Source organism: Archocentrus centrarchus, chromosome 7 (assembly GCF_007364275.1).
Source record: "Archocentrus centrarchus isolate MPI-CPG fArcCen1 chromosome 7, fArcCen1, whole genome shotgun sequence".
Lineage (NCBI taxonomy): Eukaryota > Metazoa > Chordata > Actinopteri > Cichliformes > Cichlidae > Archocentrus > Archocentrus centrarchus.
This window is the reverse complement of record NC_044352.1, coordinates 36,998,376-37,070,271: the sequence shown is the minus strand read 5'-3', so window position 1 is coordinate 37,070,271 and position 71,896 is coordinate 36,998,376. Positions and strand designations below refer to the sequence as shown.

The 71,896-nt window shown below is 42.5% G+C and overlaps 3 protein-coding genes across 3 annotated transcripts; 2 read left to right on the top strand and 1 right to left on the bottom strand.

The window, feature by feature from the left end:
• Window positions 1-3,225: 3,225 nt before the first annotated feature.
• gpr173 (G protein-coupled receptor 173) lies at window positions 3,226-4,884 on the bottom strand. The gene has a single exon (XM_030734403.1). The coding sequence runs from the start codon at window positions 4,882-4,884 to the stop codon at window positions 3,700-3,702; it is 1,185 nt and encodes a 394-aa protein (XP_030590263.1). The 3' UTR covers window positions 3,226-3,699.
• Window positions 4,885-30,068: 25,184 nt separating this feature from the next.
• On the top strand, window positions 30,069-59,424 carry foxp3b (forkhead box P3b). The gene is made up of 12 exons (XM_030734364.1): window positions 30,069-30,191; window positions 38,723-38,835; window positions 41,243-41,333; window positions 41,767-41,932; window positions 43,219-43,311; window positions 46,048-46,135; window positions 46,632-46,700; window positions 46,828-46,981; window positions 50,833-50,909; window positions 52,800-52,901; window positions 53,096-53,217; window positions 59,092-59,424. The coding sequence occupies exons 2-12, from the start codon at window positions 38,725-38,727 to the stop codon at window positions 59,147-59,149; spliced, it is 1,131 nt and encodes a 376-aa protein (XP_030590224.1). The 5' UTR covers window positions 30,069-30,191; window positions 38,723-38,724; the 3' UTR covers window positions 59,150-59,424.
• Window positions 59,425-60,777: 1,353 nt separating this feature from the next.
• trappc6b (trafficking protein particle complex subunit 6B) lies at window positions 60,778-70,118 on the top strand. The gene is made up of 6 exons (XM_030734754.1): window positions 60,778-60,925; window positions 61,004-61,071; window positions 63,539-63,656; window positions 63,847-63,930; window positions 66,289-66,382; window positions 68,631-70,118. Exons 1-6 carry the CDS (start codon window positions 60,848-60,850, stop codon window positions 68,660-68,662), a joined length of 474 nt encoding a protein of 157 aa, XP_030590614.1. The 5' UTR covers window positions 60,778-60,847; the 3' UTR covers window positions 68,663-70,118.
• The last annotated feature ends 1,778 nt before the right edge of the window (window positions 70,119-71,896 follow it).

Sequence of the window (71,896 nt, the reverse complement as noted above, 5' to 3'; positions counted from 1 at the left end):
GTGGGGGTGGGGAGTACCCTGGCTATCACACGAGCGCTTGCTAATGCTAATAGTACTTGCTAATTGTGATAATAGAGAACAGTTCTGAGCCCGTACAGTGCCAGGCAATCAACTGCTGGCTACAGCACTGCAGAGGAAAGAGGACAAGGAGACTTGGTGGTGGAGTGAGGAAGTACAGGAGAGTATTCAAAGGACGAGGTTAGCAAAGGAAAAGTGAGATAGTCAGGGAGAGGAAGAAAGTAGACAGGATTACTGGGAGGCTAGGCGTACAGCAAAGAGAGAGGTGGCAAAGGCTCACAGTGAGCTCTTTGTGAGGCTGGACTCTAAGGAAGGAGAAAAGGACTTGTATCAATTGGCTAGACAGAAAGCTGGAGCTGGAAAGGATGTGCAGCAGGTTAGGGTGATTAAGGACAGAGAGGGAATTGTACTAACAGTGAAGTGTGTTGAGAAGATGGAACAAGCACTTTGAGGAGCTGATAAATGATGAAAATGAGAGAGGAGGACAATTAGTAAATCAGGAAGGGCAGATGATTAGAATGAAGGAAGTGAGGGCAGCTATAAAGAGATGAAGAGTGGAAAGGTGGTTGGTCCAGAGGACACACCTGTATAGGTATGGAGATGTTTAGGAGAGAGGGCAGTGGACTTTTTGACCAGAATGTTTAACACAATCTTGGAGAGTGAGAGGATGCCTGAGGAATCGAGAAGAAGTGTACTGGTATTTTTAAGAACAAGGCTGATGTGCAGAGCTGCAGTAACTACAGAGGGGTAAAGTTGATGAGTCATACCATAAAGCTGTGGGAAAGAGCTGCTGAAGCTGACTTAGGAGGAGAGGTGATGATCAGTGAGCAGCAGGATGGCTTCATGCAGATTAATGGCTCTATAGATACTATGTTGGCTTTACAGAGACGGTCAGAATTAGCTTCTCTGTGCTCTAGCATCAATAGACAAACGCTGCTATCACATGTTGAGCTCCAGAGGCTACAGCACAATGGGAACAACAGTGAGCAGTATGGACATAATGTGACGACCTAAAGGTAAAAAAAAAATAGATGATGCTATGACAGATGCATCTATTCAGCTGAAAATTGTGCCCAGTCACACAACTGAGGACAAGATTCCCTTGGACAAAATCCATTTGGAAGAGGTAAACGTTAACACGGGTCTATTCAACGTTCCCACTGTTAGTGTCACTGAATCGAACGAGCTCATATATGCCACTGCCACAGTAATCTTAGAAACACTTGGTTATAAGATCGAGAAAGCATGTGGAGAAGAAGATTAAAAGCCAATATCAGGGAAGTCTGGAAGGATGTCGGTTGGCTAACAGAGGCGTGGAAGGACGTCATGAGAGGCAGGTCCTTTTGCACTTCTCATCCACAGAGGAAATTCAAAAAGATGTCCATGACTAGAAACTGCCAAACAAAGGCTCACAGCTCTGGCTCCAAGGCTGAAGACATACACCAGAAAAGCAGAGGCCAAGAGAATAAATGGCCTGTTCTCCATCCAGGGTGTACTCTCAGCTGGAGGGGAACAACGGCACCAGGACAGACCGACCCAGAGCACGGACTGAGCTATAAACGGGCTGATAACAGCTCATCCAAAGTAGCAAAACAATCGTGGTCTTGAAGAACCCCCACATTCAGTCTCAAACAGAACAATAAACAGATATCCTGATTATCATGACTTCTGCACTGCCATTCGTTATTGATCACAAGTATTATGGAGTCCCAAGCTCAGTGACATTTTGGTGTTCAAATTGCATTACTATACTGCAATACATCATCCACATAGTTAACTCAAACACGCCTTCAGTTTGAATGTTTTTGGTATTGAAAAAAATAACAGAAGGATTGTTTAAATGTCATTTTGTTTTAACAATTTGTATTTTTTTTTACTCCTTTTTGCATAAAAATGATTAAAAACAATAATTAATGACAGAGCATTTAGAATATCTAACATTGATAAAGGTAACAGTATAGGTATGATATACACAAACAGAACCATAAAAAAGTGTTCCTGATTATATAAATGACCCCACTTAGTCATTTAAATACCCACTAAAATCGCTTGGTCGGTTGAGGGTTAAAATCCTGGGCTGCTATCCTGGTAAAGCTCAGTTTCTCTGCTGTAACATGAAGGGATGGCGCCCCTGTGAAGCTGCTTAAGTAACAGATACAGATATAACTTCGGATTTGTCCTGAGGGAAAAACTAAACATGTAACTTTTTGTCTGCAGCTGCTCAAAGCTTGAGAAGAATTCTGTCCTGCATATGAGCATCAACAAGAATATGTTTAAGCAACGCAGACTGAAGGTTTGTTTTCCTCACTGACAGAGGGTGTTTGAGGAAAGAAAATCCTCCTGTCTGCTATGAGATTCCTCATGAATTCTTCATGTTCTTACATTTACTTTGCAGTACCAGTTTTACTTTGGTTTTTAGTGTTTCTTCAGCCGGGTGCAGCTCCCTCTAGTCTGACAGTTTTCAATTCCTGCTGAAATTCGGGTCCAAAATTCCTCCCTCAATCTGTGATATGTAACAACCACATCATAATAACAACTCTGTGTTGGTAGATTTAAGCCAGAGGACACCATCTTTATGCATCCTCACTGAGGACACAGTCACATAACTGAAACTTGGAAGGGCAGTGTCTGGATGTGAGGATTAGGTAACAATGAAATGCAAATAATTCTCCAGCTGTGAGGAAGTGTGTGTATTCTTGGTTTTTCAGGTCAGTCTAAAGTGTGTCAGTTGTCACTGCTGTTGTAATTGCTGCTGTGACCTGTAATGCAGTCATGTACCTTCAGTTTCAGGTATATGGGTTAACCCACCCACCCACTGGAAGGTGCAAAAAGATGATGGTTCCTCTCTGAGAGCTCTGCTTACCAAACCCCCACAGTGGGGCCATGAGGTGTTTATGATGTCCACTGTGCCTCTGGGTAGTCATACATTAGTAGGAACCAGTCAGTATCTTGCTGATACTTGAACAACAGGACACAATGACAGTTTAAACAGTGGCATTAAAATGCATTAAGCAACTTTCTCCATCCTTCCTGGAACTGAACGTTTAAAGTTTTGAAAACTTTCGGTTGTCAGGTACAAAAAGAAAAGTCATTCTAATAAACCCGATGAGTCCCCCTGAATGCTGGTTTGAATCTGGTTGAGGATATTTCTTTTATTTGTCTCCCTTGTTTGCTCTCATCAACCACTGTTGCTGAACAAATATTATCTGGCCAGTTATTCCAGTATGATGATGAAATTTAGATTTAGACTAAAAGCTGCTTTTTTTACCTTCTTCAGGATTCTATTTGTCACCAAGTCAAACATCCTTTGTATTCAAGACCTTTCTATTTGGCACTTTTTTGAACTCCTTCATGAAGCTTGGTTTCTTGGTGGTTTCTTGTCTGACTTGGTTTCCCCAGTGACTGCATTATTATTTACATATTTTGCTATTACACTATGTTTCTCTTGTTATCAAAAGTCAAGGTCTGACTTCATGTACGCTGTTGAGTCTTGAGTGAAAACTGGTTGACCGATGGAAACACATGCTTACCATTCCAGTGTTTTAACACTACACTCATTAGTTTTCCACGCACTGCTTAAAAGTACCTTGCATTGCATCAAATGCCACAATAACTCAAGCAAACACAATATACATCTATTGGCTGCCCATTGTTTTTTTTTTCCATCATCATCATCTCTAGTTACATGACACAATAAGGCTCTCGTGGCAGATGAGGTTTAGTCCTGCAGCAGGCTGGTAGGTGGGAAAGGAGCCCTTTCTTCAAGTCTTTATTGAGGAAGAAGCAGACAATAGGGTTGACCCCTGCTTGGGCAAAACTCATCCACACAGTGGTGGAGAGGTACCGGTGTGGTATTGTGCAAGCCTTGACAAACACCCTCCAGTAGCAAGCTACTATGTAGGGAGACCAGAGCACCAGGAATAGCAATGTGATCACATAGAACATCCTGCCAAGCTGCTTCTCTGCTTTGAACTCCTCCATGCCTAAGAGCCGCCGATTCTGGTTGTGCAAGTTCTGCCGGATTCCCAGCAAAGTGGGTGGCATTGGGCCCCTACCAAAACCCGCAATCCAGTTAGCAGCTGCTTGACCTGTAGCCCCTGGTCCATGAAAGGTCCAGTTCTGACTGATAGCTGGCACCATCTGGACTGGCTTCATCTTGCGGTGCTTGTACTCAAAGAAGAGTAACTTCATGTAGACAACATGTGTGGCTAGAATGAGCACAGCAAGCATCAGCATGAAGCCCAGCGTATCATTAGCCTTGAAGTAGCGATGCTCAAAAATGCACTGGTCCTCCTCGCGAATGAATTTATAGGTGCCCACATCAAAAACAGGTGGGAATGCCATCGCCACAGACAGTGTCCACACCATGCACACTACCGCCACACATGTCCAGAATGTCATGCGCTTTGAGTAAAACCGGTGGTGTGCAATGGCCATGTAGCGTGTCACGCTGATACAGAAGAGCATGAAGGCAGCATGGAAGCAGAAGAGCACTGCCATAAAGGCTACCACCTTGCAGCTCAGCACACTGTAGGTCCATGCTGAACCATTTTTTATAGACACCAGCACAAAGGGGAAACAGATGGCTGAGCGAATGGTGTCTGCCAGGCACAGGTCCAGCAGGAAGTAGTAAGGTGCCTTATGTAGAGCCCGGTCCCGGAGGACAAGCAGAGAAACCACTAAGTTACCCACCAGACTGATGCAGATGATCAGCCCAAGTAGCACCAGTTTAATATAGGTGGAGATAACTGAGGACGAACTCTCTGCTACCATACCTCCTGCAGTAGCCACCACTGCTGCCATGGGCCCCGCGGGCCCTTCGTTGCTCTCATTTCTGTTTGCCATCCCAAATGCCCCCCCACCCATAGCACCTCTGCTTTAAACAACAAAGCCACCACTCCTCCACCACCTCCCTCGTCTGCTAATTGTTCCTTCGTCCTCGTGGTTGCTTCCTTTGTACGGTTCACACTGAACAGGAACACCTCAATACACATTTCTCCATGTCGAGCAAAGTCCCTCAGTTGGTGTGACTTCTCTCACCTCGTGATCCTCGCAGGGGGCCTGAAAGCAACCAGAAGAGATCCTGAATTAGGTGTTTGAGGATGTATTATCACCCCAGATTAAAAAGACAAAACAATACATGGCTTCTTCTTCTCTAACAAATAAATCACATTTTTGGGGACGACACCAAAACATACTTAAAACATAATTCAGTAAAGTTAAACAGAACTTGGTGTCGTACGCCATGATTTTTTCCATGTTGGTCTAAATGAGCCCTTAAAATCATCACAACTGAGACATTTCATATAAAATCAACCAAATCTGAGAAAAAAAAATCCCACCTTACACCTTCACAGTCAGCAGGTGAGTTTTTTTTTCTGTCAAACAATTTCAGTATATTTAATGAAGGCCTGCAAAGTCCTTTGAGCACAAACAAAAGTCTGAGGATCAATGAGTGTAGTGACAATTTTCTTTTGGTACAAGATGTCATGTCCCTTTTATTTATTTTACTACATTTTACCACTACATCCATTTACTGTGATACCTGTGTTAAGTGCATCTATGGGTGAAGAACAGTAAAAAAAAAAGGTAAAATACTTTATACACAAAAAGATTTTGTATCCTTTAGAATTTTTCTTCAAAAATTCAGACCTTGAAAAGCTAATTCATGCATTTATTACTTCTAGGCTGGACTATTGTAATTCATTATTATCAGGCTGTCCTAAAAGCTCCCTGAAAAGCCTTCAGCTGATCCAAAATGCTGCAGCTAGAGTACTGACAGGGACTAGAAAGAGAGAGCAGATTTCTCCCATATTGGCTTCTCTTCATTGGCTCCCTGTTAAATCTAGAATAGAATTTAAAATCCTTCTCCTCACCTACAAGGTCTTGAATAATCAGGCTCCATCTTATCTCAAAGACCTCATAGTACCATATCACCCCAACAGAGCACTTCACTCTCAGACTGCTGGCTTACTTGTGGTTCCTAGGATACTTAAGAGTAGAATGGGAGGCAGAGCCTTCAGCTTTCAGGCGCCTCTTCTGTGGAACCAGCTCCCAGCTTGGATTCAGGAGACAGACACCCTCTCTATTTTTAAGATTAGGCTTAAAACTTTCCTTTATGATCAAGCTTATAGTTAGGGCTGGATCAGGTGACCCTGAACCCTCCCTTAGTTATGCTGCTATAGGCCTAGGCTGCTGGGGGGTTCCCATGATGCACTGTTTCTTTTCATTCACCTCTTTCACTCTGTTTATACCCCACTCTGCATTTAATCATTAGTTATTATTAATCTCTGGCTCTCCCCCTCTCAGCAGATGACCCCCCCCCCCCCCCCCCCCCCCCCCCCCCCCCCCCCCCCGAGCCTGGTTCTGCTGGAGGTTTCTTCCTGTTAAAGGGAGTTTTTCCTTCCCACTGTCACCAAGTGCTGCTCATAGGGGGTCGTTCTGACTGTTGGGTTTTCTCTGTAATATTGTAGGGTCTTTACCTACAATATAAAGCAGCTTGAGGTGACTGTTGTGATTTGGTGCTATATAAATAAAACTCCCAACAAAGGGTTGGAAAAGTGGTACTAAAAAGAAACAGATGGACAAACATTTTGCAACTAATCAGGTTAATTGGAAACAGGTCAATGATTGGTTATAAAAAGAACATGTTAGAGAAGCAGAGTTTCTTGGAAGTAAAAATGGACCGAGATTCACTAAAAAAAAAACTGCATCTACAAATTGTGGAAACATTTTAGAATAATTTTGCTCAATGTAAAATTGTGAATATCTCATCATCTACAGTGCATAATATCATCAAAGGAGAAATCTCTGTGCTCGGGGACAAAGCAGAACATCAGGCCTGGCTGTGAGCTTCAGGCTCTGAGGCAGCACTGCATTAAACACAGGCCTGATTCTGTGATGGAAATCAGTGCATGGTCTCAGGAATACGTCCATTAATCACTGTACCATCCACAGAGGCAGGTTAAAGCTCCTTCGTGCAAAGAAGCCATGTGTGAACATGAGCCAGAAATACTGCTGTGGGCCAAAGCCCATTTAAAATGGACTGAGGCAAAGTGGAAAACTGTTCTGAGGTCAGATGAATCCAAATTTGAAATTCTTATGGGAAAACATGAACGCTGCATTCTTCAGCTAAAGACGAGAGAGACTGTGTGGCTTGTTATTGGCACTCCATTCAAAAGCCTGCATCTCTGATGGTACGGGGGGTGCATCAGTTGAACTGGCAGCTGGAACATCTGGAAAGGCTCCCATCAGTGGTGAAAGGTATATCCAGGTTTCAGAGCAACATGTGCTCCCATCCAGAAAATGTTTTTCAGGGAAGGCCTTCATATTTCAGCGTGACAGTGCTAAACTGCATCCTGCAGCTTCATAGTGAAGAGTCCGGGTGCTGAACGGGCCTGCAGGCCAGACCTTTACCAGCTGAGAACATCGTTAGCATCATGAAATAAAAAATATGACAAAAATGATCCAGCTAGAATCCTCTATCAGACAGACCGGGACAGCATTCCTCTCCCAAAGTCCAGCAGACCTTTGTCCTCAGTTCCAGATCCCTGCATTCTGTTTTTATTTATATATTAATTTTATTTATATATAAATGTTCTGAAGCTGAGGTCGAGCATTTCTTCCTACAAAGGACCTCAAACATCATCTGATTTTCACACAAACACTAAAAGAAGAACCCAGATTAAATAAACTAAACAAAATGATCAAATTCATGAAACTCATTGAGAAAAATGACCCAATATTACACACGTGGTGGGAAAACTATGTTTCCCTTCAGTATTAGCAGCACATCTGAAGGTGAACTTTTCCTAAAGTCAGTCCTGATATAAAAACTTGTGCTGATGCTCATCAGGCTGGAAAAGGTTTGAGAACGGCCTTTGAAGCGTGCGGGCTCCATCCATCGACCGTCTCACAAACTGCACAAATGGAGAAAATTCAAGAACATGCTTACCCCCCCAGCAGCGTCCTACCAACAGAGATCCCTCAGGGTCACGTCTAACCTCTTCAGTCACCACGTACAGTTAGATACTGTACTGAAATATTCATTTTCTGAAATCTACAAAGATTACGTGGGCAGAAGATACATTTTTCCCCACCAAAGTTCCTGTATGGTGACCTAAGGGCGTAAGCAGCTGTAGACCTCTAACATTAGCTAATGAGGAACACTGAACAGGAAGTGCAGCCATGGCAGGGCTGCCAGGAGAAAGCATTGTTCTGAAAAGGAGCCGTGCTGCAGAGAACACAACAGAAGGGTGTTTAAACATGATTTTGTGGACAGTTGAAACCAAAATGTAACTTTCTGATTTCAATTTGAAATGTTCCACACAGAGAGAGCAGAGCATTGCAGTGTGCGGGGCCTGCTGGCAGCAGTGCCATCATCTGGACCAGTTTTGTTTCTGGTTCTGGATGGCTCACCGTCACTGATAGAACTCTGAATATGGACTTATATCAGCAACTTCTACAGGAAAAATATCAGGATGTCGGATCAATCTAAAAAGAAAACATCCTGACACTTCAGCCTTGCTTAGGACTGCATCAAAAACCGAGGAAGCGGCGGTGGGTGATGCTCCACCCTGTTCATCTGATGAGGCGCTCGGAGCAGAGAGACTGGACGTGCAGGAGGAGCCCAGTTTCAAACCTGTGTATGAGCTGCGGATGCTGGTTTCATGCGTGGCAGCGATCAGCATTCCTGTGACTGTAACTATACTTACACCAGGCACAGAGAGATGACGCTGTATTTGAAAGCAGCAGGTTCACAACCACCGGAAAACATAAGCAAAACTAAAGGAATTCTATTAGGTAAAATTTCAGAATCCACTGAAATGTTGAAGTTAGTACGATGGCATTTAGAAAGAATACAGAGCTGCAGAGCACACTGTCAACACGAGGTGCAGCCCCTGTTACTCCACAGGCTGGGAGCTGTGGGGAACTGTGAGAGAGGCTGTGCATCTTGAAGGAGGGGCTTTGTGGAGCTGAAAGTTGGTTGGCGGTGGATAGCAGAGTCACTGTCAGGAACTGGGTAGCAACAGCAGCCCAATATCTCTAGCTTGACGTTGGTGGGAGGAGGCGACAAAGCTCACTGGATGAGATGTAGACATAGTTGGTTTGTGACAGCTGGGCCCAGCATCAGGCCTCCTCACATGGAGTCTGCAGGTCTGATGAGGACACGGGAGCCACTGGCTGCTACGCTCCAGCTTTAAGAAGGGTGGATGTCTTAAACCTCACACAGCATTGTCTGTATTCCCCCTGGAGTTGGTTCTGTGTTCTCTAACGGGCCCAAACACCAAATGATACTAAATCAGCTGGCTGTCCCAGTGCAGATCAAGGCCACACAGCTGCTGGAAACCCTGTATTATTTCTCATCACCATCACATATGCTGCTGTGAGGCATGCTTCCAACATCAAGCTCCGTATTAAGAAGCCCTCATTAGGTGATCACCCAGTAGAGGCTGGGGCAGACAAAGGGCACCAGTCTTACTGAGCTGCAACTGTCTGGGCCTACAGGAGGCTGCCAGAAAGACGCCAGCACAGGCTGCGGGCAGACAAATACCATACAGGGACACAGAAGCAGGAAGGTGACATTTTGCAGATTAAGGAACTGTAGGTAATATAAATGGTCGTCATGTTGAGCTCTTACCTGCTGTGGGGTGCTTGTCCCACAGACTATGGCAGACTGGACGTCTGTTGCAGTCTACATGAAATATGGGCGATGCACCTGACTGATCCCCCAGAAAAGAAAGAGCTGGAAACAAACAGAAGCTCAGAAACAGAAGCATCTAAGTGTCAGCGATGGAGAAAAGAAGAGTGCTGCAGAGCAGCTTTAAAAAGGAGAAGGTTTAAAGAAGCCGGAGCAGCTTTCCTCTTTTTTCTTGTGCATGTCATGTCTCGGTGCTTTTCACACAGTCTGTGCCGGTGGCCAGTAAATCCCCAGTTCCAGCGACAGCACCCAGTTTGTGTTCCCCACCATTCACACACACACTTTATGGTGCTTGTGCTGTCAGCTCGTATCTCCTGTATTAGAAATGGGAGGCAGCGGTATCCTGTGAAAGCATCCGTAGAGCCATGTTTCCTCGGAGCTGTCAGACAGCAGCAGACGCCCTGTGAAGCCTCAGCTGCTCGCAGTCGTCGCAAAGCCCGGCGCCTCCGTGCGCAGTATCCCGGTCTGCTCGGCTGTGTTGCTCATGAAATCCTTTAGCATGTCGAAACGATCCAGCGGCTTCTGGTTAGAAAAAATCCCGCTTAGCTTGTTAACGCGCTGAGGCCAGAAAGCCCCGGGCTGCGGGACGGCACCGACACCAGTTCTCATTGTGTCCCGCAGCCTGTCAGCAGCTGGGCTTCACGCAGCCTGGATGGAAATATCTCCGACCGTGAGCTGGCAGTGGGAGCGCAGTATGCAAAGCAGGAAGGGTGGCGGGGGTCCGGCTTCGGGAATAAGCGTCAGAACAGGAAACTCCTGCTGGCATCGCAGTGATTTTAATCCCGTTTGTTCCGCGGACAGGGCCGGTCTGAAGCACGGGGCAGGGGCACCCCCACCTCACCTCACCTCAGCTCACCGATGCATGCATTTGAACTAACATGTACACATGCATGCTGGAGGTCCACATGCTCCTGTTTTGTACTCAGTATAATATTACAATTTGGAAACATAAGCCTGCGCAAGCTCATAAATTCTTTGGTGTGTCAGCCTTAGTGACAGTGCAGCTCTAAATGCTTTGTTTAGCAGACACATAAAACCACAACACAAATACAAATTCATCCATTTTCATCAATCACATACAAACATCACAGTCCATGGAGACTCCTGCCAGACCTCATCTGTCAGCCTGTCCATCACCACTGCAAACAATAACGGGCTCCTGATCCCTGATGTAATCCCACCCCCCACCTTGAACTCATCTGTCACTCCTGCCACATGCCTCACCACTGTCTCTCTGTCCTGTTGGACCTCAGTGCAGCTTTTGATACTGTTGACCATAACATTTTATTACAGAGATTAGAGGATGCCATAGGTATTAAAGGTACTGCACTGCAGTGGTCTTGAATAATCAGGCCCCATCTTATCTCAAAGACCTCACAGTACCATATCACCCCAACAGAGCACTTCTCTCTCATGCTACTTTCCCACCGCCGAGGTTCCGGAGCCGGAGCAAGTTCCCGTGCCGATCCCAAGGAACCGGCAATACGATTAAGAACGGGCCCGCATTCCCACCGCGTTTCTGTGAACTGCTCCTTTACGTATGAGCGTGGGCGGGTCCTCGTCTGGACACGGAAGCCGAAGCGCACAAACGTGGGAGAACACGCTCCCCTTTCTGTGCTGCAAATACGTTTTAGGGTCCAAACCAAACTACTGCAGCATCTGTGTGCAGCACAGAGGGAAACACAGACAGAGATTAGAGCAAGACGACAAGTACGCACTTTGTGTCCTTTTATCTGTGATATGAACTGATACAAAGCAGCAAGTTCAGCCTTAGAGCCCAACCTAATTCACAGCCGTGAAAATCGCTTCGCTTCGAATTGAACCCGCTCTTTGGCCGAGCACCGAGTGCTTCGGCGGTGGAAAACCCGCCTATCGGTTCAAATTACGGCATGGGCTCCGGAACCCTGTTGGTGGGAAAGAGGCCTCAGACTGCTGGCTTACTTGTGGTTCCTAGTAGAGGTGGGCGGATCCATCCAAATATCGATAATATCGATACCAACGCTGGTATTGATATTGAGCAATACTCGTGTAAAAAGATCGATACTCAAGCTTTTTTTCTCTCCTGCACGCACTGACTGCTGGCATGCGGATTCATCAAAGTCTACTCTCTGTAAGAGTAGCGCTGAGCTGCGTCACAGAGCGCGCCCCCTCACCCTCATCTTTTGTTGTTGCACCGTCACGTGGCTCAGCAGCGCCAGCCAAACAGCCCTGCAGGCAAGTGCAACAGGCAAGTGCACACAGTGCAAACAAAATTACATAAGGATTGAAAGATCCAAGGAATATTTACACAACCAGAGACTGTAAACATAACTGAGGTAAAAAAACAACAACAAAATATACTAAATATGGTACAGCTCAGACTTACTTTACACTCTTTATTTAAGAAAAAATGTAGAGAAGTGCACTGAAGGGAAGAAATTCCTTATTTGTGTATTATTTTATTGTATTGTTCGACTTGAAAAACTGAATAAGTTTTTCAAGTCGAACAATACAATAAAGGAGACGGAGACTATGCTGTAGTCACGCGAGACTTTGTGAATATCGGCAGTATCGTTAATGGCGGCGTGACTCTATCAGCAAACATTTGCGTGATTAGCCTTTTTTTTTTTCTCGCCAATTTATAACTAGACAGGCTTAAAACTAAAAAAATATAGGTAGTTTCTTAGCCTAACTTAAATTATTTTCAACAATCTGGAGGACGGTGGAGAGGACCTGGATAGTTTGCTGCGGTACATCGACGGGTGTTTTGAGCGAGTCGTCATGGGGAAAACAGACAAGACGCCGACTCCCTCCACCAGCAAAGCAACGCCGTCCACAAAAAGAAGCCGCCCAGAAGATTCCCCAGAGGCAACTTCGCCACCCACCACCAATATTGTGGACATTCTGGAGTCCATTAATAACAAATTGTCCAGCTTTGACGCCCGCTTGGCCCTGGTTGAAATCCTTCACAAGGAGTTTCAGGCCCTGCGGGAGTCAGTCGAGTTCAGCCAGCATCAGGTGGAAACACTGGCTGCTGAAAACGCTGTCCTCAGAGAGTCGGTGAATTCCCTCACCGAGGAAACGACCCGGCTCTCAGAAGAAAATAAGAAAATTAAAGAATCGATTATCGAGCTTCAGGCCCGCAGCATGAGAGAAAATCTTGTGTTTTCAGGTATCCCGGAGAAGGCAGAGGAGGACCCGGAGGCTACAGTGAAGGAATTTATCCAAACTCACCTGAAGCTCCCGGAGGACGCCGTGAAGACCATCGCCTTCCATAGAGTCCACCGCCTGGGAGGGAAGCGACCCGGAGCACGCAGACCCAGACCGATCGTGGCCAAATTCGAACACTTCAAAGAAAAAGAGCTGGTGAAGAGCCGCGGCCGGGAGCTGAGAGGGACGGACTTCAGCGTCAACGACCAGTTTCCAAAGGAGATTCTGGAGCGACGCAAGGCCCTATTCCCCATCCGGAAGAAGCTCATGCAGGAAGGCTCCCGGGCTGTCATCGCCGTGGACAAACTGTATGTAAACGGACAGCTTTACCGAGACAAAAACACCACGCCATGGCTCAGCTGATCGATCAGGTGATCTGTGTCCATATTAACGTTCTTTTCTGAGTTTTTTTTTTTCAACTATCTAAACAGTACCATTAAATAGTCTAAATCTGTCTAAGTAGTACCATTAACGCCGACGAGTCAGCATAGTACCGTGATCGTTTGTTTGTTTGTTTGTTCTGTTTTGTTTTCCCCTCATCTAATTTTATTCTTATGTCACTTAGGTCACTTTTTACACGTCTTTTTTCTTTCTGCACTCAGCAATATGTTTACGTCACTTACAATGCTACAGTTTACTACACTAACATACAGCGCAGATGCACACACACCAACATACAGCGCACATACACACGCACACATCAATATAAAGGGCACACGCCAACATACAGAACATATGTACACACACACACACATCCTTAGTGAGCACACAACAGTCCATCAGTTAGTTTAAATATGAGCACACTCAGATTTGTCTCATGGAATGTGCACGGGGCTGGTTCGAGGGAAAAGAGACTAAAAATTTTTAATCGGTTAAAAGACTTAAAAGCAGATGTTGTTTTTCTACAGGAGACACATGTGTCCAAAACATCTGTGCTCACTCTTTCCTCTCCACAGTTCCCTCACACGTACTCAGCCTGCTATAACTCCAAACAAAGAGGTGTAGCTATATTGATTAACAAGAAGATAAACTTTAACATTAGCAACAGTACAATAGACCCTGAAGGTAGATTTATAATACTTAATTTATCTATACAGAATACAGATTTATGTATTGCTAGTATATATGGACCAAATGTTGATGACCCCTCCTTCTTTCATGCTTTGTTCACTTCACTCTCAGATCACTCTGACACCACACTTGTAATAGGAGGAGACTTCAACCTGGTACTTAATGCAGATATTGACAGGCTCAGTACAGCAGTGAGTCAGAGGAACTGGCAGTCTGCAGACATTCTTAAACAGTACATGAAGGATTTTGGACTTTGCGATGCTTGGCGTTCACATCACCCTACTTTGAGAGATTATAGTTATTTCTCACAAGTACACAAATCTCATTCCCGCTTAGATTACTTTTTAGTTAGCAGCTCCATAATGATGGATATCACAGACACTCAGATTCACCCTATCACTATTAGCGATCATGCACCGGTGTCTATGTCTCTGACACAGAAAAGAGTCACACCACCAATCAGGAACTGGAGATTTAATACATCATTACTTAAAGAAGAAGATTTTATTAATTATTTCAAAAAGGAATGGTCAGCATACTTAGAATATAATGATATTCCAGGAATATCACCATGTGTTCTTTGGGAAGCAGGAAAGGCAGTAATGCGGGGCAAAATAATATCTTACTGCTCGCATAGGAAAAATAAAGAAAAAGCACTTGTGTTAGAATTAGAACAAAAAATTAAATCTTTAGAAACTGCTTATGCCGCTTCACCACAAGAACATACAATTATCAGCCTGAGGAAACTGAAACTGGAGCTAAATGAAATAATTGATAAAAGGACACAATTTATGTTGCAGAGGCTGCGTTTGGAAAACTTTGAGCATGGAAATAAATCTGGAAAATTCCTGGCCAAGCAATTAAAACTGAATAAAGAAAAAACAGCTATTTTTTCTATTAAAGACTCAACTGGTATTATTACTCATGACCCACAACAAATAAATAACTCTTTCAGAGACTTCTATGAAGCCTTATATTCACCACAGATTAACCCATCTGATACTGAAATTGAAGAATTTCTTAATAATATAAATCTACCAAAACTAAATGACAGCCAGGCTGCAGCTCTGGATTTACCTCTTTCATTGTCTGAACTTAGTGAAGCCCTACAGCATCTCCCAAATAATAAAGCCCCAGGCCCAGATGGTTTTCCAGCCGAGTTTTATAAAGAATTTTGGTCTGAGCTAGCTCCCATTTTTTTCAGAATGGTAACTCAGATTCAGAATGACCACATCTTATCTCCAACCTTAAACTCTGCTAACATTAGCCTGCTTCTTAAACCAGGCAAAGACCCCACACTCCCATCCAGCTACAGGCCAATCTCTCTCATTAATGTAGATCTTAAAATAATTTGCAAAGCCCTTGCCAAAAGATTAGAAAGTATTACTCCATTTATTGTACATCCAGATCAAACAGGCGTTATCAAGGGTCGGCACTCAGCCAATAATACACGTCGACTGATAAATATAATAGACTATTGTTCTATTAACAAATTAGAGACGACAATCGTGTCTTTAGATGCAGAGAAAGCATTTGATCGGGTAAATTGGAAATTCTTACTAGCAGTTCTGCAAAAATTTGGATTCGGTTCATCCTTTATAAACTGGATCAGAACACTACACAGCTCTCCGAATGCGCGTGTTAGGACAAATGATCTCATTTCACAAAGTTTCAGTCTGCAGAGGGGCACTAGGCAGGGCTGCCCACTCTCTCCCTCTCTTTTTGTAATTTTCATTGAGCCGCTAGCAGCAGCAATCCGTCAAAATGCAAATATTAAAGGGATTCAAACTGAAAATATGGACCATAAACTTAGCCTTTATGCTGATGATGTATTACTTTTCCTTGGGAATTCACAAGGCTCTCTTTTGAAGACTATCACACTGATAGATAAGTTCTCATCTATATCTGATTACTCTATCAATTGGAGTAAATCAACAGTTTTGCCTCTGAATTGTAATTTCCAGAGAACCTCTAGGACCCCACTAAAGTCAGGAAATATTAGATATTTAGGCATAAATTTTTCCGCCAGGCTCTCAGACTTGGTACGATTAAATCATATCCCCTTATTAAAAACAATAGAGGATGATCTCACACGTTGGAACAGTTTACCTATATCACTTATGGGGAGAGTTGCTGCCATTAAAATGATGGTTTTACCAAAAATTAATTATCTATTTTCATTGATCCCTAATAAACCTTCTATTCCTTGGTTCAAGTCACTAGATTCAAACATCTCAAAATTTTTATGGAAAAACAAACCGTCAAGAATAAGCTTAAAAACTTTACAAAAGCCAAAACACAGTGGAGGTCTAGAATTACCAAACTTTTATTACTATTTCTTAAGCAGTAGATTGCAGTATATTTCAAAGTGGATCAAATCCAATTCATTAGACAACCCATGGCTGGATCTAGAACAGGCGTTTTGTGGAAAAATAAAAATCTCAGATTTACCTTTCATTAGTTCCAGTATTAAACATCATAACTGCTATAAAGTCCTTAGTATAAATACCTCTCTGACAGCCTGGTGGGAATTTTTAAAAATAACTAAGTCTTCACTCATCCCCTGTAAACTAACACCCATTTGGAACAATCCAGATATTTGTCAGAAAAAGAAAATGCTGAATTTTCCGTTATGGCGTGATAAGGGTATAAATAACTTAGAACATATTATCCAAGATGGAAATTTTATCACGTTCCAAGAACTTATATCAAAATATAGAATTGGCAACGGTAGATTTCTGGAATATCAACAAGTTAAGTCCGTCCTACAGGGAAGATTTAACCTTAATCAATTGAATCTAGAAATGCCTACTTGGGTAACAGAATTTCTTAACCTCTGTACCCCAAAATTGCTATCAAAATTATATAAATTATTAATAAAAACTGATGATTCAGTTTCCCTCCCAATTACAAAATGGGAGCGTGATCTTTCTGTCAACCTGGATCAAAATTTATGGACAGAAATATGTTTAAATATCTTCAAAATGACTAAAAGACCCCAAATACAACTTGTACAATATAAGATTCTCCATAGAACATACTACACTGGACAAAGGATGTTCCAAATGGGCCTTACACACTCAAACATATGCACCCACTGTACAAGCAATTCAGAGGATAATCATCTACACGCTCTGTGGTCTTGTGTACCAGTTCAGAGATTTTGGCAGAGGATTTGTGAAGATCTATCCACATGGTTTAGCTGTCATATCCCAACTTCCCCCAGACTATGCATCTTAGGTGATGTCAGTGAATTAATTATGGAGTTAAATATATCACACATAGTTCTTACTGCCTTGTGCATCGCTAAGAAGATGATCCTCATGAACTGGAAGACAAAAAATAAACTATGTATTACTCAGTACAGAAATTTATTAGTAGATCATGTTAGTTTAGAGAGAATGTCTGCTTCTTCTAAAAACAAATTGGAGGAATTTGACTCTCTTTGGTTCCCACTGCTCAGCTCCATTACTTAGTGGGGGTGGTGGGCTGCGGGCTCTGCTCCTGATGTGCTTTGTGGGGGGGTGGGGGGGGACTCCGGGGGCCTGGGTAGCTGGTAGCCTCCTGGGGCTGGGGTCCTGGGGCGACCTTCTGGTGATGTCTGTGTGCCTGTCCTGGTTGATGGTGGTGGGGGCTTGGATGGTGCTGCCTTCGGTCCTGGGGTGTGGGCGGGGTGCTTGGGGGGGTGGTGCCGGCCCTCGGTCGGTTGGCTGGTCTTCCCTGTATGGCTTGGGGGCTGGGGTCTGGGGCCCCGGCACTGGGGCCGCGCCGGCTCCCGGTGGGCCCCCCCTGGCGCGGGGGGGGCCTCTGCTGTCCCGGCCGCGCCGCCGGGTGGGGTGGGTTGGCCTGACGTCGGGATGTCCGGTCTACGCTTTTGGGGCCCTGGGGTGCCTGCATTGCAGGGGGGTGGGGTGGGGGATGGGGCCGCGGTGGGGTGGTTGGGGGGGACTGGGCACTGCATTTCCATGCCCAGGCCAGTATGTCCTGTCGCCTGTTTGTGTCTATTGTTGAGTGAATGGGCATCTAGGAGGAGCGGGCCGCCCTCTGCGGTGGGGGCGAGGGCGCCAACCTCGGGTGCTGCAGTGCTCCGGGATGCTGTCACCGCGGCCCCGGGCTCACCTCCCCCTGCCCTGTGCTGGGGTGTGGGAGGTCGGGGTGCCTATTGAGCCAGCGGCTAGCTGGCTCTCTTCTTCCAGGATTTTTCCTGGTCATATGCCCCCCCCCCCTCCCCCTCCCCATACACAAACACACACACACACACACACAGAATACACATCACTCACAGATGTAGGATGGAGAGGCCACGTGGAGAGCTGCACCACCACTTGCCTCTCCGTTTTAATTGCACTTTAGTCATTATAACTCACAACACATACACACTTACACCCTGATACACATAGGACCTTTGGGGCAGGCATGTTACTCAGAGGTTGATGAGATGGGCCGCTGAGGTGGCCCCACTCGGATCCTCGTCACTGTCTGTCTCCAAATTTTATTTGCACTTTAGACATGGAGGGTTTTGGGGGGGCAGTGTGGGCAAGCGCTGACGACCAACAGTTGGCGCTTGTGGCATAACTGTCCCCTCAATTTTAACTGCACCCTATACACCTCATTCACTCACAAACATTAACACATAGACCTACAAGTTGGGGAGGAGGAGGGGTGGATGGGTCATCTTACACCCCGATTTCTTGCGTCTCGCCCGGGGTAGGGGTCGGGTGGTTCCTTGGGGACCGGGCTGGTGGCGTCCTGGGGTCGCTGTTGGCCCTGGGGTGGTTTCCACTTGCCCCGCCTTCAGAGGGTGGGTAGCTATGGATGAATGTGTGTCTTTGTGTATTTGTCACCGTCTCCGTGAGTATGGGTGGGTGAGTGAATGTGTATGTATGGCATATCTGTGTGTGGGTAAGTATGTATGGGCATGTATGAGTATCTGTGTATAAATGTGTACACGGGTGTCTGGGTGTGTTTGTATGTATGGCTGGACCTGGGTCTGGGCCTTGTGCCTTGCCTCCTGGCCGCTCCTTGCTGGTTGCCTCCCCCCCCCTACCCCCCTGGGATGGGGGTGCCTCGGGGTTCCGGGGTGGGGCTGGGTGTTCTGGCGTGGGTACTGGCCTGCCCCCCTTGGTGGTGCGGTGCGGGGCTGCGTTGGCTTCTTCGGCGTGGGGGGGGGCTCTGTGGAGGGTCGGGCGGTCCTTGGGTGCCGTGGGCCCGGGAGCCCTGCCGCCGGCCAGTGCAGGGGGCTGGCCGCTGGGGGGGGGCTGGCTTCTCATCGCCTTGGGTTCCCTGGAGCCCTCGCTCCTCGCCTGGGGGGCTCCGTCTGAGACCACCCTCTCCCGTCTGCTGGGGTAGGTGTGCGGTTGTCTTTGGACTGAGTGGCCGGGGGTCTTCCTGGCCCTTGGTGGGCTGCTGGTGGCCTGGGGTTCTGGGGGCTTTCCGTACCTGCCTCTGGCTTCTGATGGGTGGAGCTGCAGCGTTTTGCCCTCATTGGTAAGTACGTTCCATGACACAGACACAAACGCCCACTCAATCACAACTCAACAAAATTGTTGGTGTGCGTAACATGCTTTGTTAGTTTTGTTTTTCACACACAAATTTATTTTTGCAAGTATTGATAGTATTTTTTTATATGTTAAAGTGATGAAGTATCTGATTAATAGACTTGTGCTCTTTCCCCTTTTTTTTTTTTTTGCTCCCTTTCTCTCTCCCTTTTTCTTCTCTTTATTTTCCTCTTCTTCAGCCTGTCAGCTCTGGCTGTTACATAGTATGTGGAAAAATAACTCAGATAAATAAAATAAAGGGTTAAAACAACAACAAGAAGAGCCTATTGAGAACCTATAGAGCTCATCTTGAAATAGCAAATATGTTTGGCACAACAACGCATTCAGATCACAGTTCTGCTTGCAAGATCTACCAGACATGACAGGCTAAAAAAAAAAAAAAAAAAAAAAAAAAAAAAAAAAACTGAATAAGTTTGAAACTGTTTACAGTATTTGTTGTGGTGTATTGTGGTTTGTCAGCCCTCTACCTCAGGAGATTTTGTTTTAAGTTGTAATGAGTGAATTTTTTTTTACACTCTGTTTAAGAAAAAACAGGATTGCACTGAAAGGAAGAAAATTCCTTATTTTTTTATTGTTTTTCCTAAGAACAATTCTATTTGAAAAAAGAAACAAAGAAAGAAGGAACTAGAAAAGATGTCCAGTGAGGGGAGAATTTTTATTTTATTTTTGTATTGTGGTTTCTCCTCTTCTACCTCAAAGATTTATTTTCCTAATGTTAAGGCAAACTTTGTTTTGTTACTGTTCCACTGTTCCTAAACAAAAATTTGATTGTGATAGTAAAGTATTTTGTTGTCACGTACAATGTTTGGCGAAATTCTATCCTAGGTATTTTGGAGCCTTTGGATCTATGACGCTTAAATATGAAAAAGTATCGGTATCGAGATCGGCGATACTGGGCCTGCATTTACTTGGTATCGGATCGATACCAAAATTCCCAGTATCGCCCACCTCTAGTTCCTAGGATACTTAAGAGTAGAATGGGAGGCAGAGCCTTCAGCTTTCAGGCCCCCCTCCCTGAGCCTGGTTCTGCTGGAGGTTTCTTCCTGTTAAAGTGAGTTTTTCCTTCCCACTGTCACCAAGTGCTGCCCATAGGGGGTCGTTCTGACTGTTGGGTTTTCTCTGTATTATTGTAGGGTCTTTATCTTACAATATAAAGTGCCTTGAGGCGACTGTTTGTTGTAAATCTTATTAATCTTTTCCTTTGCCTTTGCCACCTCCCTCTTTACTGTACGCCTAGAATACACTTTATCAAGAACTACATCAATTCAATAAGATGGCATGCCTTGTATTAATGACAAATACATTGCATCAGAAGAAAAGGTGACTTCCAGCTGGAGGCACAGACTGCTAACCACATCCTACATCTCAGTACATAACACACGAACATGAGAGCGATTGTTCTAAAAAAAAATGCTGGTGACCCCAAGTCTTTCCATCTTATTTTATTAAATATGAACATTGACTTTGGTCTTTGTCCAGTTTGGATTTTCAGTGGAATGATAACAGACATCTCATCATCACAGCTTCCTGAGGACTGAATGGGTTATAACATTATTCTCTCTGTTCAGACCGTTTTTATTCATTCAGCTTCAGTCAAGTAACGAATAAATATAAAAGCAGAATCATAAAAAAGTTTTAGGATCATACTGGCTAATAATGCTTATAGAACAATAACAACATTGTTGTAAACTTGTAATCAACAGGAAAAAGCGATGTCCTTGGATCTGTAATTATCACTGATGGCCATCAGGGACAGACAAGGACCTTAGACTTTAGTTACCATGGTGGTGTACCCTGTTAAGGCCTGAACAACCTTCATAATTCTGAAAACTTACAGGAAAACCCGAAGTCATAATTCCAAGTCCTGCTTCATGTGCCTCTGAATCAAATACCAGACGCACGAAGACACACAACAATATTCATGAAGTCACGTCCTGCAACTACACAACAAACAAACAAGCACAGCAGTTAAAGTTAAAGCTGCTTTATTTGAAGTATGAAATTTTGTTATGCCGTCTGCAAACAGAACAGCTGAAGCTGCGCACAAGGACAAGCTTCACCGCAGCACCTGCTTCCTTCTCTGGAGTTCAGTTCAACAAAGTGTTTATAAAGAATATCAATATCGAAATAAGAAAAAAATGCAAATGAAACTGCTCTGATCTCGTCTTTCCATGATTCATTCATTCAAATTAGATATTTTAAAAAACACCTAATCGCACTTTCCTTAAGCTTATCACTACATACACACACACACACACACACACACACACACGTGCACACTTTAAACGGATGGTGTTTGCACATGTGGTTCCAACCATGAAGTGTGAAGGAGCGGTTGAGAGATATTAGTAAGAAGTGTATCTGTTTTATACCCACTACTTAAAATGTGTCATTTCATAGTTTAGAAGTCTGCAGTGCAGCAAAAGCCCTTAAAAGAGCCTGCTCCTGTTCTCAGCACAGCTTTAACTGGATGATCATCAGCATCATGAATCTTCTGTATTTGACACAATGTTTGAGCAGCAAGTATTTTTCCTAATGTTCTAGCACACACCTCATTATTGTTGTTGTATGCACAGTCCACAGCAGTGGTCTCAGCAGCTCCATCTTTAGCTTAAGCCTGTTAATGAACACATGATCTCTGGTCTCGTGATTGGATGTTTTATTCTCAATACATGTTGAGAGTTGCATCTGACTTGTAACTATTATCCAAAAGCTTCCACCTCTTGTTCAGGTATTAATATAAAAAATCATCTTTTATAGTCATAAAAAAAATAAAAATCATAGGCATCAATATAAGATCATTTCATTTAATTTATTCATTTATATAGCGTTAACACAACCAACAATGTGACCAAAGCACTTTACAGAAAATTACATTAAATATACAATAACATTACATCACAAAAACACAAAACAAGATCGTTCCACTCCATGGTATTAAAGGCCTGTTTTAACAAATAAGTCTTAAGTTTAGATTTAAAAATTTTCAGCTCAGAAATAAGTCGAAAATCTAAGGGAAGGCTGTTCCATAGTCGGGGTGCGGCCACTGAAAAGGCCCGATCATCCCAGTGCTTTAACCTGGTTCTCAGGACATCTAGTAAAAGACGATTAGAAGACCTCAAAGATCTCTCATATACAGAAAAACTTAAAAGATCTGATAAGTACAGTGGGGCTAATCCATTCAGCACTTTAAAAACAAACAACAAGATTTTAATATTAATTCTATAACGAACAGGAAGCCAATGGAGATTGAACAAAATAGGTGTAATATGTTCACGTCTAGGAGTGTTAATTAAGAGACAAGCAGCAGCATTTTGGACAAGCTGAAGTCATCTCAAAGAAGACTGGCGAACACCAACATAGAGGCTGTTGCAATAGTCTGGAACTAATAAGAGCGTGAATCGCCCCGTCTAAATCAGTGCGATCTACAGTGACGTGACTTTAGCCAGTAGACACAAATAATAAAAACTAGTTTGGACACAGACATTAATCTGTTTGTCAAAATTGAATTCCTGAGCAAATAATACCCCAAGATTTCTAACTGTAGTGTTTAACTTAAAGGCCAAAACACTGATGTCTATGGCAGCAGCATCACCAAATAAAATACATCAGTTTTTTGATGATTTAAAAACAAAAAGTTATCACATAACCATTTTTTTAACATCAGTTATACAGTCACTAAAAGATCAAATCTGATTAGCCATATGTGGTTTAAGAGTCAGATAAATTTGTAAATCATCTGCATAACAGTGAAAAGATACTTGGCAGCATGTATATGGAAAATAAAAGAAGACCAAGGATAGAACCCTGAGGAACTCCACATAAAAGGGGTGCATACGAAGAAGATACATTATTAATCATAACAGAGGTATAAGATGGTATTGACATAGCCTCCAAGTCTGAAAAGTAACAGGTGATAAACTCCATTCTTCCTCCTGGCCAGCAGGGGTCGCTGCTTTGGTTGGAAAAAGAGAAAACAATCCTGCTTCTTACTCGATTTCTGATCTCAGTGAACATTTGTGCTGTTGTTTGGGGTGGCTGTGGCTCAGGAGGTACAACAGGTCATTATTAATTAGAAGGTTGGCAGTTTGATTCCCAGCTGCTCCAGTCTGAGTGCCAAAGTATCCTTGGGCAAGATGTTGAACCCTGAGTTGCTCCCGATGTGTCCATCAGAGTGTGTTGTATAGGCATAGAATAGAAAAGTGCTCCATTTAATATTTAACAGCCACATTTAGAGTGAGCTAGACAAACGGAGGGATGATAGATAGACTTTATTGTCATTATGCAGTTGATACAACAAAATTTGCTTGTGCAACCACTAAAAGGTCAATGCTCACATCTGCACACTGCAGCCACACTGATGCACTCACACAGAAATATATTAAAAACATCCTCGAGATGACTTTGAGTTCTCAGGCAGATCAGATTGACTCCTCACGTCCACGTAAGAACAATAAGTGCAAGTAAAAGCCTGTGTATGCGGTGCACTGGGCCCCGGTCGGGTCCCTCAGAGCACGGGGACGTGTGTTGGCAAGTGTAAACTGCAGCGTGATGTTCAAACACACTTCAGTTTTAAATGTGATTGAGCTTCACTGAAAAAAAGTGCTTTATGAAGCATTTCACAGCCGCACACGCTCATTGCCTGAAAGGTCACTGATAAAACACAATCGCTTACAGATTCTAGTTTCCTTTATTAAAATATAATTAGTCATGGAACTAATTATTTCATAGATATAATCCAACTTTTTGAATTTGATTTCTTTTTGTTATTTAAAAAAGCAGAAAGCTGCTCTCCTCGCTTTTGCACAGTTCAGTGTGGGCACATTTTCTACAGCTGCAGAGCGTCACTGTGCAGTCATGTTAGAGCATATTCAGATGTCTTAAGGGAAATATTGCTGACTTTCCAGCACTGAATGTCTCTGTTTCTGAAGTTATGGCCACCCACTTTGGCTGTGTTGACTGCTTGAGACTGCTTAGAGTAATCCACATTTGACTGGCTGCAAAGAGGCTGCGCTGTGCAAACAGCAGTGATGATGATGCTGCCGCCAAATCTGTCAGTTTGCTTTGCTGACCCGTGTTTTCTGAAAAAATGCACAACGAACGGCATGCTGAAGATCACGTGTTCAGGTCAGCTCGTGGTGAGCACAAACCTTTTGATTTGCAACTGTAACTTGTGCTCGGTAAGCTGGAAACATGTAAATGTAGGAAGCAGCAGCAGTGGTGGTGATGCTGTGAGTGAATGGTTGCACGGTTGTCTGACCTTCCTCTGCTGGTTTTCAGACACTTCTTCAGGGTCAGCGCAAAGACAGCGCGGCTGTTTTCTCTGTGCTCACCGGGCTCGGTCTCAGGGGGCTGCGTTTCAGTGATGTAGCTGTAACAATGTGATCTGATGAGCAATAAACTCATTTTTTCCTTATTGCCACTAATGAGCTGCATGTGGGTGAAGCAAACAAAGTAGTGCAAAAACTGTGATGCAAGCAACAAATATCGCATATTTATGCAACATGGTAATGTTTGTGCAAAATATTGTTACATACATTGAACGGTTTCAGTTTGTTTCTATGAGCTGTGGGGACTGAGCATGAGTCACGTTGTATCTGGGGCAGCAGCATATTATGTTTAAAGTTACAAAGGACTTAAATGAACTCGCCTCTGGGCTGAAATGCTTTGCAAAGTGAAACTTCAAAAAAAGGTTGAGAAAACTGCAGTAATACTGCATGAGGCATGGATGAAAAACAAAAAACAACTGCATCACATGCGATTTCATTTAGAAAAAACACGCGAGAAAAGCTGCTTCAACCACCTGACAGAGTCCTGGAAACACAGGTTACCTAATAAGGTTAATAATAAAGGCAAAACCTTCTAAAGAAAATAAAGCTTTGAAGGTTCGCAGGCTTCCGGCGTGTCTCAGTGGCATTCTGTTAGGTTAGATGACCTTTGACAACACAAAAAATAACCTCAGAATGAGCTGTTTACACCTGTTAGAATGTCATACAGCAGGTTACTGGGCTTTCCCCCCGCTTACTGCTTTAATGCTTCCTCTTCAGAAAAATGTATTGCTGTACCATTTGAGGTTGTTGATACTGAAATGATTACAGATTTACACAGAACAAGCATTTTGACACCAGGAAATAATCTTTCCGAGCAGTTTTAAACGATCAGGACAGATTCAGATGATTCAAAGAAATTTCATGCAAATGGACCACCAGCAAAAACAATGGCTTTATATTACAGAGAAAAACGAGCATCCAATCACTGATGACCAAAATACCCCCAAGAGAAACAATAACGGGAGCCCAAGTAGAAAATATTCGATACCACGAGCACTGTGTGAGATAACTGTGTGAAAGGTCCGACCTTACAGGGAACAACGTGTTTAACTGGGTTATTATGACATCAATTTAATCATCGACCGCCTCATTAAGATTTAAATTCAGGTGTTTGTGATTGATTATGGTGATGATGGTCTTTTGTCTTTTACTTGCTTCTTTCTGATGTCATACACATCGATCAGCAGGATGTTCTGGCCATCAGCTGTGTTAGGGTCAGCAGTGTAGGCATAAAGTTAAGTACAGATTCATCACCTCTTATTTTATTTATGAGCAGCATGATGCGTATGGCAGGAAGGCAGTCTGTTTGTGTTCGCCCCAGAGGAAGACTTAGCAATAATGACACGATGCTAGCCAAAGCCTAGCTTTGATAGACCGGTCCTGATCCGAGCCTTTAATAATAATAATGCAGTGTTAGTCCCCCCCCCCCCCCCCCCCCCCCCCTCCCCCTCAGCAGATGACCCCCCCTCCCTGAGCCTGGTTCTAAAGGAGGTTTCTTCCTGTTAAAGGGAGTTTTTCCTTCCCACTGTCACCAGGTGCTGCTCATAGGGGGGTCGTTTGGACTGTTGGGTTTGGCTATTAAATCAGAATTGAGTCTTGAGTCCTGGATACATTAGTGATGCTGTTTTCTTTTACTTATGTTTTATTATTTTTTGTTTCCTGTTTTAACTGTCTTCTCATCTTGTGTTTTATGTTAGTTTATTTATTCTAATTGTACAGGACTTTGGTCAACTGCTGTTTTTAAATTTGACTTGACTATTGTAGGGTCTTTAGCTACAATATAAAGCACCCTGAGGTGACTGTTTGTTGTGATTTGGCGCTATATAAATAAAATTGAACTGAATTGTTATAATCAGCTCCAGCTTTCATCGATGGCAGGAATGAGTGAGGAACCTGGACGAGTCTGCCGGCTCTGTTTGAGGACTCGGGGATTTATTCTCACGGAAACAGTTCATTTTATTGATCAGTGACTTTAATCACTGCAGCCACTGCGCTCCTGCACAGAGGCACACAGCAACGTTCCAACAATGTTGCCAAAAGAATTCACTAACATAACATGAAAACATGAATAACACTTTGAGACATTACCTCATATGAGTAGATGATTCCTGCCTGAGTCCGATCGAAATCAGATTTCATTGGCAGTGACAGTGAAGACTGCGCTGTGCTGCTTCCTGACATGCTGAGAGGGAGAACTGGCACTAAAGGCAGTGATGCAGCTTCATGGTACTTTAAGGGACATGTTATTTCCAGCTGTGTTCACATTCAGGGCCCGACGATACTGAGCTGAAAATCAGAGCTCCTGTCAGGGTGGAGGCTCATCCAGCATGACCCCCACATGCACAATAATACATGCAGCTTCACTGGGAAAGTCCCACTGCAGTTCACTGGTATTAACACACACACACACACACACACACACACACACACACACACACACACACACACACACACACACACACACACACACACACACACACAGTTATAGCTTGAAACTAAGAAGATGCTGATTGGTTAAAGTGTTTAACGGTGACACTCACAGCATTAATAATCCATAAACGAGCGCTGCTGCTGTATCTGTTATTGGAAGAAATCAAAGTGATGCAACAGCAGTGTTTAATATTCTGCACGGAGGCTTTCTAAAGGAACATCTGCACGTGGGGACCACATCAAATAAATTACTCCAAAAAGTTAAGGGAGCCTTTTGCTGCCACCTCAGATCTGATGAGCTGAAAAGCTTCAGTGTGATTTCTCGAGAACAGAATGATGGAAACCAAAATCATCAACATGATTAACCCAAACCAAAAGATTAAAGTTTAAATTGCTCAGTTGTTTTCTTTCTTTCTTTGAGAGGTGTAGATCTGGAATGAGCAAATACTTATTCTATTTATACATTTCCATAAGTCATTTGAGTAAAGCTTTAACCGCAGGAGATAATATCCAGAGTCAGATTTCTTTGAAATTCTGAATTCAAGACTTTCACTATAAAATGTCATCTGCACTGGTAGGATTGACCTCTCACCCCCGCTCGGGACTGAATCAGCTGAATAAGCCTTCAGATCCAACACCTTTGTGAGGGAAAAACTGAATCACTAACATATACTAACAATATTTTTCAGATTTTCACTCTGAATCATACAGACGCATCATCATTTACAGTACACACTAATCTCCCAGAACCTCGTCAGCAAGACTGAAAACTGAATTTTCACCTCATCACTGTGACATGTGTGGAATGAGAAAGTACAGTCATCAAAGCTTTCTTTTCTCGCACCGCCGATATTCACACGAGAACATTACTCACAGACCGAGAGACGGAATTGACTTCTTTATTTGAGCTCAGGTATTTCTGAGCTGCAGCGTCAGGTTCACGTGCAAAACCAAAGCTTCCAGGGCAGATCTGCACCGCTCGGCACAGACGGTGAGAGTGTCACACCGAAGGTGCCGACGAGCCCTCACGTATCTGTCATCTGTCTGCAGTTTCTCGATCGACCAGAAGAAACGGCCTCAGATTCAGTGTGAAAATCAGTGGAAACAAGAAAAAGCTGTGAAGCAGAAACTGTGCGCTCTGCAACCTGAACTGCTTTCCTTGCAGGGAAGCATGAGAACAGAGGAACATGCCTGCATTTCAGGATACTTCTGATTTCACACGCATGTAAATATTCAGATTAATGATTTCCAGGTTTCACGTAGCAGCTTCACTTTACTGTCACTGTAGATTTAATGGGACAGCTCTGCTTTCACTGCTGATGCTACAGACACGGAGCTGTGAGAGAAAGGCCTCATGAGAGCATCAACCAGCCAGCTCACAGCAGATACACACACACACACACACACACACACACACACACATATATATATATATATATATATATATATATATATATATATATATATATATATATAGATAGATAGATAGATAGATAGATAGATAGATAGATAGATAGATACATACATATGCACACACAAACACCAGGGCCATTTTTCTCTTTGCAGGACATTTTTCTAAATTCAAGCCCAAACTGAAAATCCACAGATGTGTGTGTGGCTGTTAAAGACTTAAAGACTTGTGCTTTATGGAGCCTCCATCCACTGAGTGCTGCAGGCCGTATGACTGTCACACTGTCCTGGATGGAGAACATAATCACGCTCAGTTATCAGTTCTTTTCAGCTGCATTTTGATTTCGTGGTGTGCGTCTGTGTGATTTTTGTATCAGAGGTTCTCAGAGTTTGGATGACTGAGTGACAGCAGCCATGCTGGGATCGTGCACACGTGAAAAAAATTCTTTGTTTTCTGTTTGAGTTGTTGCTGCTCGGTTCAAACACTGATGAATTTTTCTGCACAGCCAGGAGTTGATGTAAATCCTGCCTCAGACTCACTGAATATCCAGAGTGCAGAAACACAGCAGAGGCTTAATGAAATCACACAGTCCATTGAGAAGGAGAGACGCGCTTCTTTTTCCCCATTTCATTCACACCTCAGAGTGACACATTTCCATCAAAAAACACTTTTTAATGCCATCTGTGTGCACTTGTAATGGAGCTGTGGAGACAGATTCAATTGAAGGCTTCTGATGCTCTGTTATTGGCAGGTGAATAAAGGCATAACCTGTGTGACATAATGCTGCCGCTGGCAGGAGAACATTTGGACAGAAGGAGCTGAGAAAAGCTGTTATTCTGTCAAAACTATCGAAACGTCTGCGCAAATGTGTTTGTTCTTCTTGCTCAGGTATAAAATGACTTACTTTCCAGCAAACAGGTTTTTGAGGTTGTCAGAGCGGAGTTTGGAAATGTTTTTGTTGCACTTCTGTTGTGTTGTGATTTGCTGAGCACATGAGCGTTAATGCGCGCCGTCTCCTGCTGTGGGTATAAATGTGAGCTGATGTCTTTGTGCTTTAGTGTGCCTGCTTGCTCTCAGATGGTCAGGTGAGTGCTGAACATGTGCCTTTTATTCTGCCGTTAGTACTACCATAATATCATAAATCTTTCTTTTCATATCAAGATGCTAAAAGTTTATATTTAAACAACTGGAATGAAACTCAACCTTAATTTGCACCAAAAAAGCACACCTGATATAAGAGCTCTGTTTTCTGTGAAGCGTAGCCTCAGTTTTTGAGCTTTTTACTGACTTTTTCTGCTGTTGCCAAGCACATTTTGCAGTCTTCCTCAAAATAAGGTGTATCTGTCATACCTCTTAGTCTTGGTTGCTGAAAACCATATTTCCTGTGGAATTACTCCCCCTTGAATCATTTCAAAGTATCTTCCTCGAAGAACCTGAGAAAAGGAAGACTGTGGCAAGCAGAAGGTTCTGCATACGGTTCTCCGGTAAGCACAGATCTTACTGTTTTATACTAAAAGTCATGTAATCAGGTTCAGAACATGTAAAAAAATGAATATGTATGGAATTAGAGTTGGGATGAAGAGGATGAGTGGCTCAAAAAGTTTTAAGCGATGTAAGACTATCTTGAGATTTATCAGAGGTGTCGGGCTGCATGCTGCAAAGCATTTAAATGAAATATGTAAACATGCAGACGGTTAAGAAGCCACACGAAGCCTCGGTGCTGTCAGAGCTGCTGATGGGAGCGATGAAATGGCGATGCAGAGCGGGGCGGCACGTGTGGCAGAGGGCTCACTCTTTAAACACTTGGACAATTTAGGGAAATTTCACTCAGCGTTTCTCTCAAAAGATCAAATTTAGTAAAAAAATTATAATATTGATTATTTTGATTGGTTCAGTTGAAATTAAATTTGATTTTTTTGATCTGGAGAACACGTTTCTGGGAAGGTTTTATGGTCATTTTTCATGTGCAGTTTTGCAGGTGGAATTATCGTGGATGGAAAAAGCACTTTATCATTTTTAAATATATTCATGTACCAATGAGAATTAAAGGAAGATCTGAAGACTTAAAATATTTATTTAAAATATAACAAACCCAGCTTGAAGTGGAGGCGAGTTTAATGTTTTTGTGGTTGTTTGTTTTCTCCTGAGCTTCATTATGACGACGCTGTAATGGAGCTGGAATTGTTTTTGTATGTTTTTCCATAAACTGGTATTATTGCATTGAGGGGGGTGCAGAGAGAAGGTTTTCTTTGACAGGACAAAAACCGAGAAGCGCTCAGCTGGACTTTAACCGTCCTGCTGCTCACTGATTAAAGACAAAGATGGACTCAGCCAGGAGTTTTAGAACAGAGCGCTGCCTCATTCACTGTGTCAGGTACCTGCAGAGCTGCTGCACGGTCGGTGAAAAGAAGCGTTCTGGTTTCCACTCCTGTGCAGAGCTGGAAGTCTGGATGAGGAGAGTTACAGAATCACTGCCACAGAAAGTTCCTTTTCAGGCTTTCAGCAACCACTTTTAGAAAAGCTGCAGCCATCTTGTGCTGCAGGGAGGAAATAAGTAGTAAACAGAGTACTGCCACTGCTTAGAGCAAGTCCTCAGTCACTAATCTGACCTCTGCTCTCCTGTCTCAGTCTCATATTTGAATGACTGAGGACCAGCACTGATGAAACTCACAAGTTCCTGTTAGCAAGTCAAAAAGGGTAAAAGCTGGAATCTGGGAAAAGTCAAACACCAGCGAAGCTTTCAGGGAATCTTCTCCTCAGCACTTAAATATAAAAAAATAATTTTAATATTTACATATGAAAGCAAAAACTGACCAATAAAGGCTGTAGAAGCTCAGCAGCTGATGATGAAACCAAATGATGCATTAAGTACTCTGCCAATTATAATTATTTCACATAATTATGTATGTACATAATCAAATATTCCAAACAAGGAAACAGCAGCTGATTGGCTGTTTGGGAGATGGGATATTTGGTGTTCCCAGATATCTGCTCCACTGAGTCAGTGTAATTCAGTTGGTGTCACTATGCAAAGGTATAGTTACAATAAAATAAGAACAATATTCATGAATTTTAAAAACTGATTCCCTGAGAAATGATTTAAGGTGCTTGATCTTATAATAAGGTTATGTAATACTCTTCACTGTGAAATGGTGCCAGAGCAGCGACTGCTGTACAAATATCATACTTGGTGGATACATGATAGCAGTGGGGGGTCCCTGTGGGCCTGGATGGGTGCTCACCGCAGGCCTGAGAACAGCTGGAACCTGCCTGTAAAGATTCAGTGCAGCCTCTGATAACATGTAAATCCTAACGTGACATTCAAACCCTCACCTCGCCGCTGCCGTCGCTCCGATGAGGCCATCGCCGCCGTTGTGTGATATCATTAGTAAAAACTAGAGCTTTCATGACAATAATATTCTGTGTAGGCTAACTTCCTTTTCCTCCTGTCAGTTTAAATTTGTCTGTCTGCATTCACGCCTCTGGGTCTGAAGGCTGAGAGGAACAAGAAAACCCACTCTTACAGACGTGTCTCATAGAAACCTGAAAGAAAGATGAGATAATGGGCCTGTCATAATACTGCAGCTGTAGGGCAAAGGTCAAACGGATTATTCCTTTAATGCTACAAAGAGCTGCTTTTATTTATTTTGTTTTGGTTTTGAATGTCCTGTTTTTTTGGATCCAGCGCGCGGCGTCAGGCCTGCAGAGAAACTTTCTTTACAGCAGTTCACTTTAACAGGCCTGGAAATTTGAATCCATTAAAGCAAACTTAAAACAGGTGGAGCTAATTCAGCGTAATATTCTCACTCATACTAATACACACGATTAAACATTTAGCAGCTGCTTCATGTTAGGATGTGAAAACAACAGTCTCACTGATTTCAATGTATCAATGTAATTGAGAGGTTTTATTTGAGATATGGAAGAATGAGAATAGTAAACCCACACATTCATAGTAGTACCAGTATGAGGCATCTGCAACTTTCCATACTATAATGTGGCCAAATGCAAACAGGAAATAGCAAATATGAAGCATCATATCTCTTTAATTTTAGTGTGGGGTTATGACTAAAATTCTCCTGACTGTGACAGAACACATGCAGACTTTCACGGGCTTCTCCAAGTAAGATGAAGCTGAAAGAGACACTGAGAAGCCACAAAGCTGCTGCTCTTACTTTCTACTGAATTCCTGTCCTTGTGGGTGTGCATTTGCATCACACAGTCAGTGTGTGCTGTTTTGGCTTGTTGTACAGACACTTCCTTCAAAGTTTGATGCAAAAGCTGAAAGAACTCTAACAAATGCACTTGCATTATTTCCATGTTGAGTTTAATTGTTACTTCCTTCATAGACAGACGTCATTTCGTCAGCTTTCATAAAAGCTTCGTGCCGCCGCGGTTCATTAAGATTTCCTGTAGTGTCACATTTCAAAGTATGGAAGAAGCTGAAACCAAAGACAGAAACGTGAATGTGGACGAAGTTGAAACGAGCAGCTTCGCACATAAACTGACCCAAAACTGAACGCAGAGCATGGAGGCAAGAAGAGCAAAGAAGCACTTTAATCTGAAGATTATATATTTATACAACACGTCAGCATTGACACACACACTGTGCTTTCTGTCTGACATTCACACACAGACGCTCCATCGGGAGAGTAACTCGGGGTTCAGTATCTTGCCCAAGGATACTTTGGCACGCAGACTGGAGCAGCCAGGAATCAAACCACCAACCTTCTGATTAATAGATGACCTGCTCTCTACCTCCTGAGCCACAGCCACCCCAAGAGTTTAGCAAAACTTTGATCTGGGAGCCTGGGATTGACAGTGACAGGGATTGACTTGAAATGAGCCCAGAGAAGAACAAAGAGGTCAAAACTGTAACAGGATGTGGAGAAAATGTGTTTGTCCTGTGGCTTTCATCGCAAAATGAGTTACAGACATTTCTGTGACTCAGGAAGCGGAGCGGGTCATCTACTGATCAGAAGGCTGGTGTTCGATCTTTTAGTGTGATGAAAAATCAACCAAACACATGAGAAAGAGTTCAGTAGCAGATCCACGATGCAGACATTACACTCAGTACAGCTGCAGCTCTGCTGTGGGCAGAACTACACAGCAAGACATGTTAGTCAGCAAATTCCATTAAAATGCATTAAAAGACACGAGCTGCACCAACGAGAGGGCCTGAGCTGCACCGACGGGGAAACTGTGGAGCCAGCCCCGTTAGGGGTTCAGCCGTGGGGAACATCTGTGGGCCGCCTGACCGCTGGGCTCATGGTTCAGTTGAAAACAAATTTGGATTCATTGTTATCGTCACTTTGTTTACAGTAGCCTGCATATTTCACAGCTCTGTGACACTATAACATCTGAACTGCAAACACCCCTCGTCCCAAATCGTTATCCTTGGCTGGGCTCCTTGAGGCGACTGTTTGCTGTGATCTGGGCTACAGAAATAAAATGAATTGAAATTTGACTCAAATTAAATTGAATTGGTACTAAAACAGCAGGATGAGCAGTTTCATCACTGATGCCCTTCCAAAAAGCACTGGCAATGCACTGCTGCACATCCTGCAGTCATTACTGAATTTGTGACATGTTAATATTTGCATGTTTTTATCCAGTCAGCATATCTGTGCAGCACATTCAGCTATGATAACACCCCAAAACCACAGCTGTTTAGGTTCAGAACTAAACAGCCTTCATTTTCATGAAAGAAGCAGAGAAGGAAATCGGGGGGGGGGGGGGGGGGCTTTAAAGTGCAGACCAATATTCAGCACGAACATTTCCAAGTATGTGTCACTGTAACTATGACAACAAAGACTTTAGAAAAGTCCAAGTTCGGGGTTAAAGTAACGAGGGTATTCTGCTACACTGATCTGAAACAGTTTCATAGATGAGAAGCAGGAGCTTTAAATCCTGCATTTGTGTTTGGACTACAAACTTTTACACTGACGAAGTTTGAAGTGTGGTGTGATGAAGCGCTGCTCCAGGAAAAATACCACCTGATTTGAAAACAGCAGGTCCCGCTGCTTGCAGGTGATATGTCACCATGCTGCACAAAAGTAGAACAGCTTCCCACTCATTCTGTAGAGCTTTGTTGATGTTATCTGTGTGTGTGTGTGTGTGTGTGTGAACACCTGTGAACAACCACAGCCTCTCTGTGAGAAGGCCTGCTACAGGAAAGCATTCATGTATGTTTTGAACCGCTTGAGTCTTTAATGTGTTTCTGGCTGTACTGAATGTTGGATTCTGATTGGCTGGTGACGTATTTTCACACAACCACACACCTCTGATATTACACTTAAAATTATTCCACATTTCTAGATGTTTCTACTTAATGGAGAAATAGGCAGGTATTCTTAATTACTAAACATAGTTTGCATTGTCCAAAGTAAAATATATTTACAAAGTCATTGATACAGGAAATTTTTACCTCCTCATACCACAGTACCTACAATAATTTTATCTTTATGCCCCATATTGTATCACTTTAATTTTGATTTATGAAGGTGTTTTTTGTAGTTTCTATTTAATTGGCTGCTGTAACACAGAGATTTCCAACTTCAGGGATAAATAAAATATTTCCTATTTTATCAGATGGACTTTTGACCTAACCTCCTGAGACCGGAGCTCCAGTTTGCATTTTTAATTTCTCTCAGATATTTGTGATTAGTTGAACCTGATAAACTGATATAAACTGAGCTTATTTTTCAAACACTAAGTTAGATTTTGTTACATGGTTGTTACATACTTCTGTTAAAAAAAAAAAATTCCTCAGATTGGGACAATGGGTTTATTTTATAGCATAACACAAAAAAGCTGATATGGCTTAACAAAGTATCAAATCCTACTGAGGAGAATAAAGCATAAGGTGCTGCAAAGCCTAAAGGTAATGTCCCCATATGAAGATCGAGGTCTCAGGAGGTTATGGTCCTTATTTTCAAACATGGTGTGTGTGGCTGTCCTATGCTTTCAATAACAAAACACAGGCTATTCTTCTCAGGTGTCTCCATCACTGTCCACATGATTGACATCTCCTATGAAGTTCCCACATGGAACCACTTCCAGGATCAATTCAATTCAATTCAATTCAATTCAATTCAATTCAATTCAATTCAATTCAATTCAATTCAATTCAATTCAATTCAATTCAATTCAATTCAATTCAATTCAATTTAATTCAATTCAATTCAATTTTATTTATGTAGCATCAAATCCCAGCAAACAGTTGCCTCAAGGCACTTTGTATTGTAGGTAAAGACCCTACAATAATACAGAGAAAACCCAACAGTCAGAACGACCCCCTATGAGCAGCACTTGGTGACAGTGGGAAGGAAACACTCCCTTTAACAGGAAGAAACCTCCAGCACACCATCAGATACTACTTACAGGTTACATACTTACAAATTAATTGTCTGTTACTAATGAAAGATAAATGAATGACACATGGAAGAGGCTTCTATATAGCTGTATGCAAAAGTGTTTTTGAAATATGAGATCTGCAGTAAACAGACACCAACACTTGAAGTATGGCTAATTTGATTTATTTATTTGTATTTATTTATGTAAGCTTTGTGTGTATTTTGACATTTTAACAGTCACCAAAATATGTAATTTCCTGTGTGGCTGGTTGGAGAACTTGTACATCAAACCTTAAATCAAATATAGGGGAACTGAGGTATAATGGGTAAAATAAGTTCAACAAAACACATATTAAAACACATCCCATGAATAAAATATTTGTACTACAGTGGGATATGGTGAAAAAGCATTGTAAGTGTATAACAGAATAGTGTGTGTGGAATAGTACCACACTCTTCCAAAGTAAGTACTAAACTCTTGAAGTAAACGTTCCTCTGCAGATGATCAGCTGCTTTACGTCCACTCTTTGAAGGACTTGGGAGAGAAAAGGAAGGTTGGAGATTGGCCTATAATTAGCTAAGACAGCTGGATCAGGGGATTTTTCAAAGTTTCTTTCCTGAGGGCTGGTACGTCTGTCTTCCTTGAGCTCGGGTTTCCTGACAGAGGCCTGAGAGTTTGAGGGTCCTGTGCAGTATATTAGCTGTTCATATAGACCTCTGATGTTGTGCCTGGAATCTTACCACTGGAACCACTTTACTTTCACATCTGCTTCAGTTGTTCTTTCAGCACCTGGTACTGCTCCATTTTCTCCTGCTCCTTCTTCGTTGTGTTAATGTTGCACAGTGTGCAGCTTGGGTCTCCTCTGCTGTGGTAGACTCCTGCCTCTATGGATCTGGTGCTTAGGCCTGCTGCCATGATCAGAGCCTCTGTGCTGTCCTTTAAGCTGGCTTTTCTGGCAGGATTTCTTAATGTAACCCACTACATAACGTAGAAGGGCTTGGTCTTCCACGATACTTCTTCCTGCTGTTCCTTATCTTTCTTGGACTGCCTGAGGTACTCTTGTAGCAGCTCATCTCATCTCTTATATTCTCGGATGCTCCTGGTATCATCTTGGATCATGGCTCTGACAGTCACTAATCCTCACCCTCCCTCTTGTCATTATCTGTCACCCCAAAGTGTAGCTCCTCAGGGTGCTGGACTTTGGGTGGAACCCTCCACACATTGTGAAGAGTTTTCATGTTTTGGCATTCGTGGCATCTGTTTCCTGATGTGGCCACTTTTTTGCCCAATTTCCTGCCTTCTGAGGACTTTGTCAGTGAGTTGCAAGGTGCATGCTTGGTTGTGTGGCTGTCTTGTGTCTGGCCAAAAGGTGGATGGGCACCTTGTAGCAGGATCAGCTCATGATGTCCATACTGCTTATGCTGTTCCCACTTTGCTATAGTCTCTGTATCCCCAGCTTTGATAGCAGCTTAATGTCACAGCACTGCGCTTCCAGGGGCTTCTTGGTCAGTGTGGATGTTGGTCTTCAGCTCATCCATAGTTCCCACATGTGCCCCCCCCCCCCCCCCCCCCCCCCCCACCCCCCCACCCCCCACAGGCTTTGCCTTTTGCCAGGCTGCAGTTGTGAATAAGAAATTGGTCTTAATCTTTTTGCCTGGTTAAATAAAAGTTTAAATAAAATAAATGTGTTCTATGTAACCTTTCTCATTTGGTATAATCTTATAGTAGCACTCTTGTTTCAGTAGTCCACTTCTCATCAGTATGTCCTGGTTCCCCCACAGTTGTAACAGACCTCATTAAACCGGGCAGTGTCTGAGTCAGCATCATGTGTTTCCTGTTCATATAGCCTGGGGACCATGTCTAAAAATGGTTAAATAATAATTAACTTGTTACACAGCTATTAATAAACGTTGGTGTTGCTGAATAGTGACAAATCTGTTTGACCAGTTGACCCTTTGGTCACTTGTACAGTTTAAACTAAAATAACTTTCTTAGCATCCCGAGAGCAACTTCCAACAACAGGCTTCATCCATAGATAACTACCACATAAATGGACTGGTTCTTATATGGTGCTTTTTACTCTACTGGGACATTCAAAGCACTTTATATATAAGATAAGATAAGATAAGATAAGATAGTGTTTATTTGTCACATGCACAGTTATACACAGTACAATGCACAGTGAAATGTATTTTGTACCTGCAACCTTATATACACACACATATAAATAAGAAGAATAAAAATAAAAAAAAGTAATTCACACTATACACTATAATATATATGACATATATATGACATATATGTCGTTATTCACCCATTCTGACAAGCACTTTTTTCTACTACACCTAAGACAGAACTTTACTGTGATTTAAAGCTCGTTTTTATTATCTGTTAACTCTACATAAGCCTACTCAGCGCCACAGCTTGTTTATATGTCAGTTCAGTTCAGTTTTATTTATAGAGCTCCAAACCACAACAAACAGTCGCCTCAAGGCGCTTTATATTGTAAGGTACAATACATTTGAATATGTTTTTTCTTTCAGATTTATTAAAGTTAGAGAGCATTTTGGGACACAGCTTACCTACCCTGGGAAGACATCATATGAATTGGTCTTCAAGTCTCTGTAGTGAAGCATGAATGTGTCTTCTGTCACTTCAGAAATGCCAGAGACTTCTGATGAGCACATAAGATTTGGACAGCACAAAGGTGAAGGACAACTGGACAGCATCAAACAGCTGGAGGAGCCGGTCATGTCTGGGTCTGGAAGTCAGGTATGTACCAGATGAAGAACTCCAAACTGGAACAAACGTCTTCACTTCCTAAACAGCTTCTGCAAACAGGTCTTTAAGTGTCTCACTGTTACCACCCCCACTTTATCAAAGTTCAGATAAACCTCATATAATGATTTTCAAATCATTTAACAACTGTATAACTTAAACAATAATAAGATGAAAATTCAAGTGTTGAAACTAGGAAATGTGATCAAAGTTCTGTCAAATATACAAGACGGCCATTTTGAATTTGACTGCAGTGAAATGTTGTGTTAGTGTTTAGATTTTGTTCCGACTCTGGAGGATTCATAAAATGTGTTATTGTAGCAGCATTTCATCTGCAGTCTGACATAAACAAGAGCAGATTCAGTTTAACACACAGCTCTCAGTCTGACTCAGCTGCACCCGAGTCACTCATTATAATATTTTATCATAACATTTAATGCATGTGCAGCATGTCTCTCTTCTTAAACAATGACTGTAAATTATGACATTTGTATTAAATATAAATTAACTTTTTATTGTTAAAGTGTGACTGATATACATTTTTTTAAATGAAATGTATATCAATCACAAATAGAAACATGGTCTAATTATTAGACCATGTTTCTATTTGGCCCTACAGAAAAAGGCTTTGACCTGATCAAACTTATGATTTAATATTTGGATACATGGAAGAAAATGGATGGATACTACATAGCATTTATATAGCTATGTAGTAACTTTCAATACAGGCAGTAATAAATAAAGCAGGTCAGTGATCATGCTTAACAGATTTATGAGCCCACCACTCAAAATACGGTGTCTGCCACAGCTGCCCTGATTTAACAGTATGTCTGTGACGGTTAATCCAGCCATACACACAAGCTCTTTCACTGAGATATTTTTAATACCAAATTATGGTTACTGTTGCTATCTATGAATATTCTGATTTATTGTAAAGCACGTGTTTATTTGATTAAGAGGCCAAATTACAGTTTTTTACTTGCATTCCTGAACAGAAAAATTGGTTTTAGTGCTTGAATGTCCACTATGATTCATTTCTGCCTGCTCCAGTGTGCCGGCTCATATAAAAGCATGAATTTGTTTTTTAGTTGTAAACTTTAGTTGTTTTTAGTGACAGGTGCTCTAACAAATTTGTGAAGCACTGTAGTGTTAACTAACATATGAATAAAATACACAAGTTTCATCTGTCAGGATTGACTGACTTGTTGGACAGTCTGTGAAATAAAATAAGTGATATTGTTTCTCAGATGAATCCAAAAGCCACAAACAGCAGAGTAAAGTGACTCCAGGTACCTGAGGTGAAGTGAGCTGATGGCATCCGCCCATCACTGAAAGTGGCCACACCTCTAAAAATCAATAGTTTAAAGTCACCTGAGCATTTGAACATGACTGACAGGTGTTTGGAGCCACGCTTTGGCGGCCACTCAGGCAGCTGCTGTTTTTTGCTTGTTGGCTTTGTGTCTCCATTCCAGATTTTGCCACTAGGAAGATTCCCATTGCAGAGCCGGGATCCATACCTTTGGCAGCTGAACTGCTGGCCTGGTGTTTTAGTCATAAACCAGATGGGTAATTTAATCTATGGAGAAAAACTGAAAGAATAATGAAAAACTAATGAGAATTTCTTCCACTTTATCCACAGTTCAATAACTCTGATATGCGTGCATGGTGGGGCAGTATTGTCCTCTGTTCACTAACACTATGTCAGCATTTACATCTCCTGTACCTTCTATAATTTTAAGAGTGCTGACTGACTGTGATGATATCTCAGATTGGACACCTCCAGATGAACAGGTGGCCCCCAAAAATAAAAGAGTAAAGTAAATCAACTTGGAACGAAGGAAACTGACACAAAAAGCAAGAGTTAGGGATAAGAGCACCTCACAGATTGATACCTCTGCTGACTTTGGTGATATAGGTGTGGCTGTAGCTCGGGAAATAGACTACTTGGAAGGTTGGTGGTTCAATTCCAGTCTGCATTCCAAAGTGTCCTTGTTGCTCTCTGATGTGTTCACTGAAGTCTGAATGAAAGCACTTGGGTGAATGAAGCCATGTTAAAGCACTTTGAGTGCTCAGAAAAGGCAGAAACGTGCTCTATAAGAAGCAGTGTGTTTACCAGAGGACACGAGTACATCGTATTAGTGAGACAAATTCAGTAAACTATCAAATGTGAAACATGTTCACAGTCCAAGCTTCTGTTTCTGAGTTATAGTGAGGAATTATTGACAGAAAAGTTTGTAAAATATGTCACAGTGAAGTTTGAACTTGATCTTTATGAAATAAAAACATCACTTCATCATTTAAACCTAATATATAGAATAATATCAAAAGGTTCTTGATCAGTGACTTAAATGAAACTGTAAATTGTTACACTGCATGAACCAATGATGCTTTTTCTCTGCAGTGTTGGAGCAGTGTGGAGGGCATCAGACAGAAGCAGCAGAGACCATCAGTTCTGCGTCAGCTGTCCCCCCTCACTTACAGGCAACGGCACGGTACACACACATTTAAACGTCTTCTGCTTTAACAGTGTCATGCATGCAAATCATCTTCCAAACCTTCTCTGAAACGATAACAAAGTTTTTAAAATAAAGTCAAATACAGAATGCAATGAATTTCAGAACTTGCAAATTTATTTTAAAAAATCACAACATGTCAAATACTTCGTTTGTTTTGGTAAAGTACTATATACTCATTTTGAAACTAGTCATAGCATTTTTATCTTTTGTGTTTGTAATGACATTTCGAGGAATGCTTTAATTCTGTATTTTGTTGAGTGCAACATGCTGGTGCTTGATATTACTTCTTAAGTATTTTTTGTATAGTAATATAGCAGTTTGTTAATACAGAACCAGCAGCATACAGTATTGTGTTTCATACAGTCTAGCAAGAGCCTGAATCAATCTTCTCTTCCCCCGGTGCATCCAGAAAGCAGTGCAGCTGCCTCTGTTTGCAAAAAAGAGGTGGATGCAGGCCACGTTCCCCAGGAATCTTCACCTCACTTGGGCTCTTCTCCCAGACCGAGCCATCATTTCCTCCCCTTGAGGAGAGACGGTCCAAAGCAGACCTCTCTTGATGCCAGGCTTCATGATGGGTAACTGTTTCACAATTAATTCAATTTTGTTTATGTAGCACCAAATCACAGCAGTCGCCTCAAGGTGCTTGATATCGTAATCATTCACACTCAGATTCGCACCTGCAGCCCATTTAGAATTACAAATTAACCAGGCAACTTTACTAACCTCCACACATCCACGCTGCCCCCAGTTTCGTTAGCATTTCCCTTTTCTCATCTTGCTCTGGAGGGAAGAAACTGATTTTCGTTTTTTTGCCTGTCAGAGCTCTTCTTGGCATCACAAGTATCAATTTCACATCAAAGAAGGAATTACACATGCTACTGAAAAGCCAGTATATACATGTAATATGCGTTTAATATGCATGTACATTAGCAAGAGTGAAGCTCTGGTTTACTAGAGCGAGCTGTGGGTGCAAAATGAGCCCAAGGGCTCGGAGTAAATTGAGCTGTGGCTGCATCATGACTGACATTATATTTTGTTTTAGATGTAGCATAAGAGTATGCACTCTGAAGGTGTGTTGTAACGCTTAGTTTTTTTTTCTGTATTGTGTCTTTAGCTATAAGACAGTTTAAGTAAAAAAAAAAAAACTCTCCACACATCTGAGCAGGAACAGCAGCCCTTTGCATCGGCACATTGCAGTTAGCACATTTGATGGATCTCACAGCAGTGCGATGCAGAAATCCTCCATATACAGGTTTTCATATCAAACATCAGAATGGGAAAGAAATGCTTTCTAAGTTTTTGTTTTGGTGCATTATTTTTTTGCATTCTTGACTCTTAAGCTGTTGCAGGAAGAGGCAAATGGGGACTTGTTCTGAACTGCCCCCCCGCTCATGTAATACACTGCAGCTGGGTTCCCACTACTAGTAATACTTGGGTAAGGGTGGTGTCTACAGGACAGATACAGGACACGTGGGAAAATAACAAACTCTATTGTTTAATAGGTGCAGTCAGACTTTACACAGATTTTGGGAGGTATTTAGTGTCCAATCCAGCTGAGACAGATGTTTTGCTCTCACATGCTGCTCCACTGGGAAATGTTCAGGGCGGTGGTGCATGCATGTAAACATCTTGTGACTGCTGTGGTTTGACAGCTGGGCCTTTATTTTATGATTTTCTGTGCAAATGCAAATCAATATAGGAAAAATGTGGGCCAGTATTGATTTAAGTATATGACACAGTCCCAGTAAGCATTCATTCTGCTACAGAAAATGATTTCCTTTGCTGAGGTTTTAAAGCACACACCCTTTCACGCTCACATCACTGCTGCATACTTTCACTGACACGCTTCTGTTTCCTGCAGCATCCCCGAGGGGACCAATGTTCTGTTCATGAGTGGCCTCTGCCGATGGCCCGGCTGTGATGCAGTGTCTGAAGACTTCTCTAGTTTCTTGAAGTAAGAACTGTGCACTGATTCATCAAATACTATGTCACCAAATCCCTTTTCATTGTGTAGCATGGCTGGAAAAGGGTATTTCCTCCCTTTAGGCCATAATCTCACAATAACGCACAATAACAAAACCATTATTATTTATTCATTGATAGCAACAGTTTTTTAAATCCATGTACTGTGGACATTTAAAGAGAACATCAATATTTAATTAATATGAATACCAGGCCTTCCCTGTGCAGGCCCAGAGTGGGGGAAGTGTGGGGAGGGTAAACCTACACTTATCCCATGTAGGCCCCAAGAGGGTGTGCCTACACAGGGCCCACGGAAACTTTGCACTTTTGTGCACACACATGGATTTTCCATGGGCAGGGCCAAACCCCATGTGGGGCCCATAGTTTTGCCGTTTTGGACCCCCCAAGACGGAATTTTGTGGGCACGACACAGGTGGGGCCCCAGTAGGGGCCTAGAGTGTTGGAATGTGGGTACACTACAGGTTTGCAATTTGCCCTTCTGTGGGCCCCTCTCTGCTTAGTGTAGACAGTCCACAGTCAGCTCACGCTATGGGCTGCCCCACGGGGGCCATCTGGGCTACTCACTGTGGGGCCTTACATTTAATGCTGGTACTGGGGTCCGTCCACAGTGGCCCCACACAAGCCTCAAGGGGGCATGTTGGCTGGGCTTCTGCTTCCAGGATATTTTATTAGACATTTGCAGAGTTTTAAAATTGAGTAAAGGCCCAGTGACCATTTTGGATTTTCCAGATTTGAACATCCAAATTTCACCAAAATATGCTAAAGTCATCCCAGTCCCATGGCAGAATGTGTTGATTTTGGTGCACATTTATTAAAATGCTATGTTTTTATTTTGTTTTTGTTTTTATTTATAATTTTTATGCTTCTCCAGTTTAGTTTCAGTTGCATTTTTTAAAAAATGTAATATCTAATTTTTAAAATTTTGAATGTTTTTTAAATTATTGATCTTTTGCTAACTAAGTTTTTCATTTACACCTTGTTTAATACATGTCATTCAGTACTTCAGGCAGTGACCACAAGTACAGAAGTATTTTTTTTAAATAGAGATATGTCTGTTTGGAATAAAATCTCTGTCCATCTGAATCAAAACTGGTAACAGGAGGTGGTTAGTTTGTAATATTACTCTGACCTAAATCTACTGCTCTTGTATTGAAGTTTGTGTCACAGTAGCAGGTGGGTTGGCATTAGCACTCTACATATGACTGGGTAGCATTTTCAAGGAACATTTTCAAGGAAATCCATCACTTCATCATATTTAAGATCAAAAGAAAATTGAAAGAATTAAAAGAAGGACTTCTTTGAACAGTTTAGTGGGGTCCAATAAACACATTGATGGTTTGGAGGAAGCAACAAAGGAAGTTAACTCAGAAAGATCAATCAGACAGTATCTAAACAAATACCAGCAGTGCTGAAAGCAGCCAAACATGAAACACATCTGTGAGATGGTTGTGAATAATTTTTTTTTCCAATGGTTACAATTTTATTTGTGAAGAAATTCATGAAGTCCTTACTAGTTAGAGTTAAAGGAATACTTGGTTCAACAGAGCTCTCAGAACACCACTGAGACATTGGTTCAGTCATGTGGATGATAATCAAATCTCAGGGTGTGCCACAATTAATTAATCACATTTAATCTAATAATAGATTAAATGCAGTGTTGAGGCTGTCATTCTCAGCATCTACATGGATGTTAAAATCACCCACTATAATGATTTTATCTGAACTGAGCACTAAATCAGATAAAAAGTCTGAGAAATCAGACAGAAACTCTGAGTAGGGACCAGGTGGACGATAGATAATAACAAATAAAACAGGTTTTTGATTTTCCCAATTAGGATGGACAAGACTAAGAGTCAGGCTTTCAAAAGAATTAAAACTTTGTCTGGGTCTCTGATTAATTAATAAGCTGGAATTGAAGATTGCAGCTAATCCTCCTCCTCGACCTGTGCTTCGAGCATTCTGACAGTTACTGTGACTCGGGGGTGTTGATTCATTTAAACTAACATATTCATCCTGCTGTAACCAGGTTTCTGTAAGGCAGAATAAATCAATATGTTGATCAATTATTAAATCATTTACCAATAGGGACTTGGAAGAGAGAGACCTAATGTTTAACAATCCACATTTAATTGTTTTATTTTTTGGGGCAGTTGATGAAGCTGTATTATTTATTGTTTTTGAATTTTTATGCTTAAATAGTTTTTTGTTTGTTTGTTTTTGGTGGTCTGGGAGCAGGCACCGTTTCTATGGGGATGGGGTTTTGGGGGGATGGCAAGAAGTTTTTCAAAAACTCCATTTACCAAAATACCAGCATGCGTGTGGACAGGGCCTCAGTATAAGCAGCAAAAAAACCCATAAATGATGTTCTTGAGATTAGAAAAGTATAACATTCTGAATGATGGTACATATAAATAAACATTTTGAAATGGGCTGTATCTGATGGGACCAGAGTAACAGATGTCAGGACTTAATTTCACATGAGGCTGTGTTTAGGTATGGCAAAGATGGCGAGCTAGGTTTTGGACAAAGTTTGACTTTTGGTGTAGGTAGGAGCTCTGAAAACTGATTGGTAACAAATCAGCACCAGAGATGTCTCTGTACAAAAGCCCAAAATACTGGAACTTCTCATTTCATTTCATTTCATTGCCATTGTGAGTTTATTTCAAACCATGCTGGACAATTAACCCCGTCTGAATTTGTCTTCTAGGCATCTTCATTCTGAACACGGACACGGTGACAGAAGTATTGCTCAGTGGAGGGTTCAGCAGGATATTGTTCAGTACATGGAAAGTCAGGTAGGAACCAGACAACTGAAGCTACAGCTGCACTGTGAATGCTCATGTGTTAAGATGTCCAAAAATAGATGCAAGCTTTTTCCTTCAGGCTCACTTGATCCTGCAGTAACTGTACGTTTAAAAAGTAAAGTTTCAGGCCTAATCTTAAAAGGTGAGGGTGCCTCCTGGCCCGAAACTGGGAGATGGTTCCACAGGAGAAGGGTCTGATAAATGAGCACTCTGTCTCCCATTCTACTTTTAGAAAATCTAGGAACCACAAGTAAGCCTGCAGATATGATCAGGGCTGATAATTCAGGACTCTGTGTTTGAGAAGAAGAATGTTTAATTGAATTCTGCATTTTAACATGTATGAGTAGCCAGCACAAGAGAAATATGACCTCAAATATGATATCACTTCCTACTCCCCCTGAGTTTTTTTGTTTGTTTGTTGTTTTGGAGAGGACCTGAAAAGGAAATGAAATCACAGAATCCAGTGATGCATTCTCTCTTTTTTCAGCTCATTCTGGAAAAACAGAAACTCCTTGCAATGCAGCTTCATCTCTCTGAAGATAAATATTCCAACTTGGTATGTTGATCTAGTTCATGCTGACACGCTAACACGGCAACATGAATTTCCTTGAAATATATTTTCCTCCCTGGAAATAAATGATATGTCTGTGTGTGTGCACGTCCACCTTTACCACTGTATGCAGAAGACAGCTTCTGAGTGGCAATACAGCCTTCCCCTGTTCCTGCCCCAGCCTCAGGTTACCAGCGGAGACAGAGTGCAACAGTGGGCCACTAAACATCTGGAGGAGTTGGCCCAGCATGGCAGCAGACCTTCTGCTTCTGACCATGTTCTCCCAGGTAACACTGAACTTCACCAAAAGGATTCACACACAGTTTGACTTTTCTGTTTTATACCTATTACTTTTTCACCATAACACATATTCTTTCAAACAAAAAGCTGAGGACCGTTGAAATGTGTTAAGGAAATCTGAAATAAAGGGAGCTGCACAAAGAGGTTGTCTTTGTGAGATTTTAATTTGCCTTTGCAAAGGGGTCACACAACAATACAAAGTTAACAGAAGTCTTTGACTGGCTTTTGATTAAGAACAACAAGCATAGAATCATTTATAGAAACAAGTTATCTACCCGCCGCATTAAAAGGTTATATAAATATAAATCACGATCCTATTTCATTCAGCAAGGGCAGCTTAACACAGAGAAGCGCAGAATCTAATAATTTTCCATCACATTCCTGCCTTTGAATCATTTATTGATCACACAGGTACATCATATTGTCACGTGGTGCTCTGGCAGGCAGGGCAGAGGACCCCAATGCAGGACTCAGAGGCGAGAGCTAAATTTAAACTTCAGCTTTATTAGTGAGCGTACTACATAAAGCAGGGCTGGTCGGGAGCCAGCAGAACAAAACTATAAACTTGCTAAAACTACGAACTTGAACTATGAACAGAGGGCACACAGTAACAATGACGGCAACAGTGACGAGGACACAAGGAGGAACAAGGGAAACACAGACAACGTATACGCGTAGACATACACAATGAGGGAAGTGGAAACATCTGGGGAGAACAGGTGAACACAATATACGAATGAGACACAGGAAGCAAGACCAAACACAAAGCACACAGGACAAGCGCCTATCAAAATAAAACAGGATGTGACCAAACATGGCAATGCATACTTTACATATAGGGAGGCTAGCACACAGAGAGAATCTTTTTTTTTGGCCATAGCAGCTTTTTGTGAACAGTGGAGAGAGACAGGAATACAGGGGAAGACACGCGGGCAAATTGGTTATGGGCCGGGACGCGAACCCGTGCCGCAACATGGCATGTGTATGTGGTCGCCGGCTTCACCACTAAGCCACCCATGCGCCCCCACACAGAGGGCATCTAAACATAAGACTAAACAGAAACCTAAACACAACACAGGCATCAAGACTAGGACACATGAACTGGATAAGGAAGCAACTAAACCAGGAAGACTCAGACATCTGAAACACAAACACTGGAGACTAGACACAGGAGGGAGAACACAGACACCAGAACACAAGAACATGGGGAAGACGAGAACAAGAGCTAAATACAAATAACCATAATAACAGAAAACTCTAACAAACTAAGAATCTCAACTGTAAGCAAACTTGGAAGCAGAACTAGAGAAATTAAACAACAACAGACTTCAATTACAAAAACAGAGAACACTGGGCAAAAGGCCCAGGACCATCACACATATTCACGAGACAAACAGACCCCAAAAAAATCTAACCAGGTTCTACCTCGGTCATCTCTGTGTGTCATACAGAGAGCATGCTGCTGCGCTCATGTGGAACAGGCACCGTTAGTCAGAAACAAAGCAGAGACAAAACAACCATTTTAAATGGAAACATCTGATTCTTCATCATACGTTAGATGAGACGTTGGGTCAGGAGTGAAATACAAGCCAGGCTATCGCCAGAGTCCGATGTACACTGAGCCAGCTGTGCTGGCCGAGAGCGATCAGCCAACCTCAGCAGCATTCGTCTAAGACACAGAACTACACAACAGAGAAAAATAATGAGACAGAACACATATTCAGCTCACAGTGGTGGTTGGGATTGCTCACATCAGATCCTTATTCTGTAAGTCGAGACAGACATTATCCCTCCACAATTCAGTAATTCTCCCTGGCTTCCCTTTATTATAAACCAGTCTCTTTTAGCTCACTGCAATACAGATTACTTCAAAAGAGCTAGCATCTTTCCTCGTCTTAAAAAATCCTACTTTTATCCCACTGTTTCAGATAATTACAGAACAATTTCCAGACTGATGTCCATTTCTAAAATCCTTGAGAAAGTTGTTGCTCATCAGCTCCGTCAGTTAGAAGGAAACAGTATCTCTGATAAATTCCAATCTAGTTACCAACAAAACCACAGCATTGGAACAGCTTTATTAAAAATGAGTATAGATAAAGGTGAACATCCATCCCATATGGTTTTTATCACACTCATCAAGAGTAGAATTCATACTGATCATATGTGCAGTCTCTTTAACCAATCCTGTTTTATTTATATCTTCTTAACGGTCTCAAAGAAATCTCCAAACATTTCTATACAGATGATACACAGCTGTACTTTTCTGTTAAGACCAAGAACCTCAACAGCCTCTCCTGCATCAGTGAATGCTTTGTCTGCTATTACTGTATTCAAATTTCCTCCATCTCAGTTCCAATAAAATTGAGGTTCTTGTGTTCGGTCCTGACAGTTTCTCAAAGATCAGTCAGTACATCATCCCTCTGTAACATCCTGTAACATCAAATTATGGTAAATGGACTAGTTCTTATATAGCGCTTTTCTACTCAGTCAGAGGACTCAAAGCGCTATTACAACATGTTTACATTCACCCATGCACTCCCATTCATACAAGCACTTCCATATTTACTAAGCTAAGTGCTTTAATTAACTATCATTCACACACATTCATACTCCGACGGGACGGTCGGAGAGCAACTTGGGGTTAAGTATCTTGCCCAAGGATACATTGGCATGTAGCCTGGAGTAGCCAGGAATCGAACCGCTGACCTTCTGATCAGTAGGTGACCTGCTCTACCTACTGAGCTACAGCCACCCCACATTATCTGCTAACAACCTTGGTGTCATCTTTGACCAACATCTAAATTTTGAATCTCGTGTTTCAAAGCTCTTCCAGTTGTGTGTCCTTCAGTATTGCAAAAATCTAACCTTTACTGTCATTCAATCATCTGGAACTTTTAGTGCACACTTTAATCTTCTCCCGCCTTCATTATTGTAACTTCTCTTCTTCTCTAACATCTACTGTGCATCTCTCAGTCCTCCATAGCCCATTTCCAATTGGTGCAGAATGCAGAAGTTCCAAAGTTTGGGTGTCACAACCTCAAAAGTACAATTGCCTCTGGTTTTACTTCAGAGCATAGGACAGTTAGGAGACCCTGGTTAGAAGATTGGAGAGGCCAGTGGTGGAGGCTCTGCTATATAAGCTGGGGGTTAGGGTTAGGGGCGACCATAGGATTTTAAAGTGGATTCTGAATTACACTGGAAGCCAATGAAGGGATGCAAGAATAGAGGTGCTGGTCATAAAATTAGAATATCATGAAAAAGTTGAGATACTGAATTTGGGGTTTTCATTAGTTGTCAGTTATAATCATCAAAATTAAAAGAAATAAACATTTGAAATGTATCAGTCTGTGTGTAATGAATGAATATAATATACAAGTTTCACTTTTTGAATGGAATTACTGAAATAAATCAACTTTTTCATGATATTCTAATTTTATGACCAGCACCTGTAGGTGTTATATATTAGCACTGCCTAGTTTCTGTCAACAGCCTTCCTCAGCCTATCAGGTAAATAACTGCTGAAAACTACATTTACAGGTTATCTTTCTCCTAATCTTTTCTCCTTTATTTTGGGCCATAGTTTGTGTGTATGGAAGTGTGTATGTTGGAATGAATGTCTGACTGTATGGTTGATTGTGTCTGTTTATGTGTGCTATGTCCAAACTTCTCTTTACTGTGTAGCTTTTATTTGAACTGAGAAGCACTTTGTAACTCTTTGTTTTGAAAAGTGCTAAACAAATAAAGCAATTATTATAAAATATATTTGAAAAGGACATTAACCAATAGAAGTGTGTTTGATGAGATAAACTGATGACAAATAATCACTTCTTTGTTACAGATTTGGTTCCCAGCATTGAGTGTTACAAATACAACAACATCCGGCCTCCTTACACCTATGCTTACTTGATAAGATGGGTGAGTTTGTCTCGTCATGTTGTTTCATTTTCCCTTGTGAAGTTGGTCTGATGTGAATTGGTCCCAGATGTTTCTCCAGTGTAGACATCACACTGTTTGGATGTGTTTTACAGAAAACAGTGCAGCTGATTTGATTTTCAAGTCACTGAAATATTTTACTTCACAGAATACCGTACAAACACTTGGTACTTTTTAAAATTATTATTAAAAAAGTGTCCTTGCTGAAAATCTTAGGTTTGATTTAGACCACCACCAGTCCCTCCCTTAGTTTTTCTGTCTTTGTACTGCTGCACTAGATGTGTTAAACAGCTGTAAATGTGAGAAACAGTTGTATAAGTCATTCCAACAATGACAGCTACAATTGTTTTAGGCATGAGGAAAGTTGTGTACAGTAGATACTGTGCAAAAGTCTTTTGCTACCCCTCATTTCTCATTTCCAAGCAGCCAAACTTTCTTGTAATTTTTTTCTTGAGCAGTAGTTCTCCAGCCATCCTCTCAATGTTTTTCATGAGACACTGGCTGATTTTTCACTCATTTTCAGTGCAGTTCTTGTACCTGACCATTTTCAGAGGAATGTTTTTTTGTTAGGCCACTGAGTTATGAATTATTCAGTCATAAAGCGCCTTGAGGCGACTGTTTGTTGTGATTTGACACTATATAAATAATATTGAATTGAATTCAAGCATAGAAAGGCACCTAAATCAGGGCATGAGCCAGTGTTGTGTCTGCACATAGCAGACAACTTAACAAAGAACCAGTTTTAAATTGTATCTTTAGGCACTTTGTTGCTATGAGCCTGTTGCAAAAACACTTTCTTTAGTTGAAGTGATAAAAACACCAAAGATAACAGGTTGATAGCATTAAATAGTTTTTTTACACCAAGAAAGGGATTCTCAAACAGCTATTTGCCAAAAACCTGGCATGGTGTGATTTGATAAAAAATTGTGTGTGTAAATAAGTGGAGGACAGAAGAGGAAGGCCTTAAAAAAACTGAATGTCAAGTCCTTAAAATATAGTAAAAAATCAACAAAGACCTGACACAGGACCTGTTCGCCAAAGCCTCATCAAAAATGGTCTCAGCAGAATGGTGGCTATCAAGAAGTCCTTCTTAAGCAAGGAACCAGGAAGAAAGGCAGAGATATGCTAAAGTGCACAAGAACTGCACTGAAAAATCAGTGGAACCAGGTCTTATGGAGTGATGGATCTAAAATTGACATTTTTGTTGAAATTATTATCAGTGTACAGACGAGGTCAGGAGAGAGGTACTAGAGGTGCAGCCAGCTGTATTGGAAATCTTGTCAAAACTGATGAAATTATGAACACAGAAAATTACTGTCAGATTTTGATCCACCAGTGCCAATACAGTAAAAGCATACCTGCATAGAAAAACACACATTGGAACACTATCAGCCATGGATTGGCCTCCCCAGAGCCTGGACAGCAACTTTATTAAAGCAGTGCGTGATCATCCTGACAGAGAACAAAAGGCAGAAACATCCAAAGAGGAGCTTTGAATGTCCTTCAGGAAGCCTGGAGAACTGTTCCTGAAGACTGCTTAAAGAAATGACAGGAAGATGCCTCAGAGGGTTCAGAATAAAGGGGGTCACACCACATATTGAAGTTTGTTACAATAGAATAAATTCTGTTGTTTCCTTATATGCTGTTTTTCCATGTATGTTTGCACATGTTTCACATATTTCCCATCTTCCTAGCAAAATATAAAGAAATGAGGGGTGGCTCAAGAGTTTTGCTCAGTACTGTATATAAGTCTTCTCCCAAGGTCAGAGTGGGAATCATGTTTAGTCTGTAAACTGTTGCGATTATGGCTAATTTGTCAGTTTTTGTCACCACTTGTCATTCCATGTTGTTCCACGGTCTGACTGGTTGTAGTCTATCCTGGAGTCTCCAGACAAACAGCGGACTCTGAATGAGATTTACAACTGGTTCACTACCATGTTCTTCTACTTCAGACATAACACTGCCACCTGGAAGGTTTGAACTATTTGGCCTGTGATGCCTATTTACATGTGCTTTTTTAATGTAATTAATATGGTAATTTTGCAGTCAGTTTAACACAGAAGAAACATCAGCAACCAAGGCATCTCACATGTAGTATTTTCAGTCCAAAAGAGCACATTTTGCTTCCATGTCAAAAGAATTTTCCTGTACCTCTGTCCTCTACCCAGAATGCAGTGCGTCACAACCTCAGCCTTCACAAGTGTTTTGTGCGAGTGGAGGGAGGAAAGGGAGCTGTGTGGACAGTAGATGAAATGGAGTACCAAAGGAGGAAGGGGCAGAAGTATCAGAGGTACAAACATCCTCAACACAAGCAAACAGGACCTGGGCCATGTACGATACCATTCTGTTATCTGGCTTCACTTACCCCAACATCAGCAATCGCACTGATTGGTCAACTTGAAAAGCCAGTCCAGGCTTTCCCAGTGTACAGTCATAGTACAAAGAAAGTACAGCTTCTTTTCACACATTTTACACATCAGGACACAATAAAATTAGCTGGTCATTAGCACTTCCTAAAATTATTTAAATACAACTGCAGTAATGACATACTACACAATGGCATTATATATTTTATTAAAACTGTTGAAATCCAAAGTACACCCTTGCTGCTTCCATAGGAATTAGGAGGGTAATTAGCAGCCAGTTGCAGCTAATACTTAATTACTTGATTAATTAATCATTTGGAGGAGTGATACTTTGAGCTTGAGGACCTGAGCACCTTGCAGTCATTGAGTTGTGTCATGGCTGGAAGACCAATAGTTACTCCTTTGGACCCAAAGGCAGCACCACCACAAACACAAAAGGTCGTTTAAGTAGTTTTATTTTACTCATAGGGTTCAGGAGGTAACCATGGGGCACAGGAGGAATAGGGGGGTTCTTTTCTGAGCCAGGTAAGCGGGTGTCCACAGAGAAGGAGATGAGATAGAGGTTAGTCCTGCAGTCCAGCTTCCTTTCTTAAACAGTTTTATGCAGTATGCAGGTAAGTTTGCTTGTGTTCCATGAAAAGGCGTCCAGGGAGAAGTAGCAATGCACGGTTTTGTCCAGGAGAGATTTACCATTGGAGGGTGAGCAGGCAAGCAGCAGGTAAGCAAAAGTTTCCAGCAAGGGTCCAGAGAGAGGGTCTGGAGATCCAGCTTATGGGACAGGAGATCAGTGAGAGTGGCTGAGAGCTCTTCAGACAGCGAGGTATTTCTGAGAACACAGGAAACAGCAATTAACACTGGGAATCAAGGTGACCACACAGAGCCAAGGGTGAGTCTCATTACCACTCTTGGGCAGCAGACAGTCTGGCAGAGAGCAGAAGCTGGTGTCTTTATAAGGTGACTGATGAGGCTAATGACGCACAGGTGGTCTGGCTGAAGAGTGGAAGACAGGCACTCCAACCCAAAGGGGCGTTGCAGCTTGGAGGGGGGAGGACCAACAGCCATGCACACTATGACAAGTCAACCACGAACTCCTCTGCACACCAAAGTATTCTAAAGTTACATGTGAGGCTATCTCTGTAAAGCTTGGCTTAAAGTGAGTCATGCAACAGAACAATGATTATGAGCAACTCTAGAAAACAAGGGTTGAAAAAGAAAAGAATCAAATCTATTCAATTATATCATTTATAGCGCCAAATCACAACACCTCAAGGCACTTTATATTGTAAAGACCCTACCATGATTACAAGGTGTGGCAATGGCCCAAAGTCCAGCTGTTCTTTTTGAAGTGGAGGAGCAGCGGCTCTACTCTGAGCCCCTCTCGAATGACCGCACTCCTCACCCCATCTCTAAGGCAGAGGCCAGCCACCCTTTGGTGGGAGCTCATTTCTGCTGCTTGTATCCGTGATCTGGTTCTTTCAGTCTCTACCCAAAGCTCGTGAGAGTAGGTGAGAGTAGGGATGAGAGAGCAGATTTCTCCCATATTGGCTTCTCTTCATTGGCTCCCTGTTAAATCTAGAATAGAATTTAAAATCCTTCTCCTCACCTACAAGGTCTTGAATAATCAGGCCCCATCTTATCTCAAAGACCTCATAGTACCATATCACCCCAACAGAGCACTTCACTCTCAGACTGCTGGCTTACTTGTAGTTCCTAGGATACTTAAGAGTAGAATGGGAGGCAGAGCCTTCAGCTTTCAGGCCCCTCCCTGAGCCTGGTTCTGATGGAGGTTTCTTCCTGTTAAAGGGTTAAAGTTTTTCCTTCCCACTGTCACCAAGTGCTGCTCATAGGGGGTCGTTCTGACTGTTGGGTTTTCTCTGTATTATTATTATAGGGTCTTTACCCACAATACAAAGCACCTTGGGGTGACTGTTTGTTGTGATTTAGAGCTATATGAATAAAATTGAATTGAACTGAATTAAACTCTACCACTTAGGACAGCAACTAGTCCCTGACTTGGAATGGGCACTTCACTCTTTTCTGGCTGAGGATCATGGCCTCAGAATTGCAGATGCTAATTGTGATATACGTTTAAGTAACCCTGGTCTATACAGCATCCTCCTCCACCCACCTGATCAGTTGACAGCTCAGCTCCTCTTCACCCTCTTGTCCACCAGTGAAAACTCCAATGTACAGGCACCAAGTTGAGGGGATACAAGGATACCTACCCCCAGCCCACCACCTCTCACCAAAGGCAATTCCAGATTGGAACAGAGTCCAGCCCCTCTCCAGAAGACTGGTTTCAGAGCCCAAGCTGTGCATTGAGGTGAGCCATATCTAACTGATATCTCTCAACCTCATGCACTAGTTCAGGCTTCTTCCCCACCAGAATATCCCAATAGCCAGCCTTGCTAGCTGGGGATCTGTCTGCCAGGGCCTCCACCCTTGGCTGCTGCCTGACAGTGCACGTCCTGTGGGTGGTGGGCCTACAGGAGAGCGGGTGCATGTCTCTTCTTTGGGTTGCACCTGGCTGGGCCCCATGGGCTAAGGCCCAGCGACCAGGCACTCTCCCTTGCACATCCGTCCTAGGCCTGGCTCCAGGGTGGGGCCCTGGTAAAGCTGTCCCAGACAGGGTGAACTGTTCCCTTGATCTTTCTCTCATAGGGGTCATCTGAATTGCTCTGTGTCTGGCCCCCTCACCCAGGACCAATTTGCCTTGGGCGACCCTACCAGGGGGCAAAAGCTCCTGGACAACGGCTCTTGGGATCCCCGGGGCACACAAACCCCTCCACCACAGTTTTTAAAACTTCCTTCAGCTCCTGCCCAAATTTGAAAAAGGCTGACTCCGCACAAAAGGATGCTGGGACAACTCCACTCAGTTTAAGCGCTTTATTGTCTTTTTGTTGGAGTTGCAAGCATTCGGTGCAGTGGCAAATGAGCAGGTGGATTAATGGATGAGTAGGTTGATAACCTTTGAACAGATAATAGACATGTACATGTCAAGATAAACTAGGATAAGATTCAAAATAGGTTTACTACCCACCCGTATGCAGTGCGCCTCACGCTGAAGCAAGCGCTCCTGCACTGAATGCTTGCAACTCCAACAAAAAGACAATGAAACACTTAAACTGAGTTGAGTTGTCCCAGCATCCTTTTGTGTGGAGTCAGCCTTTTTCATGTTTGGGCAGGAGCTGAAGGAAGTTTTAAAAAACTTGACATCCACGATAAGGTAGTGATTTGTGGAGGGGAGACTGAAAATCATACAGAAAAATTATTGCCTCAAGTCATTTTCTGCTAAAGGTGGTGGCCCAACAAGCTACTGTATCATATGGTGTACTTAGGTTATCACACACTTTGGTTTAGTAGTGTTGTTGCTCCATCTCAGCTTGTATTTACCTAATCTTATCCAGCTACAAACACATTCACATGAATCAGGTGGCACTGGTAGAATATGAACACAAACACGGTGGGTCTATTTTAGTGTCATTTGATAGAGAAATATGAAAAGGTTAAACACAAAATAAAAACTGAAAGCAACACAACTACTACAACTGTGGTCCGACTGTGTGTGATTAGCATTAAAAACTTAGTAAACCTGGAAAAGAAATATTATATTAATAAAGACCAGCCTATTTAAAGCCAGGAAGGAACCCCATCAAAAATGGGATCTGTCCAACTTTTCAGTATTACAGCTCTATCATAAAGACATGGGGCATCTGATGGAATTTAATTATTATTCCATTAATTTAGTGTAGCACATGGCAAGTTATGCCTAACAATAATTATTACTGATACTCATTAGGGAAATACAAAGAATTTTCAGAAATGATTAAAGATCTCAGTCTCCTCATTATCTACGCATGCAGGTCTGAGGCTGCTTCCAGGAATGTGATGCTACTGATTGGTCAAAAAGTGGTAATTTCATACTTGGTGATCTCTAATCTGGAACACAGCCTGCATCAGTTACCGTACCCACGTGCAAATAGAAGACGTGAAACCACCTTCGATTTACGGAAAACCCAGGATTCTCAGTGTTAAAGTGAAGTTCCCCGGATAATCCCAAATCCTGCTTTGTAATACAGGCGTGTGAAATCAGGCACTGAATCGTGTTCACTGTGTTCACTGGTTCTTTAGTAACAGTTTCCCAACTGTTAAGATGTGTGAGGACAAGGACCAAAATATGGGAGTCCAGCAGACAAGAACAACAAAAATCAAACTAAAAGACCGACGACAACATCCCCACAGGGAGAAATCCTAAAAATCACAAGGACCAGGAAAAAGAAGGGGTCGGACAGGCCTACATATGCACAAAGTCAGGATGCAGCAAGATGCAGCTGAACATAACTCACACAGGTGAGAACAATCAGGAAATGAGGGGGAAACACACAAGTCAAAAGATACAAAAGATCCTTAACCTTTAAAGTAAAAGAGGGTGTAACCAAAAGACACACACCGACACATTCCCACTGAGCATGAAGACAGACGCTCTCTCGCTGAGTGTGGATAGTAAGAGAGTCTAAAGCTGATAAGACATTGCTGATGACCATCAATAACAAAATCAGTTCTTAGAAATAACTTTAAGATAAGATAAGATAAAACTTTAATGATCCCACGAAGGGGAAATTTGTGCATTACAGCAGCTCAGTACAGAGAAAAAATGAAAAGGATGAGTAAGAACAAATGAACTAAACTAAAACTAAAATAGAATAGAATAAAATAAAATAGCAAAAAAACTATACACATATACATAAGCACTATATACATAAATATATATATCAGTGTCAATACACACATTTACATATACACACACATCAAAACACTATATACAGATATCAAAACATTATATACATTTGTAGCCAGTAAGGTACACAGCATACACGGTATGCATTATATGGGTGAGTGTAATAAATAAAATGTATCTGGACTGTAAGGATAAAGTGATGCAGAGGAGGTAAAGTGTCCAAGTGACTCAAGACATCATGATGTGTTGTACAGTCTAACTGCTGTTGGGATGAATGACTGTGAAAGCGCTCCTTCCTGCAGTGAGGATGTTTCAGTCTCTGACTGAAGGAGCTGCTCAGTTCCCCCACGGTCTCATGCAGAGGGTGATGGGGTTTGTTCATGATGGATGTCAGCTTGGCTAACATCCTCCTCTCACCCACCACCATCACAGACTCCAGAGGACATCCCAACACAGAGCTGGACCTCTGCACCAGTTTGTCGATCCTGCTCCTGTCCCTTTCGGTGCATCCACCCCCCCAGCAGGCCACTGCATAGAAAAGGGCAGATGCTACCACTGTGTCATAAAAGGTCTTTAGCCCCCCCCGGCGCTGCCACTGATTTACAGGAAAAACAGCTACAATCCGTCAGATTCCCCGTGCTCTATCTTAGTGAGACAGCTGTGATATTGATAACTTGCACAGTTTTTGACAGCTTTCTTTCCTGAATCAGGACTTCAGAAATAAAAAGAGTACGTTGAACTTGCTTTATGGTACCCGGGCCAGGCAGACAAAAGTGAGAGAGCCAAACACGAGAACAAAATCAGAGCAGGAAGAACTCAAAACACTGCACAGTAAACCATCGTGAAAGGCATCAACGTCCATGAAACCCAAACATTGACAAGAACTCGTGATACAATAAAGTGAGGCTCAGCATCACTGCGATGAGACATGAAAACAGGACCCCAACCCTGAACCCACAGACAGAGCAAATCCACAGTGGCACACACAAAGAGGGTGGCTGGTGGGAGTGTGCAGTTCCTTCAGTGTATACATGTTTGACACTGACTGTGTTTGTTGTAGGGACTGCCCTGTGAAGTGGCTCACAGCCTACTCCCATTACTCTCCTGGAAACCCCTAAGCTGCTGAAGAGCAGCAGGAAGAAGGTGTGGAGGAGGAAGAAGGGTCTGAAACGTCTGTATGCTGCATTCAGATTAAAGACTTGTTGAGTGTGATTCGGCTGTTACAGTAAGATAGCTGTGCCCATACCTGACAAGTGTGTTTGTACTCAGTTATTCTGAAAAATAAATGAATAAATGAATCTGGGGTTTCTGGGTGTTTCATCATTGTTCTCATGACCTGAAAGTTTGCTCCAGTCAGCAGGTGAGGGGTCACATCTCTCCTGCAAACATTGTTCACGTCCTTTCACATTTTTCTGTCTCAGTGCCAAACACAGACGTTCTCTGTTCCTCTCATCAGTTATTTTTTATCAAATATATGTCACAGAATTTATGTTTGCTTTCCTTTCCTGCACAGCAGTGTATTATTACTGTACAATGTTGCATGTGGGGACACACAGTCCCTCCAGCATCACTGTCTTATTCAATAAAAAGTGTACTTGGACTGTTTTTACTGGCTGATTAATATGAGGCACGCTAGTGAGGACATTATGTGTGGGACAGAGCCAAAAATACACTACTGTGTGTGTGTGTGTGTGTGTGTGCATTATGCCTCCATCACAGTTCACTTACACCTCTGTTGTGTTAAAGAAGTGAGCCAGTGCCAGTGGACAGTCTACAGAGGGCTGCATCAGACTTTGACAAACACATAAGACTTGTTGACACGATGGTAAATAAAGAATTCAGTCTACACGTGTTCAAGCTGTTACTCCACCATCACAGTCAGCGTCCAACGTTTTATACAGCTCAACAAACACGACCGAAAGCACAAACTGTTTCTGTGCAGTTTACCACAAAAGCTGATGAACAGCTGCTGTATTTCCCAGAAAGAGATGAAATGTTAATACACGACACTCTCAGAGATGGAGACGGAGGAAAGAAAGAGAGGAGAGATTTGTTTTCAACGGTCAGGACAGTTCAGCAAGTCACATTTGATAAACTGGGAATTTAAAGCTTATGTTTTATGTCCTGATTCTTTTTAGTTTTAAAATCTGATATCAGCTATTTACATGAAACATTGCTGAATCATGTTTTTGTGAATCATTTTGCAAAATAAACTTAAGTGTACTAATTTTGTGTTATTGACAGGTTCAGTGAACGTGCCAGGCAGTTAGTGCAGACAGCACTGGTTAGTCTGCAGTACTGTGAGGGCGTTTACAGTGATTCAGCCTGTTCATGGTCAGTGGCAGGTTACAACAGTTATCATTATTATATAAATGACATATTACCAATAGTATATTCAAGGTGATGGTGCTGATTAGCGCCACTCACCCAATTTTATTGTTTATAGCATTATTTAAGTGCCTTGAGGCGACTGATGTTGTGATTTGATGCAAATTAAATAAAAGTGAACTGAATTATACGGTGCAGCAGTTAAAAATCTGCCATACAGGTTGTGAAACATCTGCTTATATCTTGTTGAATTCATTGCAGCCCTAAATCCATAAAGAACTGCAGGATGATTCATTATTTTGGTTCATTGTTACATTTATTATATACATATTTATATTTCTAGTATTCTGGCACTCCGGACCAGCAGGTGGCGGTAATGGAACAGCGGCATGCTCTTTTCACTCAAGAGCAACGAGGAAGCGGCGCAGCTGTTCCGTGGGTGCTAAATGTTTTTAGCCGTGTGGAGGGACTCCTGAAGAGCAGGAAGAATGGCAGACGAAGCCCCGTTCCAGCTCCTACACAGCGAGCTGATTCACTACATTTACAAGTCAGCTGACGGAGAGGCGGTAAGGAGCGCTCAGCTCGCCGGTTCTCCGGGAAAGTGGAAAAGCTGATGTTAATCTGTCTCTTCATCCTGTATTTAGGAGAATGGGAGAAATATCACCAAACTGGAGAACATGGGGTTCCGAGTGGGACAAGGCTTGATAGAGAGGTAATAACCAGAGCACGACACTTCCCGTCAGGTTAGTTACAGCTTTAACGCTGAACAGTGCAGTGGAAAGGCTCAGGTTCAAGGTTTTTTAAGGTCTCTCGTTTATGAAATACAGCTGCCTGTTTGAAAATATTTTACTGCAGAAGTGTTCAGATTGACTGACACTGACAGACAGCACAGGATGGAGCTGAGCCAGGCTCTGGGTGGAGGGAAGAGTTACCAGATGCCTGGATAATACAGCTGAAGTGCTGCCAAGGAGGTGTTTGGTTTATCCTCTGGGCAGAGGAAAGAGCACAAGGAGACTTAGTGAAGGAATGAGGACGTACAGGAAAGTATTCAAAGAGGCAGCACGGTGGTTAGCATTATTGTCTCACAGCAAGAAGGTTCTGGGTTCAAATTCACCATCTGGTCTGGGAGTTTGCAGGTTCTCTGGCTTCCTCCCACGGTCCACAGACAGTTAAATTAATTGGTGGCTCTAAGTTGCCCATAAGTGTGAATGGTTGTCTGTCTCTCAGCATCAGCCCTGCGGCAGTGCGGTGACCTGCTCACAGTGTACCCTGCCTCTCGCCCTATGGCAGCTGGGATGGGCACCAGCCTTTCTTTAGCGAAGAAAAAGTGGGATCGTCAGGGAGAAAGTAGACAGCAGTAGTTGGAGGTCAGGAGTGCAGCAAAGGAAAAGGCTCATAGCTGTATGTGAGGGTGGTGCACGGCATGTATGAGGACAGTGAGACAGTAGTGAGGTGTGCAGTAGGAGTGACAGATGGGTTCAAGGTGGGGGTGTCATTACATCAGGGATCTGATCTGAGCTTCGTCTATGATGCTTGCAGATGGCACTGATCTGCAGTCAGTGTAGGGAGCAGGTGGAAGAGATCCTGGAGAGGTGGACAAAGAATGTTGAATATGGACCTTACACGAAAAACATTGTTGATCGCAGCGGGACTTTTTAATTGTCTTCTAGCCTGTGGGTTACTTATGAGAACAGGGCCCCGTAAAGGCCGTAGGTACGTAGCCCAGTGACAGGACTTCTTTGAGCAGTCTTGTAGGAATGGGTTCTAATAACAGTAAAACGCAAGACTATTGCAAATAAGACAGAAGATTTATGTTGTAGAATATAGTTAATCTGATCATTTAGTACACAGAGCAGTAAAATAAACATGTTAATTCAGGTATTTTATGTGCACTCTCAGTGCTGCTGCTTATTTCTAAGAGGACGGTTGCACATTTGAGCTCTGAAACTTTAAATTGAATAAATGTTCACATTAAAGGTTACTGTCCTACAGCCTATAAAGGACAGCTCAAAGGGAAATTATTATTCACTGATTCTTGGTGTGTCCTGTGTTATAATAGCTGCAATTTCAACAGTGCAAAAGAGCTCTAGCAGCAGATTAGAATTAAGTATAACACCATTCTACATTTTCTGCATCACCAAATTAATACTTGCACATTTCAGTGGCTTCATTCAGTGGTTTTAGTAAGGTACAGCTGCACATATGAAACATATTCCATTAGCAGAGGGGAAACTAGAGATCTATAATCTATACCTAAAATATGCTGTAAATAAAACATGTGGCACTTTGAGCCAATTTTAAACTGAAACTCCCAACATAACCTGTTCAGCATAGGTTACCATGGTGACTGGTTCTTATAGAGTGCTTTTCTACTCAAAGTACTTTATACAACACGTTTGCATTCACCCATTGACACATACATTCATACATTCATACAAGCACTTTTTTTTCCCTACATCTAAGTTTTTTCTGTCTAACATTCGTGCACACGTTCATACTCCAGTGAATACACTGGGAGCAGTTCAGGGCAGTATCTTTCAATTCAATTCAATTTTATTTATATAGCACCAAATCACAACAGTCGCCTCAATGCACTTTGTATTGTAGGTAAAGACCCTACAATAACTTGTGGCATGGCATGCATACTGGAGCAGCCAGGAATCAAACCTTAGTAGGTGACCTGCTCTACCTCCTGAGCTGCAGCCACCCCTTACCTGTAGCCAGGTGAAAAGAGCCACTCCTGTGACGCAGAACACTCTGTCTTTAAGCTTGACACCAAAACATAAATGTCACTTCACAGCACACCCCTCAGACAAATTCTTCATGTCCTTGTTCCTTACTGCAGGGGCAGCTAAGAGTTTCCCATAAAACAGCCACCTAGTGGTGAAATTTTAAATAAAAATGTTCAAATTCTGATTACAAATAGTTTCTAATGAGTGGTGTTAAATATGTTGAGCATTCTGTTAAAAGATGTTTGCATTTTTAAGAGGCGGGGCCCTCCCTTTTTGCATGTACACATAGTCTCAGATGATTAAAAATCAATCCCAGATTTATGGGTGAAGAGTTCCTGTCATATTACTGTCTGTGGTGCATGTGCACAGTTTGTGAACGAGCTCCATTCTCCTGTAATACGGCAGATGAACGATGTTCGCTTTGTTTGTCTCTTTTCTTTTCTTTAGACTGACTAAAGACACGGCCCGCTTTAAGGATGAGCTGGACATCATGAAGTTTGTATGTAAAGACTTCTGGACCTGCGTATTCAAGAAGCAGATTGACAACCTTAGAACCAATCACCAGGTAGGTGGGAAATCTCTCTGTCTTCTTTCTGTTATGCTGACATCACCACAGAACGCACTCTGAGTCAGTAGGCTCAGTCTCGAACAACTGAAAGAATTCATTTTTTGTCATACATATCTATAATGTATAATATATATATGCTTTTTGTTCTGTTGATGTGTGTCATTGATGGTGTCATCATGTGTTTTAGGGCATCTATGTTCTGCAGGACAATAAGTTCAGATTTCTGAGTCATCTGTCAGTGGGAAAACAGTACCTGGATCACGCCCCAAAGGTGCTCTTCATTCTTCTGTTGATGCTGTCTCACTTTACTGATCTGTTTTAAAAGGCTTCCCATCCTTTCTCACACTGCCTCTTTTCCTGAGTACCACATTAGACGCCCTTTCATACGTCATACATTTCATACATTTATAAACTTGGTGCATCTTGGTGTGAGTCCTCAAAGACGTTTACACCAAAAGTTGGGATTAAGTTGAAGGGAGGACCTGCAGGGGTCTATGTGTGCAAACATTCTGGAGAAACTCCAAACTGGTGACACAGTTGGGGTGAATTAAGCCTGGACTGTAAAGAAATTACATTCTCACTTCATATAACATGTTACTGTAGCGTATGAGCAGGCTGCCTTTCCCAAGGAAGCTGAGTGCAACAAAATGAGGAAGATTGTCACTCAGCTGTGGTGAGTTCACGGTACCTTGCTGTGGGCTGCTGGGGCAGCAGCCTCAGAGTCGGTGACACAAACAGACTGAATAAAGCGTTCAGGAAGGCGGACTCTGCGACCGGCTGCAAGCCGTTATCCATCACGGATAATCCCGTCCACCCTCTGCACTGACAGCCTGATTCAGCTCTGCTGGTACAGATTACTTTAGTTCCTCTTTATCATTAATGTTCCAATCAGCAGTTTTCTTTAAGCCAAGTCAAATCTCAGAATAAACTTTGCTCAGTGGTTCATAGTCTCTCCATCACATTTCACTCCCCTTAAGCACAGAGAGCAGAGCTGAGCTTGATGCTGCTCAGACTTGAACCTGTCTTATCAAAGTTAACAGAGAAAAAACTGGTAGAAGTCCAAGATGACATCAAGGAGGATTGAAGAGTTTCAGAACAGAGAATTCCCTTGTTTTCCATCCATCCATTTCCTTCCGCTTATCCGGGGCGGGTCGCGGGGCAGCGGTCTAAGCAGAGCAGCCCAGGCCTCCCTCTTCCCAACCACCTCCACCAGCTCATCCAGGGGTGACACCGAGGTGTTCCCAGGCCAGCCGAGAGCTGTAGTCTCTCCAACGTGTCCTGCGGTCTACCTGGGGCTTCCTCCCAGTAGGACGTGCCCCTCCCGCATGACCGCACTCCTCCGTGAATCACCACCATGATGTGGTGGAGGGGTTTGTGTGTCCCAGTGATGTTAAGTTGCATCAGTCTTGTTGCTGTAAACACACGAGTACTCAGCAGAATGGCACGTTACATTTAAATTCAGCTCCTGGCTGCTCGAGTCTGCATGCCAGTGTATGCAGAGACGGGACTAAACCCCTCAGTGCTCTTTGATGAATGTGTGTGAATGTGTGTGTGAGGCATGCTGTGTAGAGTAGAAAAGCACTCTATAAGAACCAGTTCATTTACCATTTAAAGGACATTTAGAGGTTGAATGTGGATGTTTATCTGCATGCAGTCCCTCTCCTCAAACTGTTCAGTACTGAGTGTCCACAGATTGCTCGCTGATACTTGATTGATGCAGACTAAAGCTTGGACCAATGCCACAGGCCGCCCTTACTAGATGGGCCTTTAAAATACAGCAATATGATACACACAGAACCAGCCATTTGAAAACAGTCATTGTACGATGATACAGTAGAGTACCATGAAGTCACAAGCATCAGTTGAAATGTTTAGTTATGAGTTCTGTTTCCACAAAGATCTCTGTCTGAATGAGGATTAGAAACGTTCCTGTTCCTCATGCCAAAACCCTGGGAGCACCTCCACGAGCTCTTCACTTACTCAGAAGTAAAAACATGCCTGGGTAGAAAAACACTGGTTTGTGGATCGGCCTCCCCACACTACAGGCCTCAGCATTATTGAAGCAGTGTGGGGTCCTCCTGGCAGAGAACAGAACCAAAGGCAGAAACATCCAAAGAGCAGCTTTGAAGGTCCTTCAGGAATCTGGAGAGCCGTTCCTGAAGACTTAAAGGAGTGACAGGAAGCTGCCTCAGAGAGTTCAGGCTGAGCTCATAAAGGAGGTCACAACAAGCTGGTCAGAAGTGTACACTCTGTTTTTACCTTACATATTTCCATTTATTTTCACACGTTTTCATTGAATTGTTTTCCCAGCAAAACATAAAGAAAAGAGGGTGGCTCAAGACTTTTACACAGTACTGTATGAAATACATAATGCTTGACTCATAAAATCATTTTTATTTTACAAACTGACAAACATACACAGTAACACACTGTTATATAATGATTAGTAATTGTTCTGCACTTAATGAACATGTTTGTCATTTCTGAGCTTGGCTGATAACTAAGACACATTAATAACCGTCTCTGCTGTTTGGTTGGAGCTCAAGTGGTTTAATAGCAGTTGTGGTGCCATGTTTGAAGACCTTTCACTCCCACCACATGACATAAACACCTGTTTTCCTCCCTGCAGTATCTGGCCTTCACATGTGGTTTGGTGAGAGGAGGTCTGTCCGGTCTGGGAGTGAAGAGTATTGTCACTGCTGAGGTGTCCGTCATGCCTTCGTGTAAGGATTCATCATTTAAAAATAATTTTTATTCACCCACATTTGTCTGCCATCATCTGCACACTGAGGTTTGGGGGTTTGTTTTCTGAGGAAATAACATAAAATATCATTGAACGGTTCAGAGACGGTTTGTCACCCACATACAGGGTAAAATGCGCTTCAGATATTTTAAAGGAGAAATGCTTGTGTGATTTTATTTGCATGAATCCGACTTGCAGTTAAGGTATAGTTTTTGATTTTTACCAACGGAGTCACGGAGTATGTGAACAGTGCTGTGAAGAGAGCCTCGGACAGGATCGCGAGTTTGAAGCTGGAGATCGAAGTGGTGACAATGAATGTTGTCAGAGGAAGAAAGCAGGAGGCTGCGTGTCCGGCACAGAGAGGTGGCAAAAGAAAAGGCTTGCAGTGAGCTGTGTGTGAGGATGGACACCAAGGAAGGAGAAGAGGACTGAAAGGAGGTGCAGCAGGTTAGAGTGATGAAGAGTTTAATGTGTGCTGAGAAGGTGGAAGGAGTACTTTGAGGAGCGGATGAACGTAGAAAATGAAAGAGAGGAGGACGGATGGAGAAGTGCAGAGGATTGGTGTGAAGAAAGTGAGCACAGCTGTAAAGAGGATGAAGAGTGGAAAGGCAGATGGTCCAGATGTCATACCTGTGGAGGTATGGAGATGTCTGGAAGAGAGGGCAGAATCATGGAGGATGGCTGAGGGATGAAGAAGTGCACTCGTACTGATTTTCCAAGAACAAGGCTGATGTGCAGAGCTGCAGTAACTACAGAGGGGTGAAGGGAATGAGCCATACTATGAAGCTGTGGGAAAGAGCTGTTGAAGAGAGGTGATCGGTGAGCAGCAGGATGGCTTCATGCTGAGTAAGAGCACGACAGATGTGATGTTGGCTTTGAGAGTGCTGATGGAGAAGGTCAGAAGGAGCTTCACTGTGTCTTTGTGGATCCAGACAGAGCAGATGATGGGTAGTACTGCATGAAGAAGTCAGGAGTGGCAGAGAGGTATGTGAGGGTGGTGCTGGCAGCTAGTGCTAATAGCTGTGCCCACTTGTTAATTGTGGTAATAGTGAACTGTTCCAATAGCGACCCGCTGAAATTCTCAACCGCTTGCTCGAACCCTGAAATGAGAGGAGATAAAACGGCAGAGGGAGTGAAGGTAGATGAGCTTAGATACCTGGGTCCCACCATCCAAAGAAACAGACAGTACACAAGAGAGGTGAAGAAGAGCGTGCAGGCAGGGTGGAGCAGGTGGAAACGAGTGAAGGGTGATCTGTGACAGAAGGAGAGCAGCAAGAGTGAAAGGGACAGTTTACAAGATGGCAGTGAGACCTGCTGCGATGGATGGTTTGGAGACGGTGGCTCTGAGACAAAGACAGCTGAGGATGTTCAGATCGTCATTGGCGTGACCAGGATGGACAGGATTAAAAACGAGTCCATCAGAGGGATGGCTCAGGTCGAGTAGTTTGGAGACAAAGTCAGAGAGGCTGAGGTGGTTTGGACATGTGCAGAGGAGGGACAGTGGACACACTGGACAAAGGATGATGAAGATGGAGCTGCAGGCAGGAGGAGAAGAGGAGGACCTCAGAGAAGCTTCATGGATGCAGTGAAGGAGAACATGCAGAGGGCTGGTGTGACAGAGGAAGGTGCTGGGATAGGGTGAGATGGAGGCAGCTGATCTACTGAGGCGCCCCCTGAAGGGAGCAGCAACTGTTGGTCATACCATGTATGCCTTTAAGTGTTGTTTATCAGACTCAAGGTTTATTGGTCACATGCACAGCTATTAACAGTACAGCGCACAGTGAAATGTATTTTGTACCAGCGGCCGATACGTAGTAAAGAAATATATAAATAAGAGAATGAAAATAATTCACATTATACAGAGTTCTTCCCTGTAGAAGGTCATTTGTAATGACTGGTTACATTAGTTTGAAATACTTGAAACACTAACGGAGGTGAGGTGATTGTTGCTAATATGCACACTGACTTTCCTCTGACGGTTGAATGAAGCTCAAATATTGTTTTTTAAGTTTGAGTGAAACAAACTGAGCAGATGGGAGATTGTTTTTCTCACCACTGTCACCACATGTGTCCATTCATAGGGAATTAGGTTTCACTCTATAATACTGTATGCTGCCTGGCTTAGCCTGCATCAAAATGAACAAAGACCTTTGAAAAGGACATTTTTTTTCTGGGTTTTTCTTTTTGTGTCGACTAACATGCTTTCTTCTGTCTTTTTGGCTCTGTAGGTAAATTCCAGGTCATGATCCAGAAAATGTAGGACCAGCAGAGGTTACTCATCAAGCAGCACTCTTCCCTGGTGTCACGTTGCCTTGAATATTTGTTAGAAAGGGAAATATCACGAATACTAATAAGTAAAACTTTATCTTGACACTTGAGGGATCACAGTGGGATTAGCAGGCTGTGGATGTGCCACACTCACATTGTCATGTGTGTAAAAATACTGTCCGATAACATTACCATTATTTCTGCTAACAGATGCATAATACTGTAATCTCTTTGAGGTAGTCTGTGCTGCTAAATGAACGTTTGGCTTAATGGGAGCGCTTTGGCACCACCTGGTGGTACAAAGTGTACTGCACGTGTGGTCTGATCGCTATAAAAACTAAAAACAGGCTTCACAAATTATTAGACCACCTGTCATAAAAACAGGAAAACAGAAATATTTTTGGAAATTTGGCAAAAATGTTTTTAAAATTAAAAATTATATTGTTATTGATTTATTAAGCAAATTAATTCACATTTTATACTCAAATTTAAGCCAGGCACTAGAAGTCATTTTTCTGTGAAGGAATGCAAATAAATAACTAATTTGGTGTTTTAATCAAAAAATAATGTGCTTTACTTTTTTCCAGCCTTATTGTAAAACAGAAAATTCATGGATAACAATGATATTTTAGCATTAAAAATATAATTTTGATTAAAGAGCTTGCACAGACTGATGAATTAACCTTTAGAGAAGCATAAAAAATGATTTAGGTAATTATTAATGCTGTTAATTTAGGGCAGCTGTGGCATAAATGTCACAGTGGGTGGTGGGCTAATAAATCTGTTAATAACTCGTCTGTTGTTCCAGCCCTGCCTGTGAAGCTGTCAAAAATAACAAAAATAAACAGCAGATTATTGGAGGACACGTGCCCCCCCCCCATCAGCTCCCCAAACACTGCTCTTTGAAAACCCCGTGCTCAGAAAACTTTGGCTGCGTCCACACAAACATTTTTCAAAAATGTGGATTTGTCCAAGTTTGTGCTGAAAAATATCTCCGTCCCAGCAGCAGGTGGCGCTATAACCCTAACAGTCAAAACAGTCAAAAGCAGACAAACAGTAACACAACGCAGTGACGCTGTGAAACAAAATCTGTTTTCCCAGAAATCTCCAAAATGCCGTTTACATGCTGACAAAGAAAATGTTGCGTTTACCAAAGTCCCCGTGCCTGTGTCGATACATCCTCAGAAGAAGAGAAAGTGTGTGTGTGTCTTTATTTAAAGGCTGACCTCAGTGTAACCAAATACAAGCCAATGAATGAGGATGTTTGCAGTGCAGTTTGCTGCAGGGCAGCAGTCCTGTGAACACGTGGAAATGATACAGCATAAGTGTACTTTATGTCCTGCCCTTCAGGTTGCAATAAATTTCAGTGTGAAAACCTCTGAGTCTCTCACTGGGTTGTTCACTGTTCTGCCAAACGTGTCAGTCAGGATCAGACCACCACATCCAAGCACACAGTGAGCTCTGCTGCTGGGCTCTAACACATTGGGCCTTGTGTATAAAGTTTTCCCATTCAAACACAACCCTGCAGTAGAGACGGCAGCAAACAGAACAGCAGCTGAGGGCCAGTGAGACCAGCAGGAAATGGTCCTGATGTTGTGAAAGCAGCTCAGATTAGGAGGAGTCACTTCACTTTGCTGGGAACTACTGACAGTTAACATTAGAAAACCCCTGAAGGACCTCACAGCTGGGTACCAGCACCACAGAAGGGGAGCTGTCACAAAGTGGATAAGGATCAATATGTTTTGGAGCTAGGTGAACAGAATCTTGTCAAACAGCTTTTGAAATGATCATTGATAAGATCATTGTGTTGGGTTTTGCTGAGCCAAAGTTGCCATGTATCTAATATCTACAGATGCAGCACATCTGGGTTAGGAGCAGTGCTCTATGAAGAGCTGCTGGAGAGGTGCATGTAAGGCAGAGCTATCCTGTCCTATCCCCGACTGACTGATGCTTCACTGAACCCTCTCAGCAGACAGGAAGAGCCAGGGACAAACACAAGATTACTGCCCTAAAATGAAAATATTATAGTAACATACATTTCCCCTGCACACACAAACCTTAATCTGCACAATATCAGATTTGACGTAAATACTTTAAGCATGCATCCTTTCATGTCTCAGCTACTGTCAGGGTCCTGGGCCGTGTGCCCAGCGTTTTGTGTTCTGTTTTCACTGACTTTTGTTATGTCCTAGTTTGTTTTGGTCTTGATTATTGATCTTAGTTTCCTGTCTCGGTAGCTTTGCTTTGGTTCCTTTTGTTCCTGTCTCCTCTGCATCTCTGTCCTGTGTTTCATGTTTTACCGTATTTTTCAGACTATAAGTCGCTCCAGAGTATAAGTCGCACCAGCCAGAAAATGCATAATAAAGAAGAAAAAAATATATAAGTCGCATTTTTTTTTGAGGGGGGGGGGGGGTTGATAGAATCTGAGACCCAGAGCAGACATTTCATCTTAAAAGGCAATTTAAAATAATAATGGATTAAAGAACAGGCCGAACACGGTTACGCCTACATTATGCTAACGTAACACATTCAGCTTCATGACGCATAGACAACAAACTAAGGACATGTTCGGTATGTTAATGTAACATTAACAGTTATTCAGATAACCTGAGCATAAAGAACATGCTAACAAGTTCACCAAACCATCAATCCATTGAATTCTTCATCCTCGGTGTCACTTCTAAACAACTCCGTAGGTAGACGACGCACTGCTTCCTCTTCTGTGTCGCTTTCATCAGACTCGTCGTCAGTTGCAGTTCCAATTATTCCGGCCTTTCTGAATCCCGACAGGATGGTTTCGGTTGTCACTGAAGCCCACGCTTTGTTGATCCATCCAATGACTTCCAGGAAAGTTGGGTGGCGCATTCTCCCAGTTGCCGTGAAGCTGTGCTCTCCATCCATCATCCACTGCTCCTACAGGTTATGCAAGACTGCCTTAATGTCAAGTGTCTGAGTATTTTGGTTAATGTGTTAATAATTTCACATATAAGTCGCTCCGGAGTATAAGTCGCACCCCTGGCCCCGACTTATAGTCCAGAAATTACGGTACTCTCATAGTCCTGTGTTCCTGGTGCTAAAAACTGACTACCCAGGGTTGAGACCAGGAAGCAGAGTTGCAGTCTTACACGCCTCTCTGCACCTTCTCTCCTCCTGCCATCCCCCCAAAACCCCATCCCCATAGAGTCAGTGCCTGCTCCCAGACCACCAAAAACCAAAGCTAAAATCA

Bases quoted from the DNA above. Each gene is read 5' to 3' on its own strand.
- gpr173 (XM_030734403.1), bottom strand. From the start codon at position 4,884: ATGGGTGGGGGGGCATTTGGGATGGCAAACAGAAATGAGAGCAACGAA.
- foxp3b (XM_030734364.1), top strand. From the start codon at position 38,725: ATGCCAGAGACTTCTGATGAGCACATAAGATTTGGACAGCACAAAGGT. The intron at 41,933-43,218 runs GTAACTGTTTCA...TGTTTCCTGCAG, and splicing joins GATGCCAGGCTTCATGATGG to CATCCCCGAGGGGACCAATG. The intron at 50,910-52,799 runs GTGAGTTTGTCT...GACTGGTTGTAG, and splicing joins ATGCTTACTTGATAAGATGG to TCTATCCTGGAGTCTCCAGA.
- trappc6b (XM_030734754.1), top strand. From the start codon at position 60,848: ATGGCAGACGAAGCCCCGTTCCAGCTCCTACACAGCGAGCTGATTCAC. The intron at 63,931-66,288 runs GTGCTCTTCATT...TCCTCCCTGCAG, and splicing joins ACCTGGATCACGCCCCAAAG to TATCTGGCCTTCACATGTGG. The intron at 66,383-68,630 runs GTAAGGATTCAT...TTGGCTCTGTAG, and splicing joins GGTGTCCGTCATGCCTTCGT to GTAAATTCCAGGTCATGATC.